The sequence below is a fragment of the Ictidomys tridecemlineatus genome, chromosome 7 (assembly GCF_052094955.1).
Source record: "Ictidomys tridecemlineatus isolate mIctTri1 chromosome 7, mIctTri1.hap1, whole genome shotgun sequence".
Classification (NCBI taxonomy): Eukaryota; Metazoa; Chordata; class Mammalia; order Rodentia; family Sciuridae; genus Ictidomys; species Ictidomys tridecemlineatus.
Genome location: NC_135483.1, coordinates 44225152 through 44297240, shown reverse-complemented (window position 1 = coordinate 44297240; position 72089 = coordinate 44225152). Strand labels below are relative to the sequence as shown.

At 36.2% G+C, this 72089-nt stretch overlaps 1 protein-coding gene across 1 annotated transcript; it reads left to right on the top strand.

Moving 5' to 3' along the window:
- Window positions 1–16657: 16657 nt before the first annotated feature.
- On the top strand, window positions 16658–65151 carry Ripk2 (receptor interacting serine/threonine kinase 2). The gene is made up of 11 exons (XM_005328636.5): window positions 16658–17144; window positions 22153–22306; window positions 24533–24688; window positions 47830–47987; window positions 49719–49768; window positions 50615–50776; window positions 54139–54224; window positions 58511–58597; window positions 59711–59804; window positions 61624–61782; window positions 62324–65151. Exons 1-11 carry the CDS (start codon window positions 16972–16974, stop codon window positions 62659–62661), a joined length of 1617 nt encoding a protein of 538 aa, XP_005328693.1. The 5' UTR covers window positions 16658–16971; the 3' UTR covers window positions 62662–65151.
- The last annotated feature ends 6938 nt before the right edge of the window (window positions 65152–72089 follow it).

Sequence of the window (72089 nt, the reverse complement as noted above, 5' to 3'; positions counted from 1 at the left end):
TACCTAGAGAGTCTGCACTTTCTTACTTTTATCTTTTTCACTCCATATTCACATTTTTATATCTAGCAAACATTTTTTAAAGGTTAAGTACGCATACTTTGCTTTATATTGACAGAAAATATACTGATAAGCAAGAAAAGGTAACAACGATTATTTTACAGTGGGGTGTAAAAAGTGACACTATGGGAGATTTGGAGAAGCTTTATGCACATCTGTTGAAATGTTATGCATAGATAGAACATTTTGTTAAAGAAAACCCACATTTCCCTATCTCTTGAAAACACTAGACTGATATTTCACGCATCTCTCCCATACTTCCAAGCTCTTCCCCAGGAATTTTGTGATATCCGAATTAGGAAAAGTAATACACGCATTGTACAAGCCCTGTCTCAATCTTTTCAGAGCCAGTCTGTCAGCCTGAGGCAGAAACTTCTTTATTGTCTTTAGTGTCTGTGATACCCACGTGACTCCCCCCATTCTCAACGCCAACCCCCCATACACACACACACACACACACACACACAAGAAAATAAAACCACAAGAAAGCAAGACTTGTCTCTGTTACCCACTGTTGTATCTCAAACAATGCCTAGCATACCATGGGTGCACTACAAATAACTATTTTTTAATAAATTAATAAATCCCCTCTGCCTTATATTATGTGTTTCAGGGTCTGCCCCTCCAAAGAGGCTGGCAGCTGTCCTGCCATGCCCAGGGCTGTCAATTGACATGATTCAGAGATGAAGTCTGACAAATCATTACGTCTGTACTCCTAGGCCACGTGCTCCAATCCAGTGCTCGTCAGTACTGGAACGCACAGTTGATCTCTATCTGCTGGCTATCTAATTTATCCCTCCAAGTTCAAGAGGAAAAGGAAGATATTACTTATTGAGTCCTCTCAAAGTATGACGTTTTTATCATTAAAATGTTTCCTTGTAAGTGGGCTTCTTTTGTTACAGAGCTATTTCTTTTTACAAGATATGTTGACTGACGTACGCTTCTGCTGCTCACTAACATGCCTGGGAAAGAGGCATTGGTCCAGTAAGCAAAACTACTCCTTACCAAATGCATGGAAAGGCATGAGTGGTCAATGGGGCTTGCAAGCCCCATAGCCTTCTTACCTTTTGCTATGGTCCGAATATCTATGTCCCTGCCTACCAAATGTATATGTTGAACTCTGATCCCCAATGTGATGGTGTTAAGAGGTGGGGCCTTTGAAGTGTGATGGGGTCATGAAGGCAGAGTTGTCATGGGTAGGCTTACTGCCCTTATTAAGGAGGAAAAAGAGAGCTGTTTTGCTCCTTTGCTGTGTAATGACGCAGCTAGAAGATGTCTTCTATGAACTGCTACTGTCTAGGAGTGCTACGTTCATTGTCTCAGCTCAGCCCAGAATTCAAGAACAGCACACATAGCGGTGGCAAGCAAAAAGTAGGTTCGTTGCAAAAGCATCAGAGATAGACTTCTCCAAAGAAAAGGGACTCCAGAGCTAGGAATCCAATGGCAGAATTTTGGCTTGTTCTTTTTGTGATTTCTGGAATTTCCTCCTCTACTTAGCTCCTTTCCTGTCCACCCCCACACACCTTACTATTATTGATTGGTGCCCCCCTCAGTCCATGCATCTGTTTTAGTTTGTCTATTAGGTCCACCACTTAGCACAAGTATGGAAGTGTATTTGACTAAGTCCCTGCTTGTGTCCACAAGTGCTGTTGTCAAGCAGGAAGTTGATCTCATACTCCTTTGTTCTGCCCCTGACCACCTCTCTTGCCATCTTGCCCTGGCTACCTAAGCCCTTCTACATCTCCTTCAGAACTGAAAAGAGGGACTTAATCAGACACTGAATCTGATGGTGACTTGATTTTGGACTTCCTAGGCCTCAGAACTGTAAGAAATCAGTTTCTGTCATTTATAAGCTCCCCAGTACATAGTATTTTGTTATAGCAACTTAAAACTACTAAGCTCCTCTCCAGGCACCTAACAGGATGTGTCTATTCCCAAAGAGCATCCAACATGGGCTTTCTTAACTCCTTTCCCCTCAGTGTGGTCCAGCAAAATTTCCCTGCTCCAAGAAGGCTGATGTGAGAATGCACTGTGTTTGGCAGAATTGAATATGAACTCCTACTAAAAGGCAAATACATTTCTGCTTTCTCTACATTTTCACAGAAATAGTGACCACCCAAGCTATTTCTGAGCATCAGAAACCTCCACATGCATTCAATATACAGTCACTGCCCCCATCCTCATGCAATTCTCATGTACCTGTCCCCTAGAGACCAATGAGATACACAGCTCCCCTAGGACTTTCACAAATACCTCTCAGATAGAGTTGTAGAAACCTGGGTTCTGCTGCTAGAATCTTATGCATAGAGATTAAAAACCAGCTGCACGGAGTGTCTTGCAAAATTTTAACCACTGAGTGACCACATATGACCTGCTTATTCATTTAGGCCACCACTGACCTCAAGAATTATTCATAGGCTTAAAAAGAGAGGGAAACATCTATGCAGGGAATTATTGGCACTCTTTTTTCCCTTAAAGCTCTAAGGCAGTAGGGCCACATGCCACAAATAACATTCAAACCAAACTAGCAAATGAAAGATTACCATTGTTAAAACAAGGAAATGGATGTGTTGACATGTGGGGGGTTAGGGTTATACCTCCTTCCTTTTGCTGGTTGTTCTAAACACTGCTATCTACTTGCTAGATCCTGTTAGAGAAGTTGAACTCACACCCTTCCCAATTCTTAAAGCCTAAAAACACATTTTCCAGAAGTACAGTAACTAGAAACAAAATTACTTCAGAGTCAAGAATCTGGAAGTGATGTGAAATATATTTTAAATGTGATATTAGCTGAACTCTAAAATCAATAGTTTATAAAAGCTGGGAAATCTTCAATTAGATTTACATGTAACTTAAGAGACATTTGCTTCCTAATTTCTTATATTTTCAGAGCTTATAAACGCAATCCAACCTGGCTATATATTTCAATCACCAGGCACGGTGAAAACATATTTTAAGAGATTGACAAATGCCTGAGTTGCCCACTGGAGGAGACAGAAGAAATAGAGAAGGAAAAAACAAAAGATAACAACAACATTGACAAAGCCAACTGCCATCACCTACTAAGCTTTTAGTCAGCAGACTCCCCTCCAAATTCTTATGTGATTTCTTCCTTGGTCTGATTTCCTTTAGATGTAATAATCCATATGGGACCTCTACTATAAAAGGTTGAGTGAGTCATCAGTGTATTCTATATGTCCAGCCCCGCCGGAGTCCCCCACATATTCTTCTCTTGATATTCAGAGTAGCTTTGTCAATGTTGTTGTTATCTTTTGTTTTTTCCTTCATACACACACACACACACACACACACACACACACACACACATATATACATATATATATAGATGTAGATATATACATATAGATAGTTATAGGTACAGATATAGAGCTATAGATACAGATACAGATCTAATTTTATATAAAATATTGAAGAGAAAGCAAGGAATGAGAGACGGGTAAGTGAGAAATGAAAGACAGAGACCATACAGAGATACACACAAAAGTTTATTTGTCAGAGGTGACAAGTAAAGGCCATCTCTCTATAGGAGTGAGAGGCCCTGAGATGTTCAGATGTTCAGCTTTTGTGGGGCAGGAGTTTGCAGTTGTAGTTGTGGTGCTATGGGATATGCTCACAGTGCTTGCATCAGAGCTAGGCGGGTGGGAATAGCATGGGATTGGCTTAAGTCATGGCGCCATGGGGTTTCCACAGTCAAGGGGTTGTGTCCTTCTGGGATTAGCTCAGGGTTATGGTACCATGGAGTAGGTCACTAATGGGTGTGAGGGAGTTCAGGTAAGAGAAAATACAGGAAAGTGAAATTTATAGGATGGCAATTAACATTTAAGATGGCTGTTAGAATGTTAAATCAAGACCCTATAATTATACATACATATATAATTCAAACTAAAATGTACTCTTCATACATGCAATGCACTAATATGTTATAATTACATTGTTTAAAAACTGTGTTGGGGGGCTGGGTTCATGGATCAGTGGTAGAGCGATTGCCTCACATGTGTGAGGCACTGGGTTCAACCCTTAGCACCACATAAAAATAAATAAATAAAGGTATTGTGTTCTCCTACAACAACAACAACAACAACAAAATTAAAAAACAAAAAAACTGTGTTGGTCACTCCCCACAAAATTGAATTTAAGGTCCACTAAGTCATGACTTGAAATTTGGAAAAAAATTCTTTTTACTTCTATAGGAGTTTTTCTGAGGATGAAGTAAGATAACATATAGATAACATAATCCCTGGAACATAGCGTGTGCTCCACACATGGTAGCCATTATTTATCTTGCAAAGTAGCTATAATTATGGAAAGCAGAGACACTAAGGGGAAAACCCTGATTCGGGTATAGATAAAACTATTGTCAATTAGGTCTGTCCTTGGCAGTGAGATGAGGAATTTCCCCTATATTTTTAACTTGTATTGATATGAAAATCTATATTGAGAAAGAGGACTGGCTTATGATTAACTCTGATTTCATCATCTCCACTAAAAAAAAAAAGGAAGGAATTAAAATGGGAACTCCTTTCTTGTAGTAATTCTGACTTACTGTTCAGCACTACATCTGTACAGAGTTGGTCCTCAGAAGCAGTTCTGCTAGGGAGAAATATTCTTTTTTTATGGATGCTTTATCAAATCACCATAAACTTAATGATTTTAAAAAACACAAATTTATCATCTGACCATTCTAGAGGTGAGAACCTGAATGAGTTCCCATAGGGATAAAATCAGGGTGTCAGCAGAGAGTTCCTTTTTAGAAGGGAGAACCCACTTCCTTACCCTCTCCAGCTCCCTTCTACTAGCCACCTACACTCCCTGGCTCACAGCCCCCTCTTCCACCTGGAAAGCAGCAAGGGCAGGTTGAATCCTTCTCCTGCAGAGCCACTCTAACTCTGACCCTAACTGAGTTGTCCCATTTTCTCTAACTCTTCTGCCTCTCCCCTCCATCTCTGAAGCATTTTTTGTGATTTCGTGGAGTTCCTCTGAATACTCCAGGATAATCTTCCTTTTTAAAATCCTTGACGTAATCACACCCTCAAAGTCCCTTTTGCCAAGTAAGGTAACGTGGGAGGTTCTGGCAATTAGGAGGTAGACATCTGGTGGGGTTAGTGGGGCACTGAGGGTGGGGATGGGTAACACAATTTTCTGCCTAATACAGGGACAAATCATAAAATTGTAATTAAGGCTTAACAGTAACAGCACATAACATTTATTAAACATTTACTATGTGGCATTTACTATGTGGTAGGTATTCTGTTCAGTGCTATTACTTGCCTTCTGTCATTTCCTTGGTAAGAAATAAAATTATGAGAAAAAATTGTCCAAGGTTATACAAATATGTTTGCCTGGGTGGAAAACCTGGGCTGCCTGACTTCAAAGATCATATTGTCAACACTGTCTTCACATAAATAAGTACTGAATATATGTACATTTGATGTTTCAAAACTTTTCTCCATCACATATTTATTTTACTCATTTCTGCCAAAGACCTTACCTTGAACAATATCATTTAATTTTTTTGTTAACCAAATACAAACTTTTAATTATAACATCTGATAGTTTTTCACTAATCTCTTTGCCTCTTTTGAATTTATACAGTTTCAGCCCCCCAAAAAAATGCAACTTAAAATTTTATTTGACATACTTTGAAGTTTTGGGAATACTGATGACTTGTGAGTTCAGAGAAGAAGGAAATGGATAGCAGATGGAACAGAGGGAAGAGATGGGGGCCTGGCTTCAGTTTCAAAGAAGCATAAATTTAAGGCAGGCCAAAGAAGAACAAAGACCAAGCACAGTGTTGAGGAAGTGGAGCAGTTCGTGTAGGGATAATAAAAGCATACTAGGTAGAACTGGAAAAGAAGATGAATTAAATATGAATAAAGCATTGAGGCTTTGAACAATGTTAAGTATGATCCAGTGTAACCAGGCAGGAAAACACCTAATCTAGAAAGTTTCTGGAAAGGAATATTTGAGCTTGGTGAGGCTAATTAGCGCTAGAATAAAGAACAAGCAGAAAGAAAGGGGTTAGAAACTGGCAATTGCAGACACCAGGAGGGAAAGGTGAGTGGGAGACATGAAAGGGTTAGAAACTAACTTTTCACTATGTACCTTTTTGATTCTTCTAAACTTTATGTAATGCACATGTATGAGCTAGAAATACATAAACACACGTGGATATCAGACTCTCTTTACTGATCCAAAGTGCCCCTGAGTAAAACCAGGCATTTTTTCTCTTACCATGCTTAAGAACTCAGGATAAGCCACGACCCATTCTGTACCTCCCAACCTCCTGCCTGTAAAACTACTTTGGCCATTTTCTCATTTGTGTAAACATGTCTCCTTTAGCCTCTGTCTACCTACCTCGTCCTACACCTCAACTCTGGGCCAGTGCACAAGCTATTTTATAGTACTTTTATATGGTTGCCTAACTTGCATGAGAACATACTTCATAACTGACTCAGAAATCTCATAGGATGCAGTCATTCACCCCAAGGATCATGGTCAGTGATAAAGTCACAAGGCAAACACAACTCAAACCAGCTCAATGTTCCGGCTCCAACGTTGCCTGCCAGCAGGTCTCATCCCCACTAGAATTCCCAGGTTCCCACTTCCTCACCAGTAAACTGGCATCAATATTTATCTTTTAAAATGAACAATGGAAGTTTTTATCACATAGATCAACAGGTAGTCAATTGTAACAGGTTTTTTTTTTTATCTTTAAAAGTTAACTAGTAAAATAACTCAATCATTGGTTTTACAGGAAGATGTTGAACCTTTGTACTTTCTGAATGTGTTTCCCTATGTTTGTATGACTGGAAAGCTCAACAGTCAAAGCAAACACAACACCATGCCAAGGCTGCCAAACTGTTGTATGAATGCTACTGAGGCAAACAGAGGGCTTCTGAGTCCTTTGAATGTTTTGAGGTTTAGGGGAAGTATTGGATTAGAAAACAATTCCTTACTCAAGTTGAGGTACAACTGCATTCAGGGCCAGAGTTCTTGCTAAAAGATTATATTTTCTACATGATATTATATAAACAAGTACAAGTTGTAGCAGGCATAGGAGAGATAATAAATCAAAACCAAACTGGCACAGCTAGATCCTAAAAGCCAATTTGATTACTCTTCCAACATTTTGCCAATCACCATATATAAGATCACAGGCTATACCGTATCAATGAACGTATTACTTCTGAGTACCCGATCCACCTGGAACATGTTAGTCAGTAAAAGAATATTTATTAAGCTTCCCAGAGATGAATAATTTTAGAAACAATATTAACAGAAAACGTACAGGGTGGAATAATTGCTAAGCCTCTAAAAACTGTTCACTCTTCTTCCAGAACACCTAGAAAGCAGGATATCCTGTTTTCCCATATGTGCCCAACATAATATTCATCCTCAAAACAATATTAAACTAAAATAACAACAATTTTAGAATAGGGCCAGGATCCAAAACTTAATGAACATGTTGGAGTTCGTGAAGCACTTGCACATGCCTTATCTCATTGACTTCTCCCTGGAACCCTTACAAATGACAAAGATAAGTTTCATAAAATAGGCAATGTGGGTACCAAAATGAAGAATGGGCCTGAAACAAAGCATGGTCCTGTTAATACGTTTTTGTATGTCTGAGTAAAGCCAAGTATCATAGAATTTTAGAGCCTTTACCCATATACCCACAAGTTGTAAAGAAGAACTTATGTCATAATTCTCAACTCTTAATACATTTCATTGCTGCAGAGTGCATGAGAGTATGGACCTGATTAACTGCGACTACTGATCCCTTGTAGCTTGCAGGCCTACTAGTGGTACGGAATAATGTGTTTTCACTCTTAGACTTTATAGTCTTCTCTAAAATGCGTCATACAGACTCCATATGAACTTCCTTCTTGTCTGTAATAAAAAAAAATGGTTTTCTCTTGTAAATTGCCCTTCTTTCCTTAACTTTATCCTAATCATTTACATCTTGCAAAATACTTCTAATTGAATTCTTTATTCATAACCTCCCTAGTAACTGTCTCACTTTAGCATGAATACTACTGAAACTTTTCATTGTGTTTCTGTTAAATATTTGTGTACATATACACATATACACTCTGGTATGTCTAGAAGGCAAGGCACTTAATGAATAAGATGTTTCATAAAACTTAATCCAAATATGTGCATGAGGTTGGTGGCAGGATACTAGAGATTGAACCCAGGACCTCACACAAGCTAGACAAGTACTCTACCACTGAATTACATCCCCAACTAATTTTGGTTTTGCTCTTTTGAAATAGGTTCTCCCTAAGTTGCCCAGGCTGGTCTCAAACTTGTGATCTTCCTGCCTCTACCTCCCAAGTAACTGGAATTATAGGTATGCTCTACTTGGCTGGTTTTGTATACATAATTTGAGTACTCACTAAATAGAAATATTACAATACCTTTATTCTAATGAGTTCACTTCCTATTACAAAGCAAATAAAAAGCTGCAAATTTACAATATTTGGCTCTGATATTTACATGTCTAGGATCAAATTTTTACTTAACTCTAAGATATCATATCATGAACTAAATTAACAAGGACTTTCTGATAAACCTGAATTAGACTAAGGTTTACTTACAGCTCTATCACTTCCTGCTTGAAGCCAATTACTCTACTGTTAGGTTCAGGATTATCTTCTTTAAGTTGGAAATTATTGACAAGAACACACCATCCCTCCATTCTGGACATTTCATTCTAGGAGGAGAGTTTTTTATTGGAGTAACTTCGTGGTCTCTCTCTGCACCATCCATTCCCCACACATCCCTAAACCCAGTGCTCCTTCCTAAAAGAGGAGGAGTATCTTACCTGACTTGGGAGTTTGGAAACATGGCAGCTCATCCCCTCTTTTTTTGGAATCTTCCTGCCTTCAGAGAGAATGCATTCTGCTTTGCTCCTCAATGCCAGACCCTTGACAATGGGAGACCTCCACAGAGAAAGGCCTGGATTTGTCCTTCCTGTGGTCAGGTAGTAACAGGATTCACAAGCTGGCTTGCCCAATACATCTAAATCATGTTCCCCAAATTTCAGTAAATTCACATTTTGGTCTCCATCCATGCTGTTCTTGATTGCCTCGTTGGTTCCAAACTTAGATAAAGGATATCATTTATTAGCTTCATTATGTCACACTAAATATAAGTTACAAGATTGTATTTAAATATATTGTATTTGGTGGCATATTAAACATCTTTTATATATAAGGAGTTCATATTTCAATTGTATCACTTCTTTAATTTATCTATTTACTTCCTAATAATTTTTAATATGTGTTTATTCATTCAGTCAAACAGTAAAGTTTCATTTTCTAAATAGATAATAGGAAATACACTGCATTTGGATGTAGCCTAGCATTTAGAATATAGTCTCTAAATATTGGCAACAAAACTTTTTAAAATATGCACTTTTTTACAATTTTATATCTGTGAATTATAATCATTTTTAAATATGAACTTGGTAACTCTGAGAAAGCTGAGAATAATCATATCACATAAATCTGCATGCTTTTAATCTGAGAATTGTGGTCTTCAAATAGCCATGACATATAACATCCTCCTACAGCCTAAGGTAATAAAGGTGAATTATTATCACTTTTGTTTATGGTCCTAGGCACTGGTAAACACATAAATATGGCTCTGTCTTCATGGGCCTCCCATTTGATACAAGAGCATAACATTTCATAAATCAGCTTTGACAATCACCTTGCAAAGTTGATAATTCTCATACTAAAATTAACAAGGTCACAAATATTTTATTTGAAGAAGGGAAGCTAATATATTATTGATATAACCTTATGCACATAATCTTAATTCTTATAATATCCTCAAGAAAAGTTATTACTATCACTAAAAGATGAAGGTAATCGACTCATTGAGATTACATAATACCAAAAAGATCACACATATTAGATAAAGGAGACTAACTCATCTCCTTTCAATTCTGAAGTTCTTATTTTTTCTGCTAAAATTAATCAAATAGTGTCAATTATATCCCAAGTCAAAATTGTTATGATAATGAAAAAGATTTTTAAGGGAAAAATGATGTATATGAAGATCTGGTATTATGCCTGTGTAGGTAGCAACATAGAGCTTATATGTCCCTTATAGAATTAGTTCTTTAAATAAAGCTTAAATCATTCCTAACCACAAACTTTTATTACAGACACATTAATACTCTAAGATTACTAGACTGCCCTTCTTTAAAAGACATCCTTGATCATAGATAAAGTAATTCTTCATACAAAAGCACGTTGATTTATATCAAATAATTCACACTCCCATCTCTCAGTGACCTAATACCATTTTATAAGAACAGTTGAATAAATTCAGAATGCAATAATTTGATTTCCTTAATTCAAATCCAGGCATTCTTATAGTTGTGTGACTTCATACAAGTAAGTAATCTTTCTGTGCCTTAGTTTCTTCATCTGTAAAGTGAGAAAGTAAATAACACGTACTCTATTGTTGTGTTGTATTAAGTGCTATTTTAAGAACATTCCTAGAAGAGTGCCTGACAAATGGTAAACATCTTGAAAGTGTTAGTTTTATTGCTATTGTTTTCAAGAAGTTTAGTATCTTGGATTCATGTCCCCATAATCCACAAACAACACGGGAGTCTGAGTTTACAACTAGCCACAGTCTTTTCCTCACAAGGTCTGGGTTCTGAAATACCACTAATACCATAGACAAATCTCTAGAAAAGCCAGAGGAACCAGCTCTCTGCCTAAGAGACAGTGAGAGCTCCTACATGGTAATAACTACTCTATGAACTCATATGTCTTTTAGTCAATGACTAGGAATATATCTGCAGGTCTACTAAGCTGAGTGTATTTATTCATTGCAAGGAGGAGAAACAAATACCATTGGGAACCACAGGGCACCTCAATAAGACAATGTTAGAAAGATCTTAGTATAGGATTTGGGACTTGGGTGCATTCAAGAAAATAAGGATCCTCCCTGGACTGGATACTGTCCAGAAGCATGGATGATTCTCTGATTAAGTATCTTAATAATTATTACCTAAACCTTAGAGACATAAAGAAAAGCTGATGTTATAGTTGGAAAATAAGCAGTAGTCAGCCACTATTAGCCAATGGAGGTGTTTGTTCATTTTCATGGTTTGGAAAATGATCTTATATTTTCTGTTTAGACATAATCATGATGATATTATTTTTGTCTTGCTCTACTACAGTCACAAATGCTCTTATCTAAGGTTGGTGTTCTATGACAGCATTTATATTCAACAGGAGAACACTGCAACATTATTGTGAGCACCAGGCAGCTCCAGGCTAGCAGAGGTTGCTTTACTAGTTCTCAAAGTAGATAAGACAGTTTCGTTCAAGAGGAAGAACCGGCCAGGAAAATAACTATTATTGTTATTATTTATATATATCGTCAGGCTTACAGTTTTTAAAGTCCTTTTGTATTCACTGTGTAACTTGAGCCTCTCAGAACAATCCTGGAAAATAAGTAAGCCAGAAGGCCTCCTCATTGCACAACTTCAAGGGCCTCATTCATAATGTATTTCATGTGAATGATACTTGTTTGATGTGAATAATGCCCCCTGCAGTTGTGCAACAAGACTGCCCTGGGAGGGTTGACATTTCTATTCCTTTTGACAATTATGAAAATTGGGTCACAGAAGCTTCTGGATTGCTTCTTATTTCTCAATAATCCTTAGCGTTTTCCTTAGCAATCTGTTCAGCTGCTGACGTTGAATTGCTGATTCAGTCACAGTTTCCACTTTCAGAAAATTGCACCAGCCTATCCTGTTATGAACTAAACTATACAGGCTACTGCAGTGAGAAAGTTCTGCCTTTTTCCACAGCTATGTCTGCCTGCCCAAAACAGGATGCTTAAATGGGTGTTAACCTTTTATAACCTCCTTCACCAAGTAACTTCCTAAAGCAAAAATAAGTATGTGTGTTGCCTAAAAAGTTAATATACCTTAATATATTTGCTTACAGCCTGGAAGTAACAAATGATTATGACTTATGAAAAAGAAAAATTTAAAAAGCAAAATATTAAAAAGCAAAATATTCTGCTACATTCCAGGGCTGAAATGTTTAAATGTACACCGAGCTACTAGTTACATGTTTTTCCACATTCTTAGAAACCTAACAATTAAATCTCAAAGGAAAATGGAATTTCCCATGAAATTTCTCTAATAAAAAAATCTTTGCAAGCACAATATTTTTGTAGGTGGGAAATTCCCTCTTTTCATTAAAGTTCTCTCCTAAGCATCACATAAAGTGAAACTGAAAGTGGAAACACCACTGATTATTATCAAACTAAAGCAGTTCCCATAAAGAATATGGACTTTGATTCAAACACATTTGTTGGGGAATATGTCTCTGTAACTTACAACTGTGGCTTCCATCAGTTTACCTAACCTCTATGAACCTGGCTTTTATTAAATTAACACACATGCTTCTGTCCTCTGTTACAGGGGAATACCCTGGGACTTCTCTTTCAAAACCAAATGTTCTGGTGTCTAGCCCTCTTGGAACACTCAAAGCATTTTGAGGGTTGAGACCACCAATATTTATGTCCACAAAATGTCACTTAAGTTTACTTATTGGCAAAGGGTAGGTGGGTTTGTCATCAGACAGGGATCCAAGGAGGTCCCTTTAAGAAGGCAGTCGGACCTCAAGTTTGCCTACACAGGTTCTTGACTTCTCCCACTAAAAAGAATTTCAAGCCACATTGAAAGCAAGAAGTTATCAAAGGAGCAAAATAAAGGTATACCCAAAGGCAGGGTGTGGAAGCCCCTTACCCCTCAGAGAAAATGAGTGACACCCTCAAAGCTGAGCTCTCTAATTCCATATATGATTTTCCTGTGAAGAAATGTGCAGATTCCCAGGCAAGCTTTTGTGAAAATCAAATTTCACATCAATCATTTGATCTTTGGGGTTTAGAATTTTGGGGGGTTGGTTAAGCAGTCTAGCCATAAATCAGCCACAGGCACTTTGAATTTGGTGACATTCACACTGATTATGTTTTTGTTCTGGTTGATCTGGTAGACGCATACACTGGAGATTTTGCTCTTATAACAAAAGAGGCAAGTGTAGCTGGTCATGCTCACAGATCTGGATCTCCATCTAATAAGGGAGAATAAAGATCTGGAATACTAAAAAGGCTTGGTTTTCATTTGCATGTCTTTTAAAAATGTTTGAATGTTTTACTATGCCTATTGGGTACATATATTTCTTTTTAAATAAAAATCATAGTACATGAATAGAAGAAAATGTTTCTTGGATATATATATAGGCAAATGAACATATAATAATGAGTACAGGACACTGAACATTGTTCGGCTTCCTTTCTTCTTTGGGCATGGATGCAAAGTGATGATTTTAAGATGAATTATTTATTCATCATCCACATAATAAACCATATGTCTAATTTTGTAGACCAAAATATAATTTCATTTGAATGAAATTTTTTTTTCTTTTATTATGAAGAAAAGATTAAGGAGTGTTAATCCCATCAGTTCTATTTTAAATCCAGGACTTTCCAGTTTGAGGAGAGATGAGAAGGGCACAGGACCATAAACTCCCATGGGATGAATACCAAATTTCCTGGCTTTTATATTGTGTCTTAATTACATAAGGTGCAATCACGAGGGGAACTGGGTGATGGTACATGGTGCCTCTCTGTATTATTATTATTTTTTATTTTTTAGTTATACATGAACACAATATCTTTATTTATTTTTATGTGATGCTGAGGATCAAACCCAGTGCCTCACATGTACAAGGCAAGTGCTCTGCCTCTGAGTCACAACCCTAGCCCTGTGCATTATTTTTGAACTTCTGTGAATTTATAAAAGCTTGTAAACATTGTCCCTGAGTGTACTCATTTCCTAGATGTTGGCAGGGTTGGTTACTTCTGACAACTGGGAGAGAGAATCTGTTCCACTTCTCACTCCCAGCTTCAGTTTTCCTCAGCTTGGTGGCTTCAGTCATCCCTTGACTTAGAGATGACACTCTCACTATATCTTTGCAGTGTCTTCCCTCTATGCATTCTTGTCACTGAGATCAAATTTCTCCTTCTGATAAGGACCAGGTCATCTAGGATTAAGGCCTTCTACAATGACTTTAACTTGATCATTGCAACGACCCTATTTCAAAATATGGTTAGTCACAGGAACTGGAGGTTAGGACTTCCATTTTAGGGAGGATACACAATTCAGTTCATAGTACTTGGTCTCCCAGTGGCTCAGGAGGCTAAGGAAGGAAGATCATGAGTTCAAAGCCAGCCTCAACAACTTAGGGAAACTCTATAAAAGCTTAGTGAGACCCTGTCTCAAAATAAAAAATGAAAAGGGCTGGGGATGTGGCTCAGTGGTTAAGCACTGGGGTTCAATTACCAGTACCAAAATAGTAATAATAATAGAAAAAACTAAAATGTAACTAATATAGTATTAGTAAATACTATGATTTTAATGTAATCTTTACTAAGAATTCTAAAATGAGAAGTGTTTAGTTTTTTTCCAATTGACATGTGAAACATTTTGTTTAATGCAGCTTAATTATCTTAGAAAAAACATTTTAAACAACACTATGTCAATTTTAGGATTGAATATGAAATGGCTAAATGTGAAACATAATTGTACTCTAACTGCAAAAATGGGTATTCTTTTACTCATAAGAAACTCCACATCATTAGATATAGCAGGTTTGATTTTTAGTTTGGGGGGTGCAGAAAGATACCAAATGTACTCCAAAGCATTAGTTTTCTCATGTAGAACATTTATTATCATACAATTATACAACTTGCTGGCATTTTTGTGTTTTTAAAATTTCAAGGTACTTTTAGATTGAAAAACAGAACATTTATGAATATGAAATGTTGGGAATTCTTGGATTTGTGTGCTTTTAAGTGGCTTTTCAATTTTTTTTGTTCTTGTTTCTAATTGAAGAGATGAGATATTTAATATTGCTACTTCTTAAAATTACACAAACAGGTATAAATTTTTAAAAAGTGAATGGAACACAAATTTTGATGTAATTTTATCAATTTATTTAGCACAGGGGACTGAACCCAGGGGCACTTAACCACTGAGCCACATTCCCAGTCCTTTTTATTTTTTATGAGACAGGATTTCCCTAAGTTGCTTAGGGATTGGCCAAGTTGCTGACGCTGGCTTTGGACTTGGAAATCCTCCTGCCTCAGTCGCCCCAGTCACTAGGATTACAGGCCTGTGCCACTGGCCCAGTTTGATATAATTTCATATAATTTCAAACAAATGAATTCAACATATAGAAATGATGCTTGGTTTTAAGAATAATTTGCATAACTATTCTATTTTTGTTTCTTATTTATCAATGTATTAGTATTCCTTAAGCTTTCTGTCTTTAACCAATTAATTATGGAAACTAAACAATATATAATATATATTCACACACACATATATTCCCAGGTAGAAATTTTTTCCATTTATATAAAACATGTATTCTTAGTTGGAAATATATAGTTTAATTCATTTCCATATATAACCAAGAACACATATTTTTAACATATTGTATACAGGTAAAAACTATGATGCTTTAAAGTATAGGGGAGGGGCTCATGATCTAGCTCAGGACAAGAGTGTTTGCTTACCATGTGCGAGGTTCTGGGTTTAATCCTCAGTATAACAAAAATAAAAAGGAAAGAAAGAAAAGGATAGGGAGATATGCCTAGGTTATATATACTCTACCATTTATACAAGGGACTTAAGCATCTGCAAATTATAGTGTCCTACAAGCGAGGCCCCCACAAGTATGGGATGCCAAGAACTAACTGCATTTGCATCACACACCCTGTAAAGTGCATCTAATTAGAAAGGTGTTTGTTTAAATGGATTGATGGTTGCAGTCTTTTCTTTTGGCATTTAACACTGCATCTTTCCAGTCCGTAAGAAATCTTGGCAGTCTTACCTAGAGTCAGAGGGATAGATTCTCTCAAGGTTATTTTTTCAACCTCTGCATATGCTTATGTGAGTTAAGAGGTGGGAAAACACATTCCCTAGTAGAGGCGCCCGTCAGGGGAGCTAAACATCTGAACGTGTTCCACCAAGGTGGAGTTCTCCTCCAACCCTCACTCCTTAAGTGGCAGGAAGTGAGGAAGGCTGGAGTCCAGGTAAGTACGCGAATTGAGGCCTTCATTCAGTGTGGAGAACCTAGAAGTCACCAAACTTGCCCCAAACGCTTCCTCTGCAGGCAGAGGGTCAGGGGTGGGGACCCCACTCCCCACCCGCCGTCCTGGGATTCCAGGGCTACAGGAAGGCATGCAGCCCCGAGGAAAATCCTCCCACGTGTGGAGGCCAGCTGACTAGCCTGACACCGGTCAGCAGGCCTCTGAGAGGGACTTTCCCGAAAGGAAAACTCTTCCAAACCTGGGGGTGGAGGAGAGCAAGCAAAAGGCGCGCCCGGAACTCCCTCTCCCAGCCTCCCCCGGAAAACCAGCCGAACCCCTCGAAGTCGCGCGGACCGTGGGGGCGGCGAAGGATCCCGGGCTCAGGTTCGGCGAGACCCGCCCCGAGAGCCGGGAGTGGGCGGCGCCTAGCCCGCCCCGCCCAGTGGCCAGCTGACCACGCCTGGGAAGTTTGGAGCGGGAGGAGCGCCGCTGGCCGGCCAGGCTGCGCGCCGGGGAGGGCCGGGTCCGCGAGAGCAAGCTCCTCCTTGGCGCGACGCGGCGCTGCGTAGTTGACCAGGAATCCCCCCGCGAGGGTCCGCGGGAGTCTGATCGGAAAGCGGTGGGAGCCAGTGGCATGGGCGGCCGGGCGACCTAGCGTCCCACACAGGAAGGAGCTCGCGGCCACTCGGGCAGGCCGGGATCTCGGCGTCCGGAGCCGAGGAGCAGCGGGCGCACCGGAATCCGCCGGCCGCCACCATGAACGGAGACGCCATCTGCAGCGCCCTGCCCACCATTCCCTACCGCAAGCTCGCCGACCTGTGCTACCTGAGCCGCGGCGCCTCTGGCACCGTGTCGTCCGCCCGCCACGCAGACTGGCGCGTTCAGGTGGCTGTGAAGCACCTGCACATCCACACCCCGCTGCTCGACAGGTAGGGCGCCAGCGCGGATTCCAGGTGGATCCCAGAGCGCTGCTGCACACCCCCACCCACACACCCAGGCGAGCGGGTTTCAGAATCCCAACTGCAGAGACCCTTGGGTTTGGCCCCACCCCTCGTCACTTCTAGGTAGACCCCCAAGCCTTTCGCCGTGGAAGGTGGGGAGAAACGGCACTGCTGGAGATGAGTCAGTCGCTTTCCTGCACTCTTCTCTCCGCCGTCCTTTCTCTCCTTCCCTCTACTCTCCAAGTCGTCTTTTCTCCCTACTCCAAAAATCAGCAATGACAGCCCAACTCGAAAAGCTGTTTATTGAAGCTTATGTGTTTGTGTGTTGGGTGTTGGCTTTGTTTGCTTTGGGTTTTATATTTTTTAATGGGACTCTTAAGATTGCACAGTTCACTCTGGAGCTAGACACAAGAGCTATTGAGTTGTTGGAATGTGACCCTCTGAATGGAGATAGGCAAGAAATGTGAAAGACACACCTGATTTTTTTTAACTTTACTTTTATTTTATTTATGTCTTAATTTGTTATTATATAAAGCAGAATATATGATATATATTTCATATCTCTGGATGTACACAGAGTCATTCATGTCTTCATACTTGTACTTAGGGTAATGATATCCACCTCCTTCCACCGTCTTTCCAACCCCGTGCCCACTCACTTCCCATCCATCTCCTTTGCCCTATCTAGAGTTCATCTAATCCTCCCAACACACCGGATTTTGAACTCAATAATAATAATATCTTAATAGTTTTACATTGATTACATACTGAAATGGAATCTTTGGGGGGGGTGGGTAAATGTAAGATGTTAAAAACTCATCACGTGCTTCTTTTTTTTTTTAATGTGGCCACTAAAAAAATCTAAAATTGTATATTTTCACTGGACAGTGCTACACTAGAGATGTTTGGGTTTGGTTTTTTGTTTTGTTTGTGGTTTATTACATGTGGTCATGAAAGTTCAAATGTCAAACTCTTTAATAGAAGTTCAGTTTCTCTTACTGTCACAGGGGAACACTGCCCACAGAGGAAATGTGTATTATTTTTGCTAACAATAAATTGAATTAGAAAAAGATCAAATGGTCAAAAATTGTAAATATCTCTCATACCCTGGAACAATTTTAGCCCAGTGTTCACATTATTTTTAATTTTTTTTTTAGTTGTAGATAGACACATTTTGTTTATTTTGTTTATTTATATTTTTTTTGGTGGTGCTGAGGATTGAACCCAGTGCCTCATAGGTGCTAGGCAAGCCTCTACCACTGAGCTACAAACACAGGCCCCAGTGTTCATATTTTAAGAAAAAACTGGCATTAGTTTCTCTTTCCATTACAATCACATACCATGGACCTGTGACTGGATGTTTCAGTCATGGTCTAGTCACTAGTACTGTGGAATTTGACTAGAACTTTACTTTCAGTTCTGGGTGAATTAACATCCTTTGCTGTGACATCCTCTTCTTTTGTGTCTATTGTGAGAATATGTCATGATAGATGAGTGCTTGGTCAAAGGCTGTTAATATCAATATCAGATAAATCTCTCAGCTTTACCCCTGCCAAATTCTAGACTTTCATCTGCCTGTGGGGGCTAGATTCCATTGTAGATTTGGAACACCTCTAAAAATAGTTTACACTTTTTTTTTGTATTATAATCCAGTTCAGCGTACTTACCCTGGATCTTTATAGTCTGTGGAGTAGATGCTGGGCAATGTGTGTATGTCGTCACCTTTAAATGGTGGTGGACATATTTTAGAACCAGCTATATACAAATGCAGCACTGCTGGACCATTACGTATTCTAAAGCCAATTGATCCTGCCATTTTGGATGCTGCTTTTCAAGATTTTAATTTTTCTAAGTTTTTCGCCATTTGAGGACAAGGAGTGAGAAGGGAGTTTTCTTCCCATACTCATTAACAGCTTTCATAGTATAAAATTTGTCACTAAATTGAGTAAGAAATTAATTCTATCCTCAAAAGAAGCCATAAGACCAGTAAAACCCTAACATTTCAATATCACATTCTTTTCTCCCACTTGTTGCTTAAGATCTTTTAGCAGTATTTATGTAGTCTGAGAATAGGGCTAAGCTTATGCAATTGACTTGTAGGGTGTCTTATTTCCTCACGTAAAAGAAATGTGAATAATACAGTCCATATATTTCTTAGACTCTGGTGTGGATAATGTTTGCATTGTTCTTTGGGATCACATGGAATAAAAATAAGTTTATGAGATGTTACATGTTATTTTAGTGATTGGTGATCATTCCTCATAACCTTTTATCCAGTGAGTGGAAATTCTGCAACATCTTTCTCCTTTTGAGGAAATACATCCTATTGGTTGTTTAAGTACCTTTTGGTAACATAACTGTTTTTTCTATTGAAATTCTGAGTTGGGTAATTTTAGTTAGCCACCTATAAAAAGCTATATTTTACATTTTTAATTTTCACATCTTGGCTTTTTAAAATGTTCCAACTCTCAAAGTCTTCCTAAAATTAGACTTCATGAACTGTCCTTGATTCTCTAATCAAGAAATGCAATTGGAAGAACATTGGCTTTAGAATACTATGATTGTATTTAAATCTGATTCCAGCCCTTCTGGTTGTAGTGGTATAATCATTAGAAAATTATTCCTTTTTTCTGATCCCCAGTGCCCTTATTTACAAAGTGTAGATAATGAAGTGAACTTTACAGGACTGATCTTAGGATGATAGCACACAAAAGGAGGAAAGAATGTATTAGATACCATTGGGACTTCCACATTATTTCCTCTCAGTAGTTCTTAGTATCCAGGAATTGTCAGGTTCATCCTGTGACTCCCTGGAAAGGTACTACCCAGTAACAGTCTTAATGGCTCATGTCCTTTAGGGAAAATACAGAACACTCTGAACTTAAGGAGTATGAGTTTAATTAAACAGATACACTTATAAAATTGGTTTTCTCACACGTAAGGTATGAGGTGGTAGAGGGACAAGAAGGAGGAGAGACACTTTTCACTTTATGTCTTCTTGCAACTCTTGAATTTTAAAACACGCAAAGTATATTACCTACTCAAAAAATAAGATTTTTATTTTTGCTTTGTTTTGGTTTCTATGGGTTCTTAAACAGGCTTTATGAGTCTGGTCAGGAATGTCTGTTGGTATTCTTTTTTCAACAACCATTCATCCAGAGCTTGGGTGTTTTATGAGCCAACTAATCATCACCACTTACCTAATAGACTTCTCCTGGAAGCATTTCTATTTCTGTTATTGTTACCAACACCCACTCGTCCAGGTTAAAAACTGATGACGTCTTCATTTCCCTTCCATTTTTCTAATCCCCCATAATCAGTCACCACAGCCCAGCTGAGGCATTCTGTTCAGCTCGTGTTTTCCTTTGCAATTCCATGGCTATCCACATAGTGTAGGTCTCCCTTTGATTCACAAGTTGACCAGTATTAAAATCTCCCAACACCTGACTTTCAAACTCTTCCTCTTTCTATTGATCCTGTATCCTGCTGCCAAGTTAACCATCCTAAACTTTTGTTTTACTGATGTCATTCTCCTGCTCAAAACCTTTAATCACAACTATCAAATAAAGAGTCACCACCTAACCTGCCTTTAGGACTCAGTGGTAACCCCAGCCTGTCTTGTTGTCCTTCACTCCTTTTATATACACTGTTGCATATCCTGATCCATTTTAAACAGTTTGCAGTTTCCCAAACATAACCTTCATTTTTACTCCTTGAAATCAGTTGACACATATCTACTGGACATCTATGTTACTATGCCCAAGGTACTCTTCACATCCAGGGGTGCACATGTGAACTAGAAAAGCATGGTCCATCCTCATCCATCTTAACTGCCCTGTCTCCAGTTTTGAAATTCTGTTCATCCTTAAGGTACAGCCAAAATCCTACTTCCCTGCAGACAGTGTGACTTCCCCAGACCAAAATTATTCTTTCCTTGGAGCTCCCATAATTTTTATTTTTTCTTTTTCTTTCTATTTATATATGTTTATATTTTCTTTTCTCCCTTTCTACTTAACTTTAAAAATTAAATACAAATATTCTACTATGTATATATATATATATATATATATATATATTTTAATTTTTGTTTGTATTTTGGTGGCTCTTATCACATTCTGCCTGACATTTTTACTTATTTTTCTTAAAAGATTTTCAGGCAGTTTGAAGGCAAAGAATACATCTTTTTATTTTTATATGCTTCATAATGCTGAGCACATTTCTTATACTAAAATACTTATTTGTTTTCTTTATGAATAAGCAAATGAACCTGGTATTCAGAGTTATACTTGGGTTGTGTTATGAGCATTTACCTGCTCTCAGTGTTCTTTTCCTATATATTAACTTCTAAGCATCATTGACCTTTATGCAGCCATTATCATCTAGTCATTTAAATCTACAACATTTAAATGTTTTAAAATTCAGAATATTTGGGAAAATGTACATTGTATGCAACCATAACATTTAATGTAATATTCTAATTGAATCTGTTTGATACAAAATAAACATAATTAGTTCAAGCACTAATCATTCTAACATAGATAGGCTTTATAAACTTCTCTAAAACACTGTATTCTCTCCCTTTCCTAGGAAACACAATAATAGTAACATGGGTATAGCACTTTGACCTGACAGTGGTTTTATTGTTTTGTTTTATTTAATATTTTTCAAATTGTGGATGGACACAATACCTTTATTTTGTTTATTTTTATGTGGTGCCTGGATCGAACCAGTGCCTCATGCGTGCTCGAGAAGTGCTCTACCACAACCCTGGCCCTGACAGTGGTTTTTTAAAAGTTATTTTGGTCTGTAAACAGACCTGTGGAATACATAGGGTGGATATTACCTGTTTTAAATGTAATGGAACTAAGGGACAGAAAATTTGCAGGGTTTATTTGAGGTCATATAATTAAGGAAAAATACAGGGTTAATTAATCTTATAGATATGATAATTGTATATTTTTTATTACCCAAAATATTTATGCTTTTTTTTCCTTAGTGAAAGAAATGATGTCTTAAGAGAAGCTGAAATTTTGCACAAAGCAAGATTTAGTTACATTCTTCCTATATTGGGAATTTGCAATGAGCCAGAATTTTTGGGAATAGTTACTGAATACATGCCAAATGGATCATTAAATGAACTCCTACATAGGGTAAGTATTATTCATTTTCATTAGTTTCCATTTCTGTTATTCAAACTACATTATATTTTGGCTTTACATTCATTTTGATTATTTGGGTATCTCAGTGAATCAAAGTAAGAATACTGAAAAACAGTGGCAGTGATAAAGTTCCACTTTTGTGGCTTCATGGTATTAAGATATACTGTAGAGTCAAGCCTTGTATTCCATGAGATCTTGATAATTTTGTTTAGGTTACTGTTTCTGATGTTTATAATGAATTCCAATATTTCCATATGCGAGTGCACACAAGTAGGAAAGAGAAGAGAGAAGCTCTGCATATACTATAATCCACAGTTAAGCCATCCTTTCATATTAATGACATTTAGAGTTAGTACTAAGTGTTCTAATACCATATACCTACCATAAAGTTCTGAATTAACAGGCCAAATTAATTATTTGAGTACCAGATACTCTTAAGTTTGCCAATAAGAGACAGCAGTTGGAGGCATTTATATTTTTTCTCAAGATTTCAGTTCTTCTGGCTTTCATTTCTGTCAGTAAGCCAGTTTGGGGAGCCCTCATTCTCAAAATTCAATTATTATTTTTTGCTTGAACTTACCTTATAATTATCTCCCATCTGCATTTTCTCTTGAGAAATCTTGTAAACCACTTGGTCCATTTTGTGAGAGTTGGTCTAGTTAAAACTGCATAATTTATAAAATCTGGTTAGATAAATCTAATTACAATGTATTACTTAATTAGATAAATCTAATTACAATATATCACATGTTCTGTCAGCCACCAAGGGAAAGTGGACAGCATCATCAGCCACTCATGGAGTAGCCTCCTCTTTTTTCAGAATACATCCCATTCTGCTCATGACTTGTGACATCTGAAACAAGTCAAGTAACTGTTGTCAGTCTGTGTAACCACCTCAGGAAACAAAATATAAATATTAAAAAAGCAAAAAATTGTTTTCCTTGAGAAATGAATATAAGTAGAAATTCTAATGGTTTCTTCGTGCACTCCCTAGAGATACTCTGGAACCCAAATTTGGAGGCCCCTGGAAATTCTGGGTATTGCTAATTCCTGGCCGGGAGTATAAATTTATAATGAGTGCCCTCCACCTGTGTCCATGCCCAAAAGCCTTCATACAGCAAACACTATGTGGTTGGGAGGCCTGGTTATTCCTTTAAACTGCAGAATTTTTAGAAAAATTTCCCTTTTTAACAGATTAAAAGTCATTTACTCCAGGGAATAGGGCCATGTATATCCCAGAGAAAGTAGTGTTCCATGCATGTGTTTTAGATGACTTTTAGTTTTCTAAATTGTAACTAATGATCACAAAAGGTCTGAAGAAAGAATTCTCAAGAACAGTTTTGAACTTTCAGTAGCAGCAGATTTTTTCATAGCACTTGGAAAAAGTGTACCAAGCAGTGTATGCCTGATGATTCATTGTCAATCTTCCCAAATTATTTGATTTTTCTGAATATGTTCATTTTCCTGGGAAACTTTTGACAGATATGTTCAGAAAATACTTATTTTAAGGAAGCTCATATAGATATCGCAGTTATAAATACCAGGAATTTAAAACATAATATTCCAAATGTGTCTTTACATAGGTTTAGAAACAAAAATGATCTTTGTCTCTTTCACAAAAAGAAAACCCTCAAAGATTAATTTTTCAAGAGGGAATATAAATTATGATATAAAGTATGAGATATTAATGGTTAATATGCAAAAAATATAACATGGTCATAATTTTAATTGATGCAAAGATTATTATGATGAAGTGTGGTTTTATACTAGTAGAAAATTAAAATGTAAATTTTGAATGAATTGGTATATATCAGAAACAAATCAAGTATAATTTTCTGTGTGTGTGCTGGCCAATGCACAAGTTACTAAATCAGAATGGGATAGTGGATATAAGTGCAGGAATATGAATCTGGCTATAAGTGGCAGAAAATAATTGAGAGCCATGTTACTTGAAAAAAAAAAAAAGAACCAATACCATGTGACTGCATATAAATTAAGGTAATATTAATGCTATAAGATTATCATTATTTTCTCTAAAAAGTAAGGAAAGTAAGAACATTAAACAATATCAAATTGATGCTATCATATGAAAATGAGCATATGTCTTGACCTTAGTTCACAGTATTTTTTTCTCGTGGATTTAATTTCCTAAGTGTGAAATGGAGAGAAATTTGGATGCTAATTTTCTTTTTTTTTCCTTTTCATTTATATATAAAGAAAATTGAATATCCTGATGTTCCTTGGCCATTAAGATTCCGCATCCTGCATGAAATCGCACTTGGTGTAAATTACCTGCATAATATGAATCCTCCTCTACTTCATCATGACTTGAAGACTCAGAATATCTTGTTAGACAGTGAATTTCATGTTAAGGTAATTATTTTTTTTTTAAGTTTATCTGTTTTAAAAGTCTTTTTAGTTATTTCTTCCACCTAGCCAATTTAATACCTTTTCCATATCCCTAGTTCCTATGTTGAGTTCCCCTTCTTCCTACTGTAGTGACTTATTTATCCCTCAACTTCAGAAATAAGTAGAATTATGGCACAAAATGCTTTCATCATGTTTCTTAAGTGAAATTGTTAAGAATACCTTTTTATTTTTTTACTTTGTATCGTGAAATTATAGATTCATGGTAAGTTACAAAGAGATCCCATGTACCTTTCACCCAGTTTCCATGTTACATAACACATAACAGTATACACCTTCAAGACCCAAGAATTTGACAGGAATTGATACAATGTGTGTATGTCTTTATGTGACATTATCATGTGTATAATTGCATAACCATCACAGATCAGGGTGTGTAGCACTTATCCATCACCACAAAGGTATTTGTCAAGCTACCGTTTTATAATTATACCCACTTCATCCCACTCACCATCACATATTCCTGATAATCCCTAATCTATCTTCCATCTATAATTCCTTAATTTTGAAAATACTGTAAAAATGAAATTATAAAGTATCTATACCTTGAGATTGGTTTTGTTCACTGAACATAATAGCCTTGTATTATTCAAACTGTTCTTTGTATCAGCAGTTGATTGTTATTAATTAATGGTATACTATGGTGTGGATGTACTGCAGGTATTTAGACATTCAGTGAGGGACTATCGGGTTTTTACCATATTTTTGGCAGTTAAAAAGCTGCTATGGATAGTCCTCTACAGGTTTACGACTAAATAGGTCTTCATTCCTCAAGGGTAAATGCTTAAGAGTGCAGCTTCTCAGTCATATGGTAAGGGTGCGTGTATTTTAAGAAACTATCAAACTATTTTCCAGAGTGGCTGTACCATTTTACCTTCCACCAACAATGTGTGAGAGACCCAGCTTTTCTACATCCTCACCAGCGCTTGGTATTATCACTGTTTTTTATTTAGCTATTCATATGTCTATATTAATTTGTATTTTCCTAATAGCTAATGATGTTGAACACTTTTTCTTTTGCTTACTTACCACCTCTTTAGCCTCTTTAGTATAATGTCTTTTCATGTCATAAGCCCATTTCCTAATTGGAGTTTTTGCTTTTATTGTTCAGTGTTGAGAATTCTGTATAGATTTAGATTTAGATACGAGTCCTTGCAGTTTTCAAAAATTTCCTCCTAATCCATGGTTTGTCTTTTCGTCCTTTCAATAGAGCCTTTCACAGTAGAACTTTTAATCCAGTTTATCACTTTTATCCTGTATGTATCATGCTTTTGCATCAGATCTAAAGCACTCTTCACCAAGCTCTAGGTACTGGTGTTCTCCTTCTAGATATCATCTAAAGATTTTGTAGTTTTATGTTTACGTCAAAATCTATGATCTGTTTTGATTTTATTTTTGTATGAAGTGTAAGGCTTAGGTACTAATAGCACTCATGTAGTGACTTTAGTTACCCTACATCTAACTAATAACAGCAAATAAAAAGTAGTTGCCAACACTGAATGCAATAAAATTTATTTTTACATATTATTTTTCTATACTTTTTCAATAACATAATCAGAAGATTAGCATAAGCATCAAAAATGTTCAAACAAATTAATAATAGAGAAGTTGATGCAATAGAAAACTAACACAAGGCCAGGAGTGGTGGTGCATATCTGTAATCCCAATGACTATATTGACTAAGGCAGAAAGATCACAAGTTCAAGGCCAGCATGGGTAACTTAGACCTTGTCTCAAAGTGCAAAAAAAAAAAAAAAAAAAAAAAAAGGATGTAGCTTAGCCATAAAGCAATCCCCAGTACCAGGAAAAAAGAAAAGAAATGTAACATAAAATGATGAGAAAAATTAAGTGAACAAAGCATTCTTTATTTAAGACACTTCCTTTCTCTGGAATGAAGTGGTAGGGGAAGTGAGAAAGAAAAGAAAGCTTCTACACAGCATTCAGTTCTCTGAATCCATGTGTAGCAGACCTTGTTTCCCAAGACAACTATGCTATGAAGGAGACTTAACATCCTTACTTAAGTGACTGATATTTTCTTATATTATCAGTCAAAGATCAAAATCTCTTCCCTGTTACCTTCACCCATCTGTCCTACTTTACCTCTTTGTTCAAACTGAATAAACCCAATCTACTTACACATATCAGCCCTTCCAGTATTTGAATATAGCTATGATTCTTCCACTCCTCACATGCCCATAGATTTTGTCCTTCTTCCTGCTAAATATCCTTAGTTCCTCCTGAAAATTTCCTTATTACATAGGTTTTAATCCCTGGTGCTATTTAGATGCATCTGTTTGTTTGAGTCTCCCTTAAATTTTGGTCCTGAAGCTGAACTTTTGTGAAATTTTGTAAGCTTTTTTTAAACCAGGATTTACTGACAATATCTTACCAGGTATCTAAATTTGTAAAATCATCATTTTTTAATTAGACTGACATTTACTTTTCTTTTTTCTTTTTAATTGACAATATTTGTAATAGCTATGAGATGATAATTCAGTACATGTATATAGTGTGTCATGTTCAAGTCATGATTATTTCCATCTTCTCAAACATATATCATTTCCATGTGTTGAGAACTTTCAGAATCTTCTAGTTATTTTAAAATATTTCCTAAATTATTGTAGTTTACGTTTACCCCGTTGTGCTATTAAAACACAGAACTTATTTTTTCTATCTGACTGTATTGTGGCACTCTATTTGCCCTTGCCCCCTGCACTTCCTCTACTAGTCTCTAGTAACGTCTCTTTTACTCTCTTCTATTCGAGTGTTAGATGCTAACACTTTAAATATACTATATTTTCTCTTTATTCTGTCTCAGAAGAACACTAATAGCACTGTGGAAGTATTTGCAGGTTTTCTCAACTTTAAATTATAAACATCCTTGTACCTTTCAACCTCCTGCAACTTGTTTCCTTTATTATAGTCCATAAACCTGATAAGACAGAAGTTGATGTCCTCCACTTTTTCTTTTTCATCCATCAACAGGGTACCATTGGTCCTTCTGTGCTATGAGTGTTTTAAATATTATTGGTTTTGTAAATTTTTTATAGATTTTGTTTTAGGATAAATAGTACTCTGAACTTGCTGATATTTTTCTTGTAAATATTTTTCTTATAAATTTCTCTTTTATACAAAAGAACATATACTCTTTTATATGCATCCTTATGTATCTCTACCTTTTCTTTATGAATATCCTTTAAAAATCAAAGTTCATCAGGGACTCATGAAGAAGTCATAGTTTGTTTTTTTTTTATTGATTTTTCAAAACATTACAAAGCTCTTGACATATTATATTTCATACATTAGATTCAAGTGGGTTATGAACTCCCATTTTTACCGCAAATACAGATTGCAGAATCACATCGGTTACACATCCACATTTTTACATAATGCCATTTTAGTGACTGTTGTATTCTGCTACCTTTCCTATCCTCTACTATCCCCTCTCCCCTCCCCTCCCATCTTCTCTCTCTACCCCATCTACTGTAATTCATTTCTCTCCTTGTTTATTTTCCCATTCCACTCACAACCTATTACATAATTTTGTATACCAATGAGGGTCTCCTTCCACTTCCATGCAATATGCCTTTTCTCTCCCTTTCCCTCCCACCTCATGTCTCTGTTTAATGTTAATCTATTCCTCCTGCTCTTCCTCCCTGCTCTGTTCTTAGTTGCTCTCGTTATATCAAAGAAGACATTTGGCATTTGTTTTTTAGGGATTGGCTAGCTTCACTTAGCATAATCTGCTCTAGTGCCATCCATTTCCCTACAAATTCCATGATTTTGTCATTTTTTAGTGCTGCGTAATACTCCATGGTGTATAAATGCCACATTTTTTTTATCCATTCATCTATTGAAGGGCATCTGGGTTGGTTCCACAGTCTAGCAATTGTGAATTGTGCTGCTATGAACATCAATGTGGCAGTATCCCTGTAGTACGGTCTTTTAAGGTCTTCAGGGAATAGTCCAAGAAGGGCAATAGCTGGGTCAAATGGTGGTTCCGTTCCCAGCTTTCCGAGGAATCTCCATATTGCTTTCCAGATTGGCCGTACCAGTTTGCAGTCCCACCAGCAATGTACAAGAGTACCCTTTTCCCCACATCCTTGCCAGCACTCATTGTTTGACTTCAGAATGGCTGCCAATCTTACTGGAGTGAAATGATATCTTAGGGTGGTTTTGATTTGCATTTCTCTGACTGCTAGAGATGGTGAGCATTTTTTCATGTACTTATTGATTGATTGTATGTCCTCCTCTGAGAAGTATCTGTTCAGGTCCTTGGCCCATTTGTAGATTGGGTTATTTGTTAACTTATTATCTAATTTTTTGAGTTCTTTGTATACTCTGGATATTAGGGCTCTATCTGAAGTGTGAGGAGTAAAAATTTATTCCCATAATGTAGGCTCCCTATTTACCTCTCTTATTGTTTCTCTTGCTGAGAAAAAACTTTTTAGTTTAAGTAAGTCCCATTTGTTGATTCTTGTTATTAACTCTTGTGCTATGGGTGTCCTATTAAGGAATTTGGAGCCCGACCCTACAATATGTAGATCAGAGCCAACTTTTTCTTCTATCAGACGCAGAGTCTCTGATTTGATATCAAGCTCCTTGATCCATTTTGAGTTAACTTTTGTGCATGGCGAGAGGAGGGGATTCAGTTTCATTTTGTTGCATATGGATTTCCAGTTTTCCCAACACCATTTGTTGAAGATGCTATCCTTCCTCCATTGCATGCTTTTAGCCCCTTTATCAAATATAAGATAGTTGTAACTTTGTGGATTAGTCTCTGAGTCCTCTATTCTGTACCATTGGTCCACCTGCCTGTTTTGGTACCAGTACCATGCTGTTTTTGTCACTATTGCTCTGTAATATAGTTTGAAATCTGGTATCGCTATACCGCCTGATTCACACTTCCTGCTTAGAATTGCTTTTGCTATTCTGGGTCTTTTATTTTTCCATATGAATTTCATGATTGCTTTATCTATTTCTACAAGAAATGCTGTTGGGATTTTGATTGGCATTGCATTAAACCTACAGAGAACTTTTGGTAATATCACCATTTTGATGATGTTAGTTCTGCCTATCCATGAACAGGGTATGTTTTTCCATCTTCTAAGATCTTCTTCTACTTCTCTCTTTAGGGTTCTGTAGTTTTCTCTTTTTTTTTTTATGTTTGTAGCTTTTACTGATAAGAATTGAACATGGACAGTAATTTATTATTCATTCATTTGGCAATTAATCCTGTACTGCCTTAAGATGAATATAATTTAAATCTCTGAGGTAACTTTTCAGAATGTCTTTTAATGTGTCTTAATCTCCCCCAGATACTTCACCAGCCCCTTAAGGGAAAAAGGCAAGGCTCCCCAGCAGACCTGATGCAAGTCCCCTTCTCTAGAGGCTGACAAGCCTAGCCAGCCCCAATGTGTCAGCAAATGGCTGAAGATAAAAATATCACGTGGAGACAGAGCAGTAGACCTCATCTCCACAGGCCCCTCCCAGCCCCAAATTCCCACTCTCATTTTCCTGTGGTTTTCTTTAACCGCTGTCTTCCAAGCAGTACTTGGGTCATGCTAAAGATATATTTGAATGCTTTATATATTTGGCCTTGCCAGTTCCTTTCTGTGGCCTGAAACACTCGCTGGTCTGTGCTGGAGGGAACTGGTTGGAAGTGCTGAGCAGGCTGATAAAGAAGCATGTGTTCCTTTGCTTCCTTCTCTGGCCCCCAAGGCCCCTAGACCCTGGGGATTTGGTGGCTCCTCAGTGTCACACAGAACAAGAGTTTCAGCTGAATTGCTTCCTGGGTTCAAAATGGTTACAACCCCGGCACTGGGGTCCTTGTTTGACATCTCAGAACTTTACCCCTTTTGCCACTTGAGCCAAAAATATACTTGTGTGGCTTCAGACAAAACCTTTTCAAATCAGATAGTAAAGAATCAGACTCCAGTAGACTCAGAGCAGCCCCTGCCCTGTGCACGGCCAAAAGCATTTTATGGATAGGTCTTCCTCTTCACTGTTGGACAGAAAAAGAGGAGTGTTTGGGGCTGAGGCTTCTGGGATTCCAATGAGCCAGTCTCAGCCATTTGCCAGGCAGTGAGCTACATGAAGGAGCTCAGTCTTTTGACTCTTGAACAACTGGGTTCAAATCCCATCTCTGTCCCTCACTTTGTAATCTTGGGCAAGTTACCTAATCTTTCCATTTGAGTATTTTCTTTTTTTTTTTATTGTTGGTTGTTCAAAACATTACATAGTTCTTGATATATCATATTTCACATTTTGATTCAAGTGGGTTATGAACTCCCATTTTACCCCATGTACAGCTTGCAGAATCACATCAGTTACATTTTCATTGATTTACATATTGATATACTCATGTCTGTTGTATTCTGCTGCCTTTCCTATCCTCTACTATCCCCCCTCCCCTCCCCTCCCTTCCCCTCTTCTCTATCTACCCCCACTACTGTAATTCATTCCTCCCCCTTGTATTATTTTTCCCTTTCCCCTCACTTGCTCTTGTATGTAATTTTGTATAACCCTGATGGTCTCCTTCCATTTCCATGCAATTTCCCTTCTCTCTCCCTTTCCCTCCCACCTCTCATCCTTGTTTAATGTTGGTCTTGTTCTCGTGCTCTTCTTCCCTAGTCTGTTCTTAGTTACTCTCCTATATCAAAGCAGACATTTGGCATTTGTTTTTTAGGGCTTGGCTAGCTTCACTTAGCATAATCTGCTCTAATGCCATCCATTTCCCTCCAAATTCTATGATTTTGTCATTTTTTAATGCAGATTAATACTCCATTGTGTATAAATGCCACATTTTTTTTATCCATTCGTCTATTGAAGGGCATCTAGGTTGGTTCCATAGTCTTGCTATTGTGAATTGTGCTGCTATGAACATCGATGTAACAGTGTCCCTGTAGCATGCTCTTTTTAGGTCTTTAGGGAATAGACCTAGAAGGGGAATAGCTGGGTCAAATGGTGGTTCCATTCCCAGCTTTCCAAGAAATCTCCATACTGCTTTCCAAATTGGCTGCACCAATTTGCAGTCCCACCAACAATGTACAAGAGTACCCTTTTCCCCACATCCTTGCCAGCACTTCTTGTTGTTTGACTTCATAATGGCTGCCAATCTTACTGGAGTGAGATGGTATCTTAGGGTGGTTTTGATTTGCATTTCTCTGACTGCTAGAGATGGTGAGCATTTTTCCATATACTTGTTGATTGATTGTATGTCCTCCTCTGAGAAGTGTCTGTTCAGGTCCTTGGCCCATTTGTTGATTGGGTTATTTGTTATCTTATTGTCTAATTTTTTGAGTTCTTTATATACTCTGAATATTAGGGCTCTATCTGAAGTGTGAGGAGTAAAGATTTGTTCCCATGATGTAGGCTCCCTATTTACCTCTCTTATTGTTTCTTTTGCTGAGAAAAAACTTTTTAGTTGAGTAAATCCCATTTGTTGATTCTTGTTATTAACTCTTGTGCTATGGGTGTCCTATTGAGGAATTTGGAGCCTGACCCCACAGTATGTAGGTCGTAGCCAACTTTTTCTTCTATCAGATTCAGAGTCTCTGATTTGATATCAAGCTCCTTGATCCATTTAGAGTTAACATTTGTGCATGGTGAGAGAAAGGCATTCAGTTTCATTTTGCTGCATATGGATTTCCAGTTTTCCCAGCACCATTTGTTGAAGATGCTATCCTTCCTCCATTGCATGCTTTTAGCCCTTTATCAAATATAAGAAAGTTGTAGTTTTGTGGGTTGGTTTCTGTGTCCTCTATTCTGTACCATTGGTCCACCCGCCTGTTTTGGTACCAGTACCATGCTGTTTTTGTTACTATTGCTCTGTAGTATAGTTTAAAATCTGGAATCACTATACCACCTGATTCACACTTCCTGCTTAGTATTGGTTTTGCTATTCTGGGTCTTTTATTTTTCCATATGAATTTCATGATTGCTTTCTCTATTTCTACAAGAAATGCCATTGGGATTTTGATTGGCATTGCATTAAACCTATAGAGAACTTTGGGTAATATCGCCATTTTGATGATGTTAGTTCTGCCTGTCCATGAACAGGGTATATTTTTCCATCTTCTAAGGTCTTCTTCAATTTCTCTCTTTAGGGTTCTGTAGTTTTCATTGTATAAGTCTTTCACCTCTTTTGTTAGGTTGATTCCCAAGTATTTTATTATTTTTGAGGATATTGTGAACGGAGTGGTTGTCTTCATTTCCATTTCAGAGGATTTGTCGCTGATATACAGGAATGCCTTTGATTTATGCGTGTTGATTTTATATCCTGCCACTTTGCTGAATTCATTTATTAGCTCTAATAGTTTCTTTGTAGACCCTCTTGGGTCTGCTATGTATAGAATCATGTCATCTGCAAATAGTGATAATTTAAGTTCTTCTTTTCCTATTTTTATGCCTTTAATTTCTTTCGTCTGTCTAGTTGCTCTGGCCAGTGTTTCGAGAACTATGTTGAACAGAAGCGGTGAGAGAGGGCATCCCTGTCTTGTTCCAGATTTTAGAGGGAATGCCTTCAATTTTTCTCCATTCAGAATGATGCTAGCCTGAGGCTTAGCATAGATTGCTTTTACAGTGTTGAGGTATGTTCCTGTTATCCCTAGTTTTTCCAGAGTTTTGAACATAAAGGGATGCTGTACTTTGTCGAATGCTTTTTCCGTATCTATCGAGATGATCATATGGTTCTTATTTTTAAGTCTGTTGATGTGGTGAATAACATTTATTGATTTCCGTATATTAAACCAGCTTTGCATACCAGGGATGAATCCTACTTGATCATGGTGCACAATTTTTTTAATGTGTTTTTGTATCCAATTCGCCAGAATTTTATTGAGGATTTTTGCATCTGGGTTCATTAGAGATATTGGTCTATAGTTTTCTTTCTTTGAGGTGTCTTTATCTGGTTTCGAAATCAGGGTGATGTTGGCCTCATAGAATGAATTTGGAACAGCTCCCTCTTTTTCTATTTCCTGGAATAACTTGAAAAGTATTGGTATTAATTCTTCTTTAAAGCTTTTGTAAAACTCCGCTGTGTACCCATCCGGTCCTGGGCTTTTCTTGGTTGGTAGTCTTTTGATTGCTTCTTCAATTTCATCCATTGATATTGGTCTGTTCAAATTGTGTGTATCCTCCTGACTCAGTCTGGGCAAATCATATGACTTAAGAAATTTATTGATGTCTTCACTATCTTCTATTTTATTGGAATATAGGTTTTCAAAATAATTTCTAATTGTCTTCTGTATTTCTGTGGCGTCTGTTGTGATATTGCCTTTTTCATCCCGTATGTTAGTAATTTGAGTTCTCTCTCTTCTTCTCTTCGTTAGCATAGCTAAGGGTCTGTCAATCTTATTTATTTTTTCGAAGAACCAACTTTTAGTTTTGTTAATTTTTTCAATAGTTTCTTTTGTTTCAATTTCATTGATTTCCGCTCTGATTTTAATTATTTCTTGCCTTCTGCTACATTTCCTGTTGTTTTGCTCTTCCTTTTCTAGGGCTTTGAGATGAAGTGTGAGCTCATTTATTTGTTGGTTTTTTCTTTTTTTGAGGAATGACCTCCAGGCGATGAATTTTCCTCTTAAAACTGCTTTCATTGTGTCCCATAGATTTCGATATGTTGTGTCTGTATTTTCATTTATCTCTAAGAATTTTTTGATTTTCTCCTTTATGTCTTCTGTAACCCATTGATTATTCAGTAACATATTGTTCATTTTCCATGTGATGTAGGATTTTTTCTTCCTTCTTTTATCATTGATTTCCAGTTTCATTCCATTATGATCAGATAAAATGCATGGTATTATCTCCACCCCTTTATATTTACTGAGGGTTGCCCTATGGCATAATATATGGTCTATTTTTGAGAAGGATCCATGTGCTGCTGAGAAAAAAGTATATCCACTTGATGATGGTTGATATATTCTATATATGTCAGTTAAGTCTAGGTTATCGATTGTGATATTGAGTTCTATAGTTTCTTTATTCAACTTTTGTTTGGAGGATCTGTCCAATTGTGAGAGAGGTGTGTTGAAGCCACCCATAATTATTGTGTTGTGGTCTATTTGATTCTTGAACTTGAGGAGAATTTGTTTTATGAATGTCGCAGCACCATTATTTGGTGCATAAATATTGATAATTGTTATGTCTTGTTGGTGAATGGTTCCTTTTAACAGTATATAATGTCCTTCCTTATCCCTTTTGATTAACTTAGTCTTGAAGTCGATTTTATTCAATATGAGGATGGCCACCCCTGCCTGCTTACGAGGACCATGTGCATGGTATATTTTTTCACAACCTTTCCCCTTCAGCCTGTGTATGTCTTTTCCAATAAGATGTCTCCTGGAGGCAACATATTGTTGGATTTGTTTTTTTAATCCATGTTACCAGCCTATGTCGCTTTATTGGAGTTTAAGCCATTAACGTTTAGAGTTACTATTGATATATGGTTTGTACTTCCAGCTATGTTTGATTATTTATCTTTTTTTTTTTAACTTAGTTTGTTTCTCCATGATTAGCTTTCCCCCTGGCCTCTGTCTTTACTGAGGCACTTCCCACTGATGGTTTTGGTTATTGTTTTTCATTTCTTCTTCGTGTAGTGTTTTGTTCAAGATGCTTTGCATTGCTGGTTTTCTGGCTTCAAATTCTTTTAACTTTTGTTTATTATGAAAGATTTTTATTTCGTTGTCATACCTGAAGCTTAATTTTGCTGGATACTGAATTCTTGGTTGGCATCCATTGTCTTTCAGTGTTTGAAATACGTTGTTCCAGGATCTTCTCGCTTTCAGCATCTGTGATGAAAAACTCGTTGTTAACCTTATTGGTTTACCCCTGAATATAATCTGCCTCCTTTCTTTTGTAGCTTTTAATATTTTCTCTTTGTTCTATATATTGGATATCTTCATAACAATGTGTCTTGGCATTGGTCTACTGTGATTTTCTGTGCTCGGTGTCCTGTATGCATCTACAATTTGTATATCCATTTCCTTTTTAATTTCTGGGAAGTTTTCTGTAATTATTTCATTCAGCAGGTTACTCATTCCCTTGGTTTGAATATCTATACCTTCCTCTATCCCGATGACTCTTATGTTTGTTTTTTTTATGTTATCCCATATCTCTTGGATGTTTTTCTTGTGATTTTTTTTACCAGCCTTTCTGAGTTGGCTAGACTCTTTTCAAGATTATATATTTTGTCTTCATTATCTGACGTTCTGGCTTCTACTTGCTCCACTCTGTTAATGATACTCTCATTTGAGTTTTTAATTTGGTTTATAGGTTCCTTCATTTCTAGAATTATTGTTTGATTTTTTTTATAATCTCTATCTCTTGATAAAGATGCTTAACTTCTTCTTTTATCTGTTTATGTAATTCATTTTCACTGTGTTCTTTCACTGTTTGAATTTGCTGTCTCATATCCTCTTTAAGGTTCCATTCCATCTGCCTAAGGTATTCCTTGAGTTCTTTATATGACCATTTTTCTGATGACTCTAGGTCCTCCTGAATATTTAGGCTGTCCTGCATTGTTTGCACTCCTTTTCTTCCTTGCTTTTTCATGCTGCTCATGTTATTTCTTGTTCTGTTTGACTGCTGAGTTATTGTTTACTCCTATAAATTTATTTGATGCTTGGGAGGAAAGGTATTAGGAGTGAAGGGAAGAAGTCACTAAAGAGGATGAGAGTAAGCAGGTGGAATTCAAGGAAGGGGGAATAAGAAAATTGAAAAGAAATGAAAAGACAAATGAAAAAAATAGAAAAGAAAAAAGAAAAAAATTTGAAAAAATAATAAAAAAATAAATATTTAAATTTAAAAAAAATTTTAAAAATTTTAAAAAATTTTAAAAACAACAAAAAACTGAAATGAAAAAAAAACAAAAAAAATTAATAAATGCAGTCTTAGAGTTTGATTGACTTCTCTTCCAATAGGTGGAGCTGTGCGCACCGGGCCAAGCTTCCCCTCTCAATACACGGGAACCAATCACTGTGCAGCAGCTCCTCTTCCCAGACTGGGCGGGTCTCCAATCCTGAGTGCCTAGGGCCTTCTCTTGTGTCTAGTCATTTCCCCACTTTTCCTCAAGCCAGGCCCCACTCACCGGTGACACTCACCACAATACTCGCTACACGCCGGGTCTGCTGCTCCTGAGAGTCCTGTTTTCATGAATGACTGGGCACACTCTCCCTGTTTGCCATTCCCTCAGACCCTAAGTTTGTAGAGCTTGGGGCTGAGAACCCTCAGTGAATTTGCTTGCCCTCCGGTAGCCACGCCCCCGTTAGCTGGTGCAAGAGACCTCAGTTGTCAGCATTGGTGGGAGCGGTAGCCAGGAGTTCCGTGCCTGGAGTCCCTCGGTCTGGCTATCGCGCTCACGGGAGAGCTGGGAGGGGCCCTTAAGGTTTCCCTGCTGTGTGGAGAGGGAAGGCTAGGGGGTTATACACCTGTCGCCACTGGTTTCAATGACGTTATCTCCTCTGCCGCAGTCTGGTGACGTCAGTTCTCTGCCATGGTGGTATCCCATGCAAATGGCGAAAGTTCGTTTCCCTTTCCTGGGTGACCAATGCAACGGGTGGGTCCTGACTGGCTCTCCCAAGCCCCGTTTCAATCCTGTGGCCACTGCCTATGAAGGCTCGGTTGGCATTTACCTCCATAGGTTCAGAAGGGCCGACCATTTGTTTCAGCGGGATCGTTTAGTGCTGAGTCACAGCAGTTTGTCTGCGAGAAGCAGGCGAACGGGAGCTTGAATTCAGTCGATCCGGGCTCGGTGTGTGTTCTGAGAGGCCCAGACTGTTCGCCCCAGATCCACATCAGCTCAGCATTGGCTAGTGATCCTGAGCAAACAGCATTTAGATGGTTTACGACTCCCCATGCCCACGCAGCTGAAAAGGTCAGAGACTTGATCTCTCTGCACCCGCCGCCATGTTGGATCTCCGAAGTCATAGTTTTTTTAATCAACTTACCAGTTTGTAGGGCCTTTAAATGAATTACAAAAAATCTTTAAGATAGATAATAAAATTAAATTGAAATTAGTACCTTGCTACCATTTTTTGAAGCAAATTTTCTTACTGGAATTCTAACTAGAAACATAGTACCTAACAGAAAAGCATTTACAACCAATTAAGGGCAGTTGAGACTTCTCTGTGTCTGCTTAGTGTCTACAAATACATCCCAGAAAGACAGAAACCAGTGTTAAAAGTTAAACCAGTTTTAAAAGAAAATAATTATATGTACCATTTCTGCTTTCTCTGCTGTCATATCAATCTTGTATGGAAACCAGAGTGCTTATTGTTTTTCACAGTTTCTTGCAGACAATAATATTGTAGATATTCAGATATGAATAGCATTTTTATTTTTTTATTTTTTACATACATGACAATAGTGGAATGCATTACATTCATAATTATCCATTCACAGCATGACTTTTTGTAACTCTGTATATAAAGTATGTTCACGCCAAATTAAGCCATTATACATGAACTCTATTTTTTTTGTATTACAATTCTTAATACACATTTATACCACAATTTATCATATCTGCTTGTATATAAGGTATGTTGACACCAAATCTTCATACATGTATTTTGTATAATGATGACCATCACCTTCCATCATCCTTGCTATTCCCCTTCCCCCTCCCTTTCCCTCCCAACCCTCTTCTCTATCTAGAAATAATCTTCCTCCCATGCTCTCCTTCCCTAAAATGAAAGTAGTCTAGTAGGATGATGGGATCATGGCTGATTTTTGTGGATAGTATATTTTAATATCTTTAAATCTTTCTATCATTTTTTCCATTAATGAGCCTTTAGCTTTGAAATACCTGTAAAGATCTTGTCTCAAATAAGAAAGTTCCAACTCTCAATCTTAATGTTTCTAAAGTCCTTCAAAAATTATATAATTATTTCTTCCATTGCATTCTCCCCTTCCCAATGTTCTTTTCTACTGAAGATCAAGACGTAGTGAATTTTATCTTACTTATATTTGTAGCAGAAAAGGGAAAAGTATGGTTGATGTGAAAACCAATCTAAATCATCTAATAGAAAGAATTCTTATTAAGGAGGTTCTCAGCCACATTTGAAAGCACAAAGATGAATGTCCAACGTAAAGTAAAAGGAGCACATATAGAAGCAAGCCAAGGAATGTGTTTTCTCTAGCACTGCATTTAAGAGAAGTTAGCCTCCAGTTGTTTGGAAATTATGGTTCAAGTGTAAGGTGAGACAACATACTGCATTTTTTTTTTAGCAATTCTAATTATAGCACAGAAATAAACTATGCCATAGTAATGCTTTGTTATCCTAGCAGATATGCAACCAGAGAACTGTTTTTACTTTTTAGATGATAGGTAGAGGGCAAGTACAGAAGTGGCAAGTAGAGAAGGTGATATTTAGAGTCCTCACTCCTCAATTGTGATTTGATTCAAGGCCCTAAAACTTCGTTCTGATTTTTGTTGGTATTATGTGAATGACAGCAATTTTTATTTAGAGACTTCCTGTCTTTAAAATATTAATAATGGTAACCAACATATATGGATCACATATTATATGTCAGATATTATTCTGAATGCTTTACTTAAACAACTCATTTAATTTTCTCAATATACCCCTATGAGGTAAATTATCCCCAGTTTAGGATTGGGTATTCTAGGCACAGAGAAATCAAACAACTTCCTAAAGTTCACACAAATAAAAAAGCAGTAGAATTGGAATAAAAATTTAATCTAGGCTCCAGAACCTACATTTTCTCTGTCCCTCCCTCTGTCCCTCCCTTTGTCCCACCACCCCCATACATATTAATTTTTATTAGTTTATTTTAGTTATACATAATATTAGGGTTCATTTTGATATAATTGTACGAGCATGGAATATAATCTGCTCTGAACCAGTCCCAAATACTTTCCGTTTTCTTCTCTTCCTCCCTCTCCCTGACCCTTTACCTCTACTCCACTGATCTTTCTTCTACTTAATAATTTTTTTAATTAATCCTTATCAGTATACATAAAGGTATACTTTATGTATATGTATACTTTGGTATATTCATATAGATACCTAGGAAAGTTAAGTCAGGTTGATTCCACCGTTCTTCCCTTTTCCGTCCCTCCTCCCTTCCCATCAATCCTATTCTTCTTCTCTGATTTCTATTTTTCATGGAATTTCATACTCCCACTTTTTTCCTCTTTCCCCCTTTCCCCTCTTATTTTGATCTAGCTTCCACATATCAGAGAAAACATTCAGCCTTTGACTTTCTGGGTTATTTCACTTAGCATGATGATCTCCAGTTCCATCCATTAACTGGAAAATACCATAATTTCATTCTTCTTTATGGCTGAGTTAGCACTCCATCGTGTATATATTCCATATTTCCTTTATCCATTCGTCTCTCCGTCAGCACCTGGGTTGTTTGCATAGCTTGGCTATTGTGAATTGTGCTGCTATAAACATTGATGTGGTTGCATCCATTATAGTATTTGGTGATTTTAGATATTTTGGGTATATACTAAAGAGTGGATAGCTGAATCATATGGTAGTCCACTCCTGGTGTTGTGTTTTGTTTTGTTTTGTTTTGTTTTGTTTTGTGGAATCTACATACTGCTTTCCAGACTGGTTGCAATAATTTGCAGTCCCACCAATAATATATGGGTGGCCTTTTCCCCACCAGCTTTTATTATTATTTGTATTCTTAATGATTGCCATTCTGACTGGAGTGAGGTAAAATCTCAATGTGGTTTGATTTGCAACTCTCTGATTGCTGGAGATGGTTAACATTTTTTTATATATTTATTGGCAATTTCTATTTCTTCCTTTGAGAAATATCTATTATCTATTAGATATTTTGTCTGTTTATTAATTACATTATTTGTATCTTTGTGTGTGTGTGTGTGTGTGTGTGTGTGTGTGTGTGTGTGTGTAAGTCTTTTAAGTTATTTGTATATTCTGGATATTAATGTCCGAAAGAATAAGTGGCAAAGATCATCTCCCTTTGTGTTGGCTCTCTCTTCACACTTAATCATTTCCTTTTTTCTGTGCAGAAGCTTTTTAATTTGGAACTGGCCCACTTATTGATTCTTGATTTTATTTCTTTTGTTTTAAGTCTTATTAAGGAAATCATTGCCTATGCCATTGTGTTGCAGTGTTGAGCCTTCATTTTCTTCGAGCAGTTGCAGAGTTTTGGGTCTAATTCCTAGGTCTTTGATCCACTTTGAGTTGACTTTTGTGCAGGTGAGAAATAGGGAGTCAGGTTTCCTTCTTGTACCTGTGGATATTCAGTTTTCCCAGCCCCATTTGTTAAGAAAACTATCGTTTCTCCAGCATATGGTTTTGGCACCTTCATCAAGGATCAGATGACTATAAATATGTGGATTTATCTGTGTGTCTTCTATTCCATTGGTCTTTGTGTCTCCTTTGGTGCCAATACCATGCTGGTTTTGTTATGGTAGCTCTGTAGTATAACTTGAGGTCTGGTATTGTGATCCCTCCAGAATTACCCTTCTTGTTCAGAATTACTTTGGCTATTTAGTGTTTCTTATTCTTTCAAATTAATTTTAGAACTGTTCTTTTCTGGTTCTGTGATGAATGTCTTTGGTGTTTTATTTGATGGGAACTATACTGAATGTGGATGACACTTTTGGTAGTGTGGCCATTTTGACAATATTAAATTCTGCCTATCCAAGAACAGGGGAGATTTTTCTATCTTGTAAGGTTTTCTCCAATTTCTTTCTTTATTGTTCTATAGTTTCCATTACACAGGTTTTCATCTCCTTTATTAGATTAATTCCCAAGTTTATTTGTTTGTTTGTTTGTTTTGAAGTTATTGTGAATGGGATAGTTTTACTAATTTCTTTTTCAACAGATTTATTATTGGAGTTAAGGAAAGCAATTGATTTATGTAAATTGATCTTGTATCCTGCTACTTTACTAATTTTTTTAAATCAGCTCTTGATATCCTCTGGTGGAGTTTTTTGGTTTTATTTTATTTATTTGATCAGCAAACAGAGATAATTTTACTTCTTCTTTCCCTATTTAGACCCCCTTTAATTTCATTCTCTTGCCTAATAGCTCTGGCTAGAAGTTTAAGAACTATGTTGAATAGGAGTGGTGTGAGTAGATGTGCTTGTCTTCTTCCCGTTTTTGGAGAAATTGGTTTCAGTTTTTCAGTATGATGTTGACCTTGGGTTTGTCATATGTAGACTTTACCATGTTGAGGTAAGTTCCTTCTAGCCCTAGTTTCTCTAATGTTTTAAACAAGAATGGGTGCTATATTTTGTGAAATGCTTTTTCATCATCTATGGAGATAATCATGTGATTCTTATCATTAACTGTTAATTATGTGGTGAATTACATTTATTCATTTGCCTGTGTTGAACCAAACTTGCTTCTCTGGAATGAAACCCACTTGATCATGATGCACTATCTTCTTAATATGGTTTTGAATGTAGTTCACCAGTATTTTATTAAGAATTTTTGCATCTATGTTCATCAAGGATATTGGCCTGAAATTTTTGTCTCTTGATGTGTCTGTTTTTGGTATCAGACAGATCCTGGCATCAAAGAATGAACCTGACAGTGTTCCCTCCTTTTCTATTTAATGAAATAATTTGAAAAGGACTGATATTATGTCTTCTTTAAATGTCTGGTAGACATCCTCAGCTGAGAATTCATTTAGTCTTGGGATTTTCTTTATTGGAAGACTTTTACTAACTACTTCAATTTTTTTTTAACTTGATATTGATGTGTTTAAGTTTTCTATATCCTCAAGGTTCAACTTGGGTAGGTCATATGTCTCTAGGAATTTGTCAGTGTCAGATTTCATAACTTGTTGGCATATAAATTTACAAATAATTTCCAGTGATCCTCTGGGTTTTAGCAGTAATGATATTTCTTTTTTGTCTCTAATTTGTTAATTTGGGTCTTCTGTCTTTCTTTTGGTTAGTTTGACTAAGGTTTATCAATCTTGTTCATCCTTTTAGAGAAAAGAACTCTGCTTCATTGATCTTCATTTGATCCTTTGTCTTTTTTATTCTCAATTTCAATGATTTTTGGCTCTGATTTTAATTATTTTCTGTCTTCTGCTTTTGGTGTAAGTTTGTTCCAGGCCTTGAGATGTAACATTGGATTATTTATGTTGGTATCTTCCTATTTATTTAATGTAGGAACTCAGTTCTATAAACCTTCCTCTTAAAACTGCCTTTACCATTGCCCCAAAGATTTTGGTATGTTACATCACTATTCTCATTTGTGTTCTAAGATTTTTTTTATTTCTCCTCTGATTTCTTTTGCTATCTATTCATCACTTAGAAAATTATTATCTCCACGTGTTAAGACTGGTTCCTGGTTTTTAATCTTATTTCTCATTTCTTTGCATTATGATCTGATTGATTATCTGAGTTTTTTTAATTATTATTTGCTAAGATTTGCTTTGCGCCCTAGAATATGATCTATTTTAGAGAACGTTTCATGTGCTGTGAGAAGAAAGTGAATTCGGTTGTCGATGGATGAAATATTCTGTAGATATAGATTAGGTTCATTTGATTAATAGTACTTTTTTAGTTCTGAAGAATCTTAATTTGGTTTATGTATGGATGACCTATCTAGTGTTAAGAGAGGTGTGTTGAAATTACCCAGTATTATTGTATTGTGGCCTGTTTCATTCTTTATATTAAGATGAGTTTATTTTATGTACATAGATGCACCATTGTTTTAGGGCATAAAGATCTAAAATCACTATATCTTCTTGTTGTATGGTTCCCTTAGCCCCATGACATGACCTTCTTTATTTCTTCTGATTAACTTTGGCTTGAAGTCCACTTTGAGACATTTTCATGGTGTATATATTTCCCATCCTTTTACCAGTCTGTGGATGTCTACATCTGTAACATAAGTCTGTTGTAAACAATATATTGTTGGGTCTTCTTTTTAATTCAGTCTGTCAATCTGTGTCTTTTAATTGGAGAGTTTAGGCCATTTACATACAGTGTTGCTATAGAGAGGTGATTTTTTTAATTATTTCTTGCCAATTTGATTTATTTCTAATGCTTAATTTGGACTTGATTTTCTTTTAATTAACTACTTTTCTAATGCAGTTCATCCAAATGCTGATTTTCATTTTAATTTTTTATTTCTTTTGCATGAATATTTCATTGAATATATTTTGTAATAAAGTCTTAGTGGTTATGAATTCTTTTAGTTTCTGCTTATCATGAAAGTTTTTATTTCATCTTAAATTCTGAAGGATGATTTTGTTGGATATAGTAATTATGGTTGGCTCCCATTTTCTTTCAGGACTTTGTATGTATTAGTCTAAGCCTTCCTGGCTTTGAGGATTTGATTTGAGAAATCAGTTGAAATCCAAATATGACCTCCTGTTTTTCTCTTGTGACTTTTAAAATTCTGTCCTTACTTGGTATAGACGTATCTTAGAGAGGATCTCTTTTGGTCTTGCCTATCTGGAGTTTAGTATGTGTCTTATATTTGGATTTCTATTTCATTCCTAAGATTTGGAAATTTTCCTAATATTATTTAATTGAAAAGATTGCTCATTCTTTGAATTTGTTTTTTGGAAACTTTATCTACTCCAGTGATTCTTATATCTTGATGTCACCCCAGATTTCTTTCTTGAATATTCTGGTCATAGTCTCTTTATCATCCTTTCTTTATTGTTAACTTTATTTTCAAGGTTATATACTTTGTCTTCTCAGCCTGAAAATCTGTCTTCAAAGTGGTCTTATCTATTGGTGATGCTTTGCATTGAATTTTTAATTCGATTTATTGAGTCTTTCATTTACAGGACTTCTGTTTGTTTTTTTTCAAAGACTCTCTCTTTATTGAAATGATCTTTCACCTCCTATTATTTTTTCCCTAATTTTACTTCTCATATTTTCTTTTATCTCATTGAACATTTCAACAATGAACTTTTTTACTTCTTTCTTCAACATTTCCTCCACTGTGGTGTCAGCGGAATCAGTTGTTGAAATGTTATGGGCTATTTGAAGTGGTTTGTTCCCTTGGTTTTTCATACTTCTTCTGTATCTACCCATCTGTTGGGATGGTTATCACTTCTACCTTTATACAAGGGACTTTTTTGTGCGCTTCTTTCTCGTAAGAAGCCGAGGCTGGGAGAATATCCAGGTATAGATACTTTAACTCAGAATGTCAACTCTCCTATTCCCAATATCAGCACCATTTTGAGAGAAGACACTGAACCCTATTTACTACAGTCACTTCAGAGCAAAGCCCACATACTATTTTTTTATTCAACCTTATGAAAAATGAAAATTTATTGATATTGTGCGCCACAGATCCTCTAATTCAGGTATAAACTTATAGTTAAGTTCTGGAATAGGTTGAAAAAAATTATTTATTTATAAATAAAGTAAAATTGCTAGAACATTATATAGAGGCTGAATGAGGGAAGAGAGAAAAATTGAGCAAAAGAGAAAAAAGAAAGAAATGATAGACACACAAAGTTAAAAAAGAAAGAAAAGAAAAAGATAGAGGGGAGAATTGGAGGTAGTAGCAGGTAAAAGAACTGGGTAAGAACAGCAAGTATAAACCAGAGCTAGGAAAACAAAGAATGATTCCAATTAATGCTTTAAAACATTAGGAGAAATATAGTCAAATGGGTTGAAAGCACGGTATTGTCTACTAGGGCAACAGCTATCAAACTGAGAGATGTATGTATGACCAAAGTTGACATTAGAGCTATTCACAGTAAACCATGCCAAGGTAAAGGACATTTTTATTGAGTCTTGGTTTGGATTTCATCAGGATTTGGGATCTTTAAAAGATACCCATGATCTTTGGCTTTGGATCCCTCCAGGGGTGCTGGAACACAAGAGCCTCGCTAGTTGCTATGGACCTCCCACCAGCTGGTGCTCCTTGTCAGCCCTGGGGCCTGACACTGGCTGTTCAGAGGGTGCCATGTTGCGTCTGCTGACTCTTTCTGTCGTGTGCAGCAACTCAGGATGCAGGGCTCTGGGCTTTCTCTCTGATTGCTGTGGGTCACCTTGTACCTGCTCCCCTCCATAGGACCCTTCTCAAAATGGCATGGATCCTATGGCTGTCTGGAATACAGGTCTTGTAGTTGTGGATTCTCTTTGGGTAATCTGTGGTGCAAAAACATCCACCCTGGCCAACACAACTCATAGGGTACTGTCCCTACTATTAGGTAAATAGACTCAGTCAGTTTGCCTAGATTCTTGCTTCCACTGCCCCAAGTTGGGAGCCTCAGGCACCTCTTCCCCCTTTGCTGCCTGGCCCACAGGCAGCTTCCAGTTGTGACCAGCTTCCCAGCACTACTTTCCCACTAACGAGGCTCCAGTGGAGGCTGTGTGGTATGCTGGGGTAGGCTGACCCTTCCCCAGATGGGGCTGCTCTACCATGTTCTCAGTGGAGAGGGGGTTTCAGCCACTTTCAGCTAGTAACAATCCCTCTACAAGTTCTTTCTAGATGGATTCTTAAGACAACCCACTGCATGGGTCCTCCCTCTGGTTTAAGTTTTTGCTGTACAGAGGTGGGAAGATGCCATGTTTAATTTCTTCTTGGGTGACTAGTGTGTGGTGGGCTCCACAAAAAAGCTGCCATGTCCTGAACGTCTTTCTGGCTATGATTTGGTTTAAACTTTTGATCTCCCCCAGTGACCATGTTTTAATTTGGTCTGCTTTTCTTTCCAGCTGTTATTAAGGGAATGGCCTTCTGTGCTTTTTTTCTCCTTGTTTCTCTCTGGGTTGCCCCTTTTACCTTCCCCACCTTGATCCAGGTTTGGGGTTGGAAAACTCTGTCCTTATTTTCTGCTCTAGTAGTTGAACTTCAAGTCCCAGGTCTCAGTCAGGGTTGGAGTTTCACATGTTGACACCATGTTTTCTTGCAATTTATTCTTTTTTTTTTCTTTTTTTGTCTTATACTTGCCTTTTTATTATATTAAAGGTATGAAAGACTCATGTATTCTATCTTCCTACTAGGGATGAGAGGCTACATTTTTTTAAATCTCAAATACATCTAAATGCTTTTAAAACCAATAAAAATAGGAGTTAAATAATCAAAATACAGCTGATGTATTGGTTGCAGCTCATTCCATCCTGTCAATTTCTTAAGTAAACATTATAAAACTCTGAGTAAAGTTTTCCCGTAATTCCTTGTCCATTAAGTATCATTTCTTTTTGCATTTTGCCTTTCATTTTTTAAAAAACAAGGAACCTTTTAAATATTTATAATTACAAGGTATTATGTAACATCTCCACACTATTTGCAATTAAAGTAAAACTGTAAAGGATATATATAAAATGTGTAGAATGTTATTCATTGATAATTCTCTAAATACCCATTGCCGTGGTCTTAAATACGCCTACATGGTAGCTATATTATTTTTTACCAAATATGACACTTTTAGTAGTAAGCATTAAACATATAATGATAATCTTTATTATTGAGAGTTTACTTTTTCCAAAACTTAAGGACTTCTAGGACATTAAGAATGAGAACATATAAACCGAAGTTGTGAAAAATGCCTAGTAACAGTTGTATGAAATGTACTTAGCAATTCTGAGATTTATATGAATTTGGAAAGCACATGCTATAAAATTACTTGACTTAAAAATTAATGTTAAGCCAGGCACAATGACAATGCCTGTAATCCCAGTGCCTGGAAGGCTGAGACAGGAGGATCATGAGTTCAAGGCCAGCCTCAGCAACGGGGAGGCACTAAGCATCTCAGTGAGACCCTGTTTCTAAATAAAATACAAAATAGGGCTGGGTGTGTGGCTCAGTGGTTTGAATACACCTGAGTTCAATCCCTGGTACAAAAAATAAAATAAAAAATTACTGTTGAGTATATATTCATTCAGAATATAAGGCAAAAACCATTAGATTCCCTTGTAAATTTTGTAATAGTGTGCTAAACTTCAAGTCAGTATTTATTATTTCAAGAATTTAGGGGCATAGCACTATGAAATTTAATTCAGTATGAAACTGGCAGAATAAATAGAAATAAAATATTAGCATATATGACATCTGTGATAACTAACTACAGTGCCTAAACACAAAGAGAGTCAATTCTTGGGCTTTTTAAAGAGCAAATACTTAAATTCAGCTATATACTCTTTTCTTTTGCAGATTGCAGATTTTGGTTTATCAAAATGGCGTATGATGTCTCTCTCACAATCACGAAGTAACAAATCTGCTCCAGAAGGAGGGACAATTATCTATATGCCACCTGAAAACTATGAACCTGGACAGAAATCAAGGGCCAGTGTCAAACATGATATATATAGGTACTGCATCTTGTCTAAAACATAAGATTAATCAACCAGAATTTTGAAACTTTAAAGTATGATTTTTTAATTCTTCTTCCGTAATTGTGGTGAACATAAATTAGAAACCACAGTAATTAATATTTTTCAAATTAAAGGTGCTGTCCTTTAAGAAACTTTTGTATTCTTTAAAAAAAATGTTAAAAGTTCTTCTATTAATTTGTAATATGTACTCAAATGTTCTTATCATATGCCCTGGGGAGGCATAGAGAAACTGATTCCTCATAGCTTAGCTTTAAATTTTTCAACCTTTCAATCTCTGTTATCTGTTCATATTTTTAGAAAAATGAATAAGCTTATAAATGTACTGGGGATTTTTCTATTTTAAGAATCCCTGATGCTTGTAAATGTGTGCCAAAGGAATTTGATAAAATCGTGTTTTTGTGTTTCAATGCAGATTACTTATAATCTCATAATACAGTAATAAGTATAATACATTGTTCTTGGTAGTGGTTGTTTGACAAGAGAAAAGGAAAGTGATAATTTTTAATGCATAGAATTAGGGGTGGGTGCATTCACTTCATGTATAAGTTAAACTAGTGTCTTTTAACATGATAATTTATGCAAAATCAGACATTTACCATGAATACATTTTATGTCCCTTTAAAAGAACTTTTTTCTATCTTTAAAAAATAATCTACCTGACAAATACAAAGATGCTTTTTAGCAATTAATGCTATAGCTCTACAAAAAAAAAAAAAAAACTGTAGAGTTAATTAATCTTTTCCAAAAAGATTTTAATTTTTGTTACTTCTAATTAAATCCAATGCCAGCCAATCCATATTAGTGACTGCATTAAAACACCAGGTATAAATCTTGTACATTCACACTATTGTATGAATAAATATTCTTTTTATATTCTGTTCCCTGATATTTTTAGCCGATTTTATATATTATTCTGAGGAAAGGGAACAAAAATATTTACATATTCTAGCCAACAATTCTTGAAAGCTGATTTGATTTTGTAAAAAAAAGACCAACTTAAATCTACTTATTCATTTTGTGAATTATGCCATTATGTTCAATTTTGGTATTCCCTGTCAGGGAAAATGAGGAAATGTTATTTCTTGATTTGAGTGAGCATTTCCTCTGTAATCTTCACTCTCCCTCTAAGACTGTGTGTCAGTACCTAATCGATTCAATGTGTCCATTTTGGATGCACAGTTAATTTGGTAGTGCACTAAAACTTCTATATCCTACTTAATCATTGATCCCAAATATAAGCTTAGTGAACCCTAAGTGATTTACAATCAAAGTTTAATTGTAAGCAGAATATTTTCAGAATAAACGGTCAACAGAGTAGGGCTACATAAGACAGACATTTTTATGTTCTTTATTTTGTGTAAAAAGTAGAATCATGTAATTAGAGAGCATGGCTTACCTGAGTATTCAGGAATGACAATTAATTTTCCTCTAAAATGATAACTTTAAACTTTTATTACAGTAACTTCCTGGATGTTTTCAAGTTAAGATTAATTCCCATTCAAAATAATGCTTTGTATGAGCATTCATCCTCTTGGTTGCATGTGGTGATTCTTTAAGCAGCATTTCAACCACCTTCACTTTAAGAAATGCTATCTGCACAGTCTGCTTTTAAATTAGTTCTGTTTTAATTTATTATGCAAAGCTCACATATAACATATAATATATAAATCACATTTAATTTAAAATAAATGTTTTTATTTTAAACAGCTATGCAGTTATCATGTGGGAAATGTTATCCAGAAAACAGCCTTTTGAAGGTAACTTACTGTGACTTCCTTATTCTTGGTAGCATCAGGTTGTTAGGCCACACTCAGAACTATCTAAAGCTTATCTTATTTTAAATCTATAACTTATTTCATACAAAAAGCACTATAAAAATATAGCAGTTTATTAATTATGCATATCTGTGTACTCCAAAGTATACTGGATTAAAGATCTGTTCTGATTTCACCATATACTGGAGAGTGTACTGGATTAAAGATCAGAAAAATCTAGATTCTAATTCTTGATCTGACAGTAATTAGCTCATGATCAAGCTTCTTGACTTCTCATTTTTTGTCTTCTATAAGAGTTATGAATAACTATTTTCAAGATCCATTCTATAAAAATTTAATTAATATTTCTTTTGGAAAGACTGCTAAACTTTGAAAAATAATGTCTTTTTCTTTCTCTGATAATATTGGTTTTATTTGGAGGTTTATATAGGTCAGCTTGCTGTGTAACAATTTCAAAATCTCATTGGCTTACAAAGTAAACATTTATTTCTTATGCACATTAGATATTAGTCACTGTAACTCCTCTTGCCCTGCTAGGTTTCACTCAGCCCTACTGAGCTCTGCCCAGCTCTGCTCTACTCATGTCCCCTTGACAAAATCGCAAAACAGGGCCAAGCCCAGAATTAATGAAATGAGGAAGTAAATTCTCCCACAGGAGGTGGACAGGTCTGATACTACCCGGGAATTGCACAGATTCCTTTTACAGAAAGGGGTAGGATGAATCATTCCTAGAATTTTAAGATTCCCTCATTTTCATTAAGCTAGATTGGGTGTTTAATATACTGGAGCATAATATCTTTCTACTTAATGACATATTTGTTTTGACAGACGTCATCAATCCTTTGCAGATTATGTACAGTGTGTCTCAAGGACATCGACCTGACACTACTGAAGAAAGTTTGCCATTTGATATACCTCATCGAGCAGTCATGACCTCTCTAATAGAAAGCGGATGGGCACAAAATCCAGATGAAAGACCTTCTTTCTTAAGTGAGTATACAGTTTTAATCTGGACCCTTTGAATTACAGAAATAACCGATAGAGTGTGAATAAAATATTGGAAATTATGCAAATTACCTGAGTAGCTCAAAGTTGTCTGAATTCTTTTCACCTTTGTTACTCCTAGCACTTATATATAGGGACTGTTTCTAGAGAAGAATAGAGAATGTATAACAGAAAAGAGAAATTTCTGACAGGAGTAACAGTTCCATTCATGTATTCAGCAAGTATTTGTTGAACACTTAGCATCTGACACCTACTCACTGGAATAAGCACCCAAAGCAAATAAACAAAATATAAATTACTAACTTCCCAAGAGCTCACATTTAGTCAAAAAGGCAGAAAACAAATCAGGTACAGATTGTAAATTCTTATGAGACAATAAGCATGATAGTAGACTAGTTAAGGAAAGGGCTTTATAAGGAGCTAATATTTGAGTTGAGATTTGAAGCTTAAAAAAAGCTAGTCATTCAAAAGCTAAATGAAGAGTGTTTCAATCTGAGAAAACAGCAAGATTCTGAGCCTAGAAGAAGAAAACATTTCTATTTGTAGGCAACAAAAAGTAAGTCTATTTAGCTGGAATTTAGTGAGCAAGGAATGAAGTAAAGGAGGTGAGAATAGAGAGGTGATAAAGATGTTGGCCATCGTAGAAGGTTAAATTTTTTTTCAAGTGTGATGGAAAGCCATCATAGTGTGTTTTGCAGGGAAGTATGGTCTGATTTAAGACTAGGTGAAATTACTTTTGCTACTGTGTGGGAAACTGGAGAAAGGCAAGAATAGAAGCAAAGAGACCAGCTAGGAAGTCTTTCATTAATTGTCTAATTAGGTGATGTTTCTGGAGATAGAAAAATTATACAGATTTAAGATGTATTTCAGAGGAACAGTGACAAAATTCTGGTGAAAGTCATCTAAATGTGAATGTAGGAGAAAATTTTCATGGCCTTGGATTAAGCAGAGTTCTGAAATTTGACATCAAAACAGAATTTATAAAAACAATTGATAATGGGACTTTAAAAAATTAGAAACTTTTAAGCTTCAGAATGCACACTGAATCAGGAAAAGACAAGCTACAGACAGGGAAAACTTATTGTATATCATGTATCTGATAAAAGGATTTGAATCTAGGAATATAAAGCACTCTGACAATTCAATAATTGGTCAAATAACATAATTTTAAAAATGAATAGAAGACTTGAATTTCACCAAAGGAATTATACAAATGATTTTAAAAAATGAAAAGGTGATTAACATTATTAGAAAATACAGATTAAAACTACAAGGGCTGGGCTTGTGGCTCAGTGGTAGAGCACTTGCCTAGCATATGTGAGGCACTGAGTTCAATTTTCAGCACTGCATATAAATAAATAAATGAATGAAATAAAGGTCCATCAACATCTAAAAAAAACTTTTTTAAAAAAATTACATAAAAATACCATTACATATCTACTTAAATAACTATGACTAAAAAGACACATAATAAGTGTTGACAGTGACATGAAGAAGCAAAACACTCATAGATAGTGGATAGGAATGTAATGTGGTTGTTTTAGTCAGCTTTTTCACTGCTGTGACTAAAAGGATCCAACCAGAACAATTTTAGGGGAGGAAAAGTTTATTTAAGGGCTCACAGTTTCAGAGATTTTAATGCATAGAAAGTCAGTTCCATTCCTCAGGGCTCAAGGTGAGGCAGGACATCATGTGGCACAGGGAAGCAGCTCACATAATGACCATGAAGCAGCGAGAGAGGTCTCCACTTGCCAGATAAATATATACCCCAAATGCACTCCCCCAGTTCCCACCTCCTCCAGCCACACCCTACCACTTCAGTTACCACTCAGTTAATGCCTATCAAGGGATTAATTCACTCATTGGGTTAAGATTCTCAAAATCCAATTATTTCTCCTCTGAACCTCTTGCATTGTCTCACCCATAAGCTTTTGGGGGACACTCACATCCAAACCAGCCATGGGGAAAATGGTTTGGAAGTTTATTAACAATGAAAAATAACTTTACTGTGCAACCCTGTAATTCCACTCACAGGTAGTTACCTAAGAGAAATAAAAACATGTTCATACAAAGACTTTTATATGAATAATCATTGTAGCATTATTCAGATTGCCAACAAGTGGAAAGCATCATAATTACTGATACTACTATAATAATATGCAAATTTGTTGCTCAAGGGAGAAACTAGGGCTCCTTGTATAAAATTGAACTTCATTCACAGACAGTCTGGACTGAGTAGAGAATATTGACAATAAAGAGTCAAGTACCCATATTAGACCTCTGAGCCATTCAAGCACTTAGAAACATGAGTAGAAGAAGAAAAAAAGAAATTAAAAATTAGAAGAAATAGAAAGTGTAGTCTCTTGTATCTCAGAAGCCACAAGAAGAAAAGTTTCCGGGAGGAAATACCAGTCAGCCATGTTTAATCTGCCAAGAATCCAAATAAAATAAGTAAGAGGTTAGTTGGGTATAGTGGTGGGAGGCTGAGATAGGCGGCTCTCTTGAGCCTAGGAGTTCAAGTTCAGGGGTCAGCCTAGAAAACATAGCAACACCCCATCACAAAACAACAATAATAAAACAATTTCCCACCACTGTCATCATTGGAAACCCAAACAAATGTAATTTTAATGGCAATACAAAAGCAGACTGATGTATATCTAAAAATCAATTAACTGGAAAGAAATAGGGAAAATTTATATATAAGATTTTTACTCATTTTTAAATTGTTATTTGTTCTGTTATTGAACTGTCAGAGTTCTTTATATATTCTAGGTACAAGTCCTTTAGCAGATATGTGACATGCAAATATATTCTCCAATTAGTAGCTTATCTTTTTATTTTTTTCCTTAACAGTATTTTTCTGAAGTGCAAAAATGTTCATATTTTTGAAGTACAATGATCAGGGTTTTTTTATGGATCCTGTTTTTGATGTTTTATCTAAGAAATCTTCCTAACTCAAGGTGATGAAGATTTTTTTCTATGTTTACATTTAGGCTGTGATCCTTTTCAAAATAATTTTTATGTGTGATGGTGAGATAAGGATCTAAACTATCGGTTTTCATGTGACTTTACATCACTATTTCTTAAAAAGACTGCCCTTTCCCCCATTGAATCGACTTAGCCCCCTTGTTGAAGATCAGTTGACCATGATTGTAAGAGTTTATATTCAGACTCTCAATTCTATTCCTTTGATCCTTATGTCTAACTTTATACCAGTAATAAAAATTCTTTAAAAAAGCTGGCTGTCATTAGTTTAACTTAGGGCTTTATGACTTAAATGTTAACATTTTAACTTAATGATTACAATCAATCTGAACTCAGATTATGATTTGTTTTTTCTTATCTAGAGTGTTTAATAGAGCTTGAGCCAGTTCTGAGAACATATGAAGAGATAACTTTTCTTGAAGCTGTTATTCAGCTAAAGAAAACAAAGGTAAATTGCCCTATGAAATGCTAGAAATTGGAACTTTAAACAACTCTCTGTGACTTATGAAGTTTTTAGATTAGTTTTTATCTATAGACTTTACACAGATATGGGTTATAGTTTTAAGATAGGAGAATTTATCAGAGACTTTGAATACTACCTTTCCCTGTCACCACAGGGTTTTTCTGTATTTTTCAGAAATGACCAACTTCAGATTTAACATTCCAGAATCTTCATATATCAGCTATAAATTTAAAATGTGTAATGAAAGGCCATCTATATATAATGAGTGTGAATATCACACAGGGGTGGTTGTGTATGTGTGTTTTAATTTACATTTACCTTCCTTAAGTTTTAATATCTTACAAAGTAGTAGATACCTGGGTTCTTCGATTTATCTTTTTATTCATTATAATTGGGTTTTTTTGAGATTTATTGTCAAGATAAGTTACAGAATTTTATTATAATTGAAGCCCCAAAATGTATCTTTAATTGCTTGGGGGTTGTTTCTTTGCTTGCTTGTTTTGTTTTGTTTTTATTTTCTCACTCAAATAGTCCTTATTGCTTGGACAAAAGTAGCAATAGAAGTTAATGTGAATTACCTAGGACAGTTGTTTGATCATTCTGGCTCCTGTGGATCAGAAGAACATAAAGGACTGTTACTCTAGGGTTTTCTGATTATTTAAAATTGTTTAAAAAGCTGCTGTAGTCCTTTAGGGCTGAGTAAGGATGGATTAGCATTTGCTAGGTTTCATTAAATTGCACTTAATATTTGATAATAAAAACCACCAGTTTGGGGTCGGGGATGTGGCTCAAGAGGTAACGTGCTCACCTGGCATGCACAGGGCGCTGGGTTCAATCCTCAACACCGCATAAAAATAAAATAAAGATATTGTGTCCGCCGAAATATCCCTCTCTCTCTCTCTCTCTCTCTCTCTCTCTCTCGCTCTCGCTCTCACTCTAAAAAAAAAAAAAAAAAAGGCATCAGTTACCCAAACTCTTAGGTTATGGAACAAGCACAGTCTACAGTTAACTTTATTACTTAATGAGACTGCTTTCTCCTTGTGATTCACTACATCTTTTAACATAACCTTTAGTTTAGTTTAAAAGAAAATACAAAGGAAACAACTAATCCAACTTCAAATTTGTGGTAGCAATATTCATGCCTGAGTTTTGGCAGGAACTTAAAAAGGAACTACTGTTTTTGAGATCTTTTGAAAAACTTTTCACTAACTTTCTTACTTCTTTTTTTTTTGCAGGGATTGGGGGTGGGTACCAGGGATTGAACTCAGGGGCACTCTACCCCTGAGCCACATCCCCAGCCCAATTTTTTTATTTAGAGACACGGTCTCACTGAGTTTCTTAGCATCTTGCTTTTGCTGAGACTGGCTTTTAACTCAGGATCCTTCTGCCTCAGCCTCCTGAGATTACAGGCATGCGCAGGGCTTGACTCCCTCACTTCTGAGAAATCCTTTCCAGAGCATACCAGTTTCTCCACTTGATAGATACAAACCTCAGAAAATATCTCTTTCTGCCTAATTATTTCAGTTCCTTTTTTTCCTCCTTACAATTTTTTCTTGTCCTTCCAAACAAAGCTGGATGGAAGGGCCTGTTGTCTTAGTTATGAAGGGGAAGTTTCAAGGGGATGATGGCCAGTGTCTCACTGGGGGATTCTTCTGCCCAGAGGAATCCAAGCCACCATAAATGGCCACCCTAAATCTTATTATCTCAAATAATTAACAAATAATAAAACACAAACACTCAGAATATATATTTACAAAAGTGAAGCCCTTAATAAATCTACTCCACACGGGTTCTTGAACTAGACAAAGACAAAATGGCTCCAGTATTTTATTTAAGGGAGTACGTCAAAGGCAGGGGCAGTTTCAAGGGTGAAGTCTGACTTTCCTGATGTCTTGTGGTCAGCAGATTTATTGACATCTTGGCAGGTCACACCCATCTCAGGTGCCCTGTGGGATCTTGGGCAGAGCTTGAGGGGGAGGTTCACCTGCATCAGTCGATCAGTCCCTGAGGAGTGCTACAGGGAGTTGGCAATGCCAGACCTGTCCCCTCATTAGGCTGCTATGCACAAGAGTCCACACACAGCTGTTGGACGGCTCATGACAGTTACGAGAACCATTCTAGATCATTTTTGTTTCTAGCACTAGGATTCTATATATAACATTAAGTTTTAAAGAAATTTTGGCCTTTAAAGTAAAGTATATATTTTCAGATATATTAATACCATTTAGTAATAGCATTACTTTCTTCAGTGTTTTTAAGTTGCAGTATTGCTTTCACTTGGAGTTGTTATAGTTTGGGGTGTTTTGGTTTGGTTTGGTTTTCTCTTTAAACCCTTGTATCATTCTGTGAAGCTGCTAAAGCGAAAATATCATCTGATTTTTACAGATTAGATATCTAAGGTATAGAGAAGTTGTCACTTAAATATCACCTCACATAGCTAGTTAATAGCAGGGCCAACCGTAGAATACAAATATAATAAGATTTTTCATAAAGAAATTTCTGAAAATGAAGATCACTATCTAGAGTGACTTATTTTGTTTGCCTTTCCTACATTTTTTTCCAATTTTTTGAACCAGCTCTTGCAATTCATGTTTCCACAGATAAATGCTTCCTACATCTTGAATAGTAAAACTTGAATAAAAAAATTATTTCATTTCTTAGGGACTGATTTTACTGCTTGATGGGCAATTTGAATTATCACCTGGTCAGTTACTAATGCATATTCAGTTACATTTATATGAAATGTTTTGTTCAAGTTACAGAAAACCTTACACAATGGACACATAGAATAAAACTAATTTTAAAGTTTCATATAAAAATGAATTTACAGGGGATAGGGTTGTGGCTCCGTGTAGAGTACTTGCCTGGCAAGTGTGAGGCACTGGGTTCAATTCTCAGCACCTCATAAAAATAAATAAATAAATGTCCATTGACAACTAAAAGAAATATTTTTTAAAAAACAAGTTTATGGATGTTTATTGAACTACTGTGTACCAAATATTATAGTTGATGTGTTGTGTACACAGTTGAATAGGAATTTTTTACTTCTAATAGAACAGGTAGTCATAACTGAATAATGGAGGGCTCAGTGCAAAACTCAGCAGTTTTTAAAGTTCTGAAAAGCAGTTGGCATTATGTTGGTCTGAGGAAAAAAACAGACATATAGGTTGTTTTTCTGTTGTTTGACTGGTTTTTTGCAGTACTAAGTATTGAACACAGGGGTACTTTACCACTGAGCTACATTCGAGCATTTTTCGTTTTTTACAAGTAATCATAGGTCCTGTTTGCATATATTACACTTAATTCTCTTTATAGTAAGTGTATAAAACATATTATTATCTATAATTTATAGATATGATAAATTGAGATACATTCTCATGCTTGAGGTCAAATAGTTAGGTATTCTTGGATTCTGAACCACATCTGATTGGCTACTTGACCTCCACCATTCCATTATAACATATTAGTTCCTTTACTAAGTCCAAGCCTTCGTTTCTTATCAATAAAACAAAAATAATAGTACAAACCCAGTGCATGAAACAGTTAATGGAAACAGTTAATGCTAAATAATCATTGATAGAAAATGTGTGTATGTGTGTGCTACACACACACACACACCAAAATTTAATAAGTAATGATTTTTTTTTTAGTTGTAGATGGACATGCTATTTTTATTTGGTTTTGGTTTTTTTTTTTTATGTGGTGCTGAGGATCGAATCCAGGGCCTCACGCATGCGAGGCAAATGCTCTACCGCTGAGCTACAATCCCAGCCCAAGTACCTAATTCTTACCAGGCACTTTATATTTATTATCTCAATTTTTAGGGACAATCCTGCATGCAGGTATTATTTTAAAAATGAAGCCCTGAGACTCTGATCGATCAATAATCTGCTCAAGGCAATCAGTTAATATGAGACATAATTGATGGTCTCTCTATCTAAGGATATTTCCATTTTTTTATACTATCTCTGCCTATAAGTTATATACTGTGTTCTCAACCAATTTAGAGTTTGTTTCCATTGATTTTGTATAAATATATAAAATGTGTTAAGTATGGGCTGGGATGTGGCTCAAGTGGTAGCACACTCGCTTAGCATGTGTGAGGCACTGGGTTCGATTCTCAGCACCACATAAAAATAAAATAAAGATATTGTGTCCACCTAAAAAAAAACTAAAAAATAAATATTTTTTAAAAATGTGTTAAGTAAGTGTATTTTACTTCTAATTTCCTAATTGCTTCCAATTAAAGTGCGTGTATATGTTCATTCCAGTTACAGAGTGCCTCGAGTACTGTTCACTCATGTGACAAGAGGAAGGAGGTGTCTCTGAACATACCTGTAAATCATGGTCCCCAGGAGGTAAAAAAAAAAAAAATACACACACATACACATGCAAATGTACATTTTACACACACACACACACACACATATATATATATTCTTACATATATATATATGTAAGAATATGAAAAAGCACTCAGTCTAACCCCTTCTTTTAACAATAGGGAACTAAAGCTCAGGAAGCTTTTAGAATTTGGTAGCCCAGGGCAAACTTGAAATCAGCTTCTCTGATTCTCTTTCATCACTGATCCCATCAAATCATAAAATTTTTTTTCTTTGGCATTGACTTCTGTCCCTGTCATTTTGTACAGTTAATAATGATCTAGGGTGTGTTATATGGGCAACTTATTGATTGTAACTCTACTACATTATTTATGCTGCCTAGTCCTTGCCTTTTATAGTAATTAATAAGAGAGAAAGTCTTTTTTTTTTTTCTCTCTCACCGAGAAGAAAGATTTCTTTTGGAGCACTCTTTCAGATTTATTTCATGAGTTGTTTTTTCAAAAATATATATATTCACTTTACAGATTCAGAAAAGTAATAATGCCTTCAAAAAAACCTAAAGCAGAATATGTGGTTTTTTAAGTCACTTTATATAAACCATCTCATTTGATCCTTGAGCCTATGCATGCATATTTGAGATAGACAATACAAGAATCAGAGAGCCAGAGAGTTAAATGCCTTGTCAAAGATTAGTCAGTAATTCCATGACAGAGCTAGGAGTAGAGTCAATTTCTCCATTACTTTTTCAAGGGTTTCCACTTCTGATTGAAGGAACCTAATGATAAACCATTGGGGTAAGTCAGTAGATAACCCAGATTCCAAATTTCTTATCCACTATTCAAGCCACTGGACAAAGCCTCTGAGATCATATAGATTATACTGAAAAAAAATATTTCTAGTAATTGTTGCCCATCTCCTCCATTTGATAAGAAAATTAAGTTTGTATTTGTTGAGTATTTTATATATGTTCCTTTAATTCTCTAAGTTATAATCTGTTAATAGTTCTAAATCTTTGTAAACTAAAAGCAAGAACTGTTAGAAACTCAAGCTGTATAACTTAAAAAAAATTTTTTTTATTACCCATTAGGAGTAGTCTCCCTAAACCTATTTATCATTTGTTTACTTTAGGAATCATGTGGATCCTCTCAGCTTCATAAAAGCAGTAGTTCTCCTGGAACCTCAAGGTCCCTATCAACTCCCCAAGAAAACGACTTTTTATCTGGTACATTAATTTTTCAATCAGAATTGATTTCAAGTTTTCCATTTTCTTTCAAGGTCATATTCTTGGCAGGGAGTTATGGTTTGTATTGAATATACTTTCATATGTATTCATAACTCATTTTCTTAAATGACAAGGTCTAAAGATGTGAAGATAGCAGTGGCATGTTCAATACACACATTTAAGTATTAAAGGTGTTGTGTTAGATACTTAAAAAAAAAAAAGTTCTTAACAAGAGAGGAGAAATGTTTGTAAGTTACCTCAGTATGAAATAGAAACAGATGTGGGGGTTGGTAACTAGGGATTGAACACTGAGCACCTTACCATTGAGCCACATCTCAAGCCCTGAAACTTGCAATCCTTCTACCTAAGCCTCCCAAATCACTGAGATTATAGACGTGCATCACTGCACCTAACTTCAAGAGTAATACTGAGTACCGCTCTTTACAGGGTACTTCAACAGCAGCTTTGAAAGGGAGGTAGTCTTCATTTTATAGATTAAGAACCCTCTGGATCACAGAGCTAGTAGCAGGCAAACCCAAGACTGGACTGAAATCAGGTCCTTTAAGGAGGACTTTTATGTCACTCCGATACATCAAATTGTTATCATGATGACACCGTTTCTGGCCTGGACATCTAGTTATAAAACAGAAGCATTCCAGACAAAAAGAACAACACAGAGGCCCAAGACCAAGAAGACACACAACAGTGAGTAGTTTGGTTTGGTTGATGAAGAGGGTGAATGAAAGAAGATAGATAAGTAGGCAGGGGAGTTACATTGTCCAGAATTCTGACACTCAACTCAGCTCCTTGGTATGTTGAATTGAGGAGGGAGTAATGTTGGAAAATTTTTGAGCAGGAATGTGTTATGATAAAATTCTTCAATGTAGGAGACTTTTACCAAAGTACTGATAAGTGATTATGAAAACTGATCCAGAGTGAAAACAAGCAGAGATGGTGTGAGAATTATTATGGAGGCCTCACTGATAGGAGTTGTAACTTTTCACTTGAAGAAGTTAAGAAAGAAAAAAAAAGATAAAGATAAACAAGTTGTTAAACCTGGTCCCTGGGTGAATATTAATGCTACTCACAAAAATAAGAGTTGAAGCAGGTCTTAGAGTTAGTGAATGATGATGGAAATTTTTAACTTTTTTTTTTTTAATTTGAGGTTCTAGCATTACATATGGAGGTGATGTCCAGTGGGCTGTTGAAAATGTAAAACCATATTCAACAATGATAGAAAATTTAATTACACAGATCTAAGAACACAGATGGACAATTGAGACTCTGAGCGAGGCTGGATAGAATTAGGAGAGGATGGAATGTCATATATAGATTGATACATTTAAAAATGTATATTAACTACATATTGACACATGTATAGAGCTCATGTTTAAAGTGCAATGGAAGGAAAAGAAGATAGAGAATAAATATGAGACTATGAGAAGAAATGAAATTCCACAGCTCATAATTAATATAGAATAGACAACACAGACAAAAGTATAGTAAGAACATATGGTATATACCCTTATTTGATCTAAAACCTGTTTATTTGCAGAATTAGTTTTCTGAGGCAACTTTATTTATTTAGTTAGTTATAGATGAACATAACATGTTCATTTTGTTTGTTTATTCTTGTGTGGTGCTGAGAATCGAACCCAGTGAGGCAAGAGCCACAACCCCAGCCCCTGAGGCAACTTTAATAGCAGTGAAAACCTAAGAGATTGGGGCCTACCTTCTATGCAACCAGAATGTTGATATTTTAGCTAATAGAAATATCTAAGGAATATTTCAGCCCTAATGAAGATCTTGTGTTTTATAGGAAAAACTCCAGACTACTCTTCTATGAATCTACATCAGTCAGTAAATCACAGTTGGGATAGTACTGTTGCTGCATCTCAGAAGGCCATATTCTGTGATCACAAGACCACCCCTTGCTCTTCAACAATAATAAATTCATTCTTAACTGAGAGGTATTCAGGTAAATGTTTACCATGAGACATATTGTAAATGATGCCATCTTACCTCATAAGTATATATCCAGCAGATGCACTGGACAAGATATGTTTGTTGTGTTTCCCCAGTAAGATAAATAAATACATACCCTCTTAAGTAGGAAAACACTTTCAAACTCTGCTGACATAGTATCCCATGAACATCTAATTAAGAAGGAAGTGCTAACAGGAGGTATTACTTACTATGTCACTAAAGGTAAAGCTATTTTTTAATTTAACAAATATTCATATATCCTGTATATTTGAAAGAAATCAAAAAACAAAACCCAAAGAATAAAAGAATATTTTCCCTATGATTTGTGGCATATAAAAGGGTAGTGCTTTTTCTGAAAGGTGAAGGAAAGATAATCCAGATCTCCATGTTTCCTGAAAAAAATATACGGTGTCCCACATTAGCACAATCATACAAAAATTAGGTGTTATGCCTACTTTTTTTTTTTTAGTAATTTTAGTCATTGCTAAATATCCATCCTCACCTTTTTAATTGTTCATTCCTTACCTTTACAGAGCGTCTACAACCTGGTATAGCCCAACAGTGGATCCAGAGCAAAAGGGAAGACATTGTGAACCAAATGACTGAAGCCTGCCTTAACCAATCACTAGATGCCCTCCTGTCCAGGGACTTGATCATGAAGGAGGACTATGAACTTATTAGTACCAAACCTACAAGGACTTCAAAAGTTAGACAATTATTGGACACCAGTGACATCCAAGGAGAAGAATTTGCTAAAGTTATAGTACAAAAGTTGAAAGATAACAAACAAATGGGTCTTCAACCCTACCCAGAAATACTAGTGATTTCCAGACTACCATCTTCAAATTTCCCTCAAAATAAAAGTTTATAAGTAAGTCTTTTCCAAGAAGAAAAGTCAGTTTATAGAAGACTATTTATATCTCTGTTACATTGACATTGTTTTTACAAAATCCATATGAGTATTACAAGCTTTACTGAAGATATTTTTTGGAGGGCAAATGTTATCTCCTTCCATGATATTGCAGTATTTTTTTAAGTTAACATAAGTAAAAAGTTTGCATTTTTGCTACATGTTTCAATTTTACATGCCTCTTTCATTAATTAGAACTATGTTTAGTGTAATAATCTTCTTGTACTTAAAAGTTGTCTTAAAGTAGCGTGTGTTTTTGATAGAAGCCATTTGCACACTCATTTTCTCTGTGGATTATTTATTACTCATCTAAGATTTGATCTTTATGAAGTGTAGACCTTCTATAGACAAACCAGAAATAGCAAAGCATTCCTACTCTGTCTTCCCAGATTCAGATTCTCTCTAAAAAAATCATTCATTCTAAACTCCATGTTCCAGGTTACATTTTTCCTATAAAACAGGATTATTTCAAGGAATACTCTTAATAGCATTATCTGCCCCAACTTTTTAAAATTTTTTTTTTTTAGTTGTTGATGGGCCTTTATTTTATTTATTTTATTTCATACGTGGTGCTGAGAATCGAATCCAGAGCCTCACACATGCTAAGCAAGTGCTCTACCACTGAGCTACAACCTCACCCCCCTGCCCCGACTTTTAACCTCAGCTCTACCGACTGTCAATAACAACCAAGTTCACTAAGGTTAGCAGCCTGATGTGTATTCTCATGCACCTCTTCTTGCTCATAACAAAGTATATGCTAATTTGAGAGAAGGTCATTTCTTAATATTATTATCTTTAATCATCATCCTGCAGCCTACTTTTTGCATTTAGTAGGACAGCATGTATAACTGTCCAGATCAAATATAGATCTAACTATTTAATTGCTGCACAGACTGCTTTTTTTCTTTTTTCTTTTTTCTTCTTCACCCCAACTGTAGCCCAATCAGTAAAGGTACAATGTGAACTTTTTTTTAAATAATGGGCTATATCACTAAATGAAAACCTACAAGGAATAGAAGCCTTTTCCTGAAAAACATCTAACAAAATCAGTAAAAAGTAAGATACAAGATAAATTTGAAAGTACAAATTATCAAGAAACCCCAGACCCATAACTTGAAAAAAAAACTGAATAAAAAAATAAAAGAAATTAACTGGAAAAAAAACAAATAAAAGAAATTTGATGGCATTAAGGAAATTAAAAATTTTTTATTTAAAATAACTCTTTCAATCTCCTGTAGTATTTCATTAACCTTTGCTGTCTCCTTATGTGCCTTTGAGAAGTATGGAAGTTGATAGGGAAAAATGAAAACTAATTAGTTAATCAACTGCACAGCTACCTAGTAACTCTAAAAAGTGATAATATAAAGGTTTAATTTGGGAAACAGTAGAAGAAAAAAAAATTCTTTTGGAGGCTTTCCCTTCTCTATATATTCTTTTTAAAATTCTTTTATATTGATGGCCTCAAACTGACTTATGTTGATTTGGGGGTGGTATATGTGAGTTGATAAAATGAGCTTTGCCCTGCATTTTCCATTTTCTTCAAAGATCTAAAACCTCATCAACTCTCTGCTATGGCTATGTGCTTACCTCACACTTTCTCCCCTGGATCACTGTGTGAAGGACACAGATATAGTCATCCATCATCAGCTCTTCAAACTCTACATGAATAACAACATATTGATTAATAAGAAGACGGTGTCAAGGATCAGAGTGAATCTACAATGAATTCACATCCTTTCATAGAATTATTAGAATCTCTGCAACTGATTTTCATGATGACCCATATTTAAAAGTATAGTGATACTTTGGGAGAAGGTGAGACAGTATGCTGATTAGAGCCAGTCAATACAGAATAGGGTCAGGCACATACAGTGGCCCCTTTCTAAATAACTCTTTAATGAATAATTAATCAGTGGAATAAAAGCTGGAGAAGAAAAGAGGGCATTTCACTTTAATCACATTTCCCAAAATGTAGTACAAGTACAGCTAATAGTGAATGGGGTTAAGAAGTACACAGACATAACACTAAACAACATTTGAATCATATAGTAAATGAGTTTCATTCAGTCCATTTTGGAGCCTTCTGATTAAGAGAAATGTCTTAATTTTGTGCTATCATCTTTTGATCTCCCTTAACAGAACTTCAGAAATAATATTAGCAAGGTCCTGGGGTTACAAATTATACCTCAGTGGTAGAGCGCTTGCCTACCATGTTTGAGGCACTAGGTTCGATCCTCAGCATCACATAAAAATAAATAGAACAAAGGTATTGTGTCTATCTACAACTTTAAAAATACTTAAGAATAGAATATTAGCAAGAATTTTGTAATTATTTTAAACTGTATTTCCTTTGAAAACAAATCACGTTTGACAAATAGTCCTGGTTTTTATGTTTGTAATAATATATAAAGTTTTATAATATTCAAATAAAAAGACACTTTGAAATAGAAATTGTAAATAGGTGGTACATGAGTATGCCAACAATCACACAGAAGTAGTAGAACAATGAGTTGGATTCAGTCTCTAGGATATTGACACCAGATTTTTTGTTGTTGTTGTTTTGTTTTTTTGAGACAGGGACTTGCTAAATTGCTGAGGCTGTCCTAGAACTAGTGATCCTCCTGTTTCAGTGTCCAGAGTTGGTGGGATTACAGGTGTGTGCCACCAGGCCCAGCCAGATAATCCTAATTAGACTAGAAAATGGCATTCTTTACATTGTATTTTATAGCTGTGCTGTCTGGACGTGTAGTCCACACGTCAGCTGCATTAGCATCACCTGAAGCTCGTTAGAAATTCAAATTAAGGCTTCTCTATAGAGGTGGAGTCCAGAAATCTGTTTTAACAAATCCTCCTGGCAATCTCAAGACCATAGTTTTAAGAGCTACTATAAGTAGAACTGTGCATAACATAATTTCTCTTTAGGCTTACAAATCAATTTTTCTTACTTCTGATTGCCATGTTTGTCTTCAGAATGTATAGTCTCTGAACTGAGGTTTGATTGGAAATTTTTACTTTTGCATCCAACCTGAATTCCCAAAGCATTTTAGTCATATATTGCATTTTGGAAAGATTGCTTAACATGACCCTCAGATCAGATTAGAATCTAAAACTAAATTTTTTAAGAAGAACTTCAGAAGGAACACTTAAATGATGACAGCAGGAGAGCTGAGTTGACATAGGAAGAACAACCCAAGAAGCAATACCAGGTTGTATTAAAAGTTATACCGAAGAAACAGGTAAGATTGAAAGAATGGGGTATTGGAGTAAATCTAATTTCTCCATATGATAGCCCTTTATGTGTATTTTAGGCAACTCTTCTGTTCCTGATGTTTTATTTGGCTCTTCTTTAGAATAATCCCTGCCTGCCTCAATGGTTATTTAAGAGGGATGGTCTGAATGCTTCTGAAAGCATGGTTCCCTATCTAAACATCATGCTCCTAATTCTAGTTGGCTTGCCAATACAATTGAAATATCTCCTCCCTTGCATTTAAATAATATCATGCAGTGGGCGCCCATCATTTTTCTCCATCATGCATAGTTTATCATAACTTTACCTAGTAATTGGGATGATCTATTATGTTAACTGATTTTCTTTGTTCAAAGGAAAGATGATCATTTTTAAAGGAATTAAGAGTACAATTTGAAGTCAGGCAGCCTGCTGAAGTTAGACTGTAGCCCTCAAGGACAAAATCGGGGCGGGGGGGGGGGGTTAGGAGTGGGGAATCTTCCTGGATGATGACATTACAAAGAAATGGCTCCTGCTTAAAGACCTTTCTCCAGGAGGATTTATATGTTTTGCAAAAAGATGAGAAAATGCTTACAACCAAAAATTTTCTAAAATGCTGACTCCAAAATAAAATAATGCAATAAAAAGAGGAGGAAAACATTTTTAACGGGGACTTCAGCTTTTTATTTTTAATTTTGTTTTTTAAGGCCTTGCTAAGTTTCTGAGGATGGCTTTGAACTTGCAATCCTCTGCCTCAGCCTCCTACGCCAATGTTATTATAGGCATGCACCACCACACTGGGCATTTAATAATTTAATACCATCTCTTTTTTTTTGGTACCAGGGATTGAACCCAGGGGCATTTAACCACTGGGCAACATCCCCAGCCCTTTTTTATATTTTATTTGAGACAAGTTCTCCTGAGTTGTTTAGGGCCTTGCTAAGTATTTAAAGGAGTCTACTCTCTTGAAGAGGACTCTACCCTCAAGAAAATCATCTTTTCACAGCTGAATGGAACAGCAATCTATTAACAAGCAAAAGAAGATAATTATAGATTATAGAGCTAGAAATGAAACAAACAAGTACTATTGATAGAATTTGCTTGTGAGGTGGAAAGAATGAATTTGCATGAGGTGGTAGGGAACATCTCTCTCTGAAGGGGATGCTACAGTGCATCACTGGAGAATGGGACAGCCATGATGAGGGGTGAGGAAAGGACTTTAGTGATAAAACATTAGTGGGCAGTGAGGTTGGAAGACAATAGAGATGATGAGAGATGACAGGAGAAAGAAACACAGCCCAAAAGGTGACATATGATTAGGCCTGGTAAGAAATTTAATTTTACTCTAATGTATCACTTAACATGCTAAAGGCTTCATTTGAAAGGGATTCTTTGTGGACTGTGAGACTCTATTTAAAAGGTTTAGACTGGAGTAAGCCATTAGACATGTGAAGAGATTTGATATATAGTCCAGAGCGAGAAACAGCACAATATGTCAATGGACTAGATATGAGAAAAGAAAAGGACTAAGGATTACTCCTGACCTGAGTAATTTAGCAGATGGAAAAAGAATAGGAAAAGGTTTTGTTTTATTTTGATTGGTTTTGGGGAAGTGAAGAAATTTGTTTTGGATACAATGTATTCAAGACGCTTTTTCGGACACCAATCAGAGAGAACAAGTAGGCGGTTGATCACAGAAGAAGATCACAGACGGGCACCAGATCAGAGATTTAAGTGTAAGTCATTAGTAAAAAGATGGTTTTTATATAACTGGAATTGCTTAATATAGTAGCTATCATCTTTTGAATGTTTGCTCTGTATTAGACTAACCAACCCATTCAAGTGTTTTTGCAAATATCATCTAATGTATTTCTGAAAACAATATTATGTGGGTGATATTCTTATTATCCTTATCATATAGATGAGAGAAAACTGAGGTTTTAGTGACTTGTCTTAGGTGACCCAGCTAGTAATTTGCAGAGTCTAGAAAGACTTCTGAGCCCACAGTGATTCCATTAGCCACCATAACCTTTTTTAACCAGCTCTTATATCCTGTTACTAAATAGATTCTATTTTCATTTGCTGAATCCCAGATGATACGTTTCAAGCAGCTACTATAATGCCCCCCAGCATTGTGTTCTTTTACACTAAAAGAGACAATATCGTTTTAATCCAGGGTAAAAAGAGCAGTGAAAGTAGGACTAACAGAGCAAAACAGAAAAGTCAGTCATGGATCACATTAAATTGATCTGTCTTTATTAGACACCTTGTGTATAATTATCTGTGATTGGGACTATCTGAACTAGTAAGAAGAATCATGATGTGAACCTCTATTCTCGAGTTGCCCATACTGTAGTCATAGGGAGAAAATATACATATAGAATAACTAAGAAGATAGAGCTAGAGATACACAATCATACAGAGATAAACCTGCCAATCAGCAGTGGAGACAAACCATTCATTCATTGAACAATATTTACTGAGCATCCTCTGTGTACCAGAGATTTTCAAGAACTTGGTATATAGGTATGTCAGTAGACAAGGCAGACATTTGACATGTTTCTTTAGTCTCTTGTCATTCTTGATTTCTAACAGCCTACTATCCCTACTCATTCCACAGCCTTTATTTATTTATTTGGCTATAATCCACTTAGGTATTGTTGAGGGTATAAATTGATACAGACTTTTAGAAGAGAATTTGCCAATATTCATTGACATTTAAAGTTTTATACTTTTAGACCCAAGAAGTTAAATTTCTAGACATGTGCCATTTTATATATATTTCTAATAGCAGAAAGTTGGGAAAATAAATAAAGGAAGGAAGGAAATAAATAAATAAATAAATAAATAAATAAATAAATAAATAAATCTGGCTTCTATCTGAACCACTCCCCTGAAATTGTTCTTGCCCAGAATGACTAATACATCTTCCCAGTTTCTAAGCCCAGGGAAAGCTATTCGGTCCTTCCCTGTCTGATGTAGCTGGCCACTCTCTCCTTTGTAAATAGTTCTCTCCTCTTTCATGGCACCACACATGACTGGTTTTTCTACTAGGTCTTGGTACTGTTCTAGTCAAGTACTTTAGGTTTTGTACTTACTCCAGGTACAGTCTGGACCTTCTCATGTTCCTAACCCACTTACCTCTTGCCACTTCCCTGATCTACCACATCCCCCTCCATGGTCTTTAGTTATCACCTCGACATCCATGAGTCCAAAGTCAGCTCATTCTCCTAAACTTGAGATTCACTTCCTACCAGCCCAGCCCTCTTGACTGCTCCACAGGAAACTCCACATTCCAAGCCTGACCTCCTCATTCCTCTCTGCAACATCACACAAAACTTGATTTCCTTCTCCTGTGTCTTCTCTCAGCAACTAAGACAACCCTCTACTGATAAGACCGGCTCCTCCCTCCCTCTGCTTCTTCTTACTCTACTCTCAAGGTCCTCACCATTCATACTCACTTAATTTCAAGTCCTACGAGTTCTACCTCCAAAATATATCTATGGCCTGACCACTTTTTTCATCCTCATTGATGGATATCATACTGCAGGTCAATAAACAGCTTATCTTTCCCAGACAATTCTATCATCAGGTTGTTAAAAAGTAAATACTCCCAAGTCAGCTTCTGGCTTAAAACCTGCCCTCACCCTTTTTTCAGTTGTAGATGGATACTATACCTTTATTTTATTATTTATGTGATGCTGATGATCGAACCCCGTGCCCCACTCATGCGAGGCAAGCTTAACCACTGAGTCATAACCCCAGACCAAAACTTTTTTTTTACACTCTTCCTTCTTTGTTGTTGTTCTAATTAGGTATATATGACAGCAGAATGCATTTTGATTCATTGCTCAAAAATGGAGCACAACTTTTCTCTGGTTGTACATGATGTAGTGTCGCACCATATGTGCAGTCATACATGTACCTGGAGTAATGATGTCCATCTCATTCCACCACCTTTCTAATCTCCATGCCCCCACCCCTTCCCTTCCTCCCCTTAGCCCAATTAAAGTTCCTCCTTTCTTCCTATGCTCCCCCCTATTATAGATCAGCATCCACTTATCAGAACATTCAGCCTTTGGTTTTGGGGGATTGACTTAATTCACTTAGCATGATATTCTCCAACTTCACTCATTTATCTGAAATGCCATAATTTTATTCTATTTTATTACTAAGTAATATTCCATTATGCATATATACCACAGTTTCTTTATCCATTCATCTATTGAAGGGCATCTAGGTTGCTTCCACAGCTATTGTGAATTGAGCTGCTATAAATATTGGCTGTGTCATTTTAGTAGGCTGATTTTAAGTCCTGTGGGTAAAGACTGAAGAGGGATATCTGGATCAAATGGTGGTTCCATTCCAAGTTTTTATCAAGGAATATCCATACTGCTTTCCAGAGTGGTTGCACCAATTTGCAGTGCCACCAGCAATGTATGAGTGTACATTCTGACTGGAATGAGATGAAATCGTAGTTTTAATTTGCATTTCTGTAATTACTAGAGAAGTTGAACATTTTTTCATACATTTGTTGATCGATTATATATCTTCTTCTGAAAAGTGTCTGTTCAGTTCCTTAGCCAATTTATTGATTGGGTTATTTATTTGGTTATTTATTTATTTATTTTGGTGTTAAGTTTTTGAGTTCTTTGTGCATGCAAGGCAAGCACTCTACCAACCGAACTATATCCTCAGCCTGTGTTTAAACTCTCTTCATGCTTAAGGGAAAAGAAATCTACAAGATGTGAGCATGCTGGTCTTTGATCTTATGTCATATCCCTCTCCTTGCAGGCTCCTCTAGAGCTCACCTTTGCCCTTTCAAAATGGGATCTTTCTTGACATGAATCTTCTGGGTCCTTCAAAATCTCAGCTCACATCTCATTTTCTCAGAATGGCCTTCCCTGGTCACTATATCTAAGTGGGTTCCCAGTTACTCTCAGCCCTATGTATTCCTTTTGTACCATATCTCAATGGGTAAATATTTCATTTATTTATTTTCTACTTGCTTTATCTTCAACAAATAAATCTCTTAAGGGTAGGTGGGAACCATGGCTATTTTATTCTAAGAATCTTATTACCTAGCATATCCTACTAGTCCAAAAAAGTATTTATTGAATTTGAATGAACAATTCATTGCTCCATTCCTCAATACATTTTTTTAATATAGGAACCAAAAATAATGGTGTGTAATCCGTTTCTTCCCTTTTTGTATCCTTTGATGGTTTTTCATTGTCCCAGGCCGTAAGAGACCTCCAAATTCTGCTTTAGCTTCACTTTCTTTCCTCTCCTTTCTCCAAATCCTTCTGTTGAATTTAATTTACCCAAGCTGTCAGCAGTCCACATAACCTCAGCTACCTTCTCTGACTCCTGCTATTTTAATAAGACCCTTCTTCCCTTTCCCTTTCAGGCTATTCTAAGCTTTTATGAAGGGTCTTGCCTTTGAAATCTACCATTGAGCCTTATCTGATCCTGAGTCATTGGTCTCTTCCCATAGGCCTAGCTCTTTTTCTTTACCTACTGCTAAACAATAGACAACAACAAAGATGCCCAAATCCTAATTCCTAGAACCTGTGAATATCATCTTGTGCAGCAAAAGAGATTTTTACTGGTATGGTGAAGTGGAGAATCTCAAAATAGGGAAATTATCCTGGATCGTGGGAGTGGACCCTAAACCTAATCACAAACATCCTTACAGAGGGAAGGTGGTATCATCACAAAAGAAATATAGCATGTGATCAAGGAAGCAAGGAGATTTGAAGATGATATGTCTTTAAAATAGAGGAAGCCACCAAAAGCAAAGAAATGCAAGTAAGGAAGCTGTAGAAACTGGAAAGGACACCCTGACCCTTTACTCAGAATCTCCAGGAGGAACCAGACCTGCAAACACCTTGATGTTAGCCCAAACTAGTACAAGTTTTAAGTTAGTTAAAACTGATTTTGGACTAACAGCCTCCAGAACTAGAAGAGAATAAATCTGTGTTGTTTTAAGCCACTAAATTCATGGTACTTAGTCACAGCAGCAATAGAAAATTAATAAACCTGCCTCTTCACAGTTTTAATTTCCTGCCTTATAGTTGCTTACTATTGGACTAAATCCCCCATTAAACCTTGGGGACAAGAAATATGTTTTGTTTTCCAGGCATACTGACACATACTTGTA

Bases quoted from the DNA above. Each gene is read 5' to 3' on its own strand.
- Ripk2 (XM_005328636.5), top strand. From the start codon at position 16,972: ATGAACGGAGACGCCATCTGCAGCGCCCTGCCCACCATTCCCTACCGC. The intron at 24,689-47,829 runs GTAATTATTTTT...TTTCTTTTGCAG, and splicing joins ACAGTGAATTTCATGTTAAG to ATTGCAGATTTTGGTTTATC. The intron at 61,783-62,323 runs GTAAATGTTTAC...TTACCTTTACAG, and splicing joins CTTAACTGAGAGGTATTCAG to AGCGTCTACAACCTGGTATA.